Here is a 70,762-nt window from a genome sequence, read left to right on the forward strand (position 1 = left end):
CACTCTTTCAATTTCGTTATCAAGATTTACACATAACTATGATTCTCACACATAACTATGATTCTCAGACATAACTATGATTGTTTGTTTAATTTAATCAATTTATGTTTATGGCTACAATCAAGATGTAGCTGAGTTATGATTATGTAATCAAGGCGTACAATGAGTTATGATTATGTAATCAAGATGTTTAATGAGTTATAATGATGTAATTAAAATGTACAGTGACTTATAATTATGTGATTAAAATGTAAAGTGAGTTATGATTATGTAATCAAGATGTACAATGAGTTATGATTATGTAATTAAAATGTACAATGAGTTATGAAGACTATGGAGTAGCTAACTACAATAATGATGATGATTACCCTGGATATCCTGGTAGAGATAGCAGTGATGAAAGTTATTCTGCTCCTAATGAAGAGCTGGATCAAGAGGAGTGGTCTGAGGAGCCCATGGTAAAAAAAATTTAACTTTTTTGTATTGTATCATTTTACATTTATCATCTATTTATGTAAGCAAGCTACCTAGTGATGTTTTTTTTATTAGCAACCTAGTGATGATTTTGAATACCAAGACAATCATGCAATAGTAAATGAATGCAAAGAAGAGATGAGCAGTAAAGATTTCATAATGGAACCTGGTGTTTCCTCTTGTGTAAAAAAGTATGTTTCCCTGAACTCTCAAGTTTAATTATTAATCCCTCTTCAGTAATTTTGACTAATAGTTTAATAAAGAGCTTTTGTCTACCTAATGTATGCATGAACAAAGGAGATTTGATACACAGATGAGATGGCACGGTATATATGTTTATATAAAATGCACTAAAGCAAGTTTTGAAAATCAGCCGCCATCTTGGTTGACCCAAAACATTTTTATATTTAGTGCGGAACTACGGAGAAAACATAGCTGATGTCAAATCAAAATATTGAAACAAATTGATAATTCGCCAGTTATACTTTCCAGGTTATATTATACTACAATGAATTGTTTGCTAATCATTATCTGGTTTAGCTCATTCTAAAATATATGGAATACTGAAATAGACATTCAGATAATTGTATGTCAACACAAAATTAGCAGACACCATGTTTTACACAGTATAAACGTTTCTTGTGGAAATAAAAACAAGTGTTTGTGCGTTGTTGTTTTTTTTACCAAAGTCAAATGGCTAATTAAAGATGCACATTGTCAAGTTTAAATTAATTTCTTTTTAAGTGATTTCACTGACCTGTAAAAATAACAAAATCAGTGTGCTGCTGTCTACTCACTATTTTCTTTCTTCCTTTCAGCCAAGCCGAAAAATATTTCTCAGCATCCCAGTACCTGATTTGCAAGTACTTTTCAGCAATAGCTTTTATTAACAAAAAAGATGATTTTCCATTGGGCTACACTCTATCATATGATTAGTTAATGAAGAAAAAATGTTTACATACAAATATATTTTCAATATTGACTGTAAAATTGCATGGCACCTTACATTTAACAAGGATAATGAATCATTGCTGTAATGTTCTACGTTGATTTTGAACAATTTTTTACACAAAATGCAAATGTCAAGAGCATCTTTTGAGGGAAATATCAATGCACCTTTTGTTTTCAAGTTAATCAATGCATATTGTTCATTTTTTCTACATGTATTCAAGTTATAACTTAATGAATATATAAATATGTGTGTATGTATATATATGTAAATGCATATGTATACATATCACTATTATAACATTTATATATGCATTTATATACATGTAAATATATATTTGTTTAAACTCACAAACTTTTAGTTTTATTTTCACAAAAATCTTTCATACTATCTGAAATACATTATCTACATGTCTATTTTAGTATTCCGAATGATATTGGAATGAACTGAAGAATACTTTCAGTTAGCAAAAAATTCTTTACATGATAGTATTAGTTGCCAAAATTAAATTGATCAATTTTTCAATCATTTAGTTGCAATAATTGTAATTTTTTGATTTGGTTTAACAAAGTTTGAATTAAAATCCTAAGTGCCATGAAATTGTTTTGGGTTAACCAAGATGGCGGCCAAATTTCAAAACTGGCTTCACAAAAGTCACGTGATGCCATCTCCTGTTTATTAAACCTCCTTGCCATGAACTTATCACAATTTACTTATTCAAAGGTTTCTCGATGCGGGAGGTTACCGTGAAGATTTTATTAATTTACTGGCAGAGAATTACCATGGGACTGCTCAGGTTGCTAATTTGTTAGCTGATTGGCTCATTGTTGCTGGTGTGTTCCCTTGTTAATAATTTTTTCCTAAAAAAATTGTTTGCTTAACACATGATGTAAGCATGTAATGTTTTGATTTATCAGGGGCATCCGTTGAAGAAGTTCAAGAATTGGTTGAAAAACATCTTAGAGATCTAATTGTCAAGAACTTTGATCCTAAGAAAGCTGATTCAATTTTCTCTGGGCAGGTATTATTATGACATTGTTGACTTTAGTTTCCAATTTGTTACTATATAAATATGCAATTAATGATTATGAGTTAATAGTTATTTTTTTATTTATCTAATATCAGCCACCTGGCTGGATTGAGGAAATGATTGCTTATTCACCATGGAGATCAATGTTTTATGAATTAGCAGATAAACACCCTGACTGCTTGATGCTCATCTTCACCATCAAAGTAAATCTTCACTATCTTTTACCTTTCTTTAAAGCTTTTGTTTTCGCTGCTTTTATTGTTATAAATTTTTTTTTCCTATTTAATTTTTTTTTTTTAATCCCAGCTGATAGCAGACTCTGGTTACCAAGCAGAAATCGGCTCTGTGTCATCTGCTTGTACTCAGTTGGAAGTGTTTTCAAAAGTACTCACCACTTCTATACTGAATTATTTTAAGCAAGGAGCTTCCAAAAATGATATTGTGGTTTGTGCCTAAGTATCTTTGTAAATTATTTTTTGTTGTTTTTTTCACTCTGTTTTGAGGTTATACAGTATTCATCATGATTAATCATTCACTGTCAGCATTCATTCACTAGTCTTAACAGCTTTGCAAATAATTGATAGATTTTAAAACCATGTGTAATTTAACAAATCATTAAATGGAGTTTTTAATGGATATTTTAACAGTTTAAAAGTCTGCTGTAAACTTCCAGCATAGAAACTTAGATAAAATTACATCATTTGTTGTTCTAAGTTAATCATACAGTTATGTTTTTGTAAAAATTCATTTCTCTAAAATTTATTTAGAAAAGTTTGATATTTAAAATTAATGTATATTTACTTATTAAGTACCCTACATCATTTTAATTGTCAAAAAATTTTAAAGATAGATAAAGTAAAGAGTAAACAGATAGAAAAGAAAACAAATTTTGTGATCTTAAGTGATTTAATATTTGATCTTCCAAAACTATAAAAATTTGACCTTCCAAGACAAAAATGGGAAATAACTCAAGAAAAATTTATGCTTTCATACATCAACAAGAATAATCAGAAAAAAACAGTTAAAGTTTGCACTGGACTATGTTGACTAGCCAGAATCCATTTAGAGAAAATGTCCAATGGTCAGATGCATTAAAGTTCAATATCTTCAGATTTGATGGCCATTGGCTTCAGATTGGAGAAATAAGGAAGAATCTCTGACTTTAAAAAATTTAAACCCTATGGTAAAACATAGTAGTGGAGAGTTATGGTCTGACATTCTATGGCTTGGTTTGAGGTATCTTCAGGTATCTTTAAGTTTATCAATAAAATCTTGATGAAGGAAGTATATCATGGGATCTACTATGGGTGACCCAACAAAATAATATTAAGTAGTAATATATAATTTTTGATTAGTTTCTATAAATAAAAATTGAATCACTATTAACAAACATTGCAGAATTTATGATACTAAATTATGCGTAACTAGCTGGAATACCCAGTGCAATGTGGCAGGTTTTCCAGCTATTAAGTATAAAACTTTATTGTATTAATGCAGTTGCAGCTATGTAGTCATGTTTTTGGGAACTAAGCTACATTATTTTAATGTAGCTTTTTTGCAACAAACACATCGATAAATTACAATAATATTCTCTCCAAACAAAAACCTGTCTTTTCAAATTTTCTTGTTCATTTATGCTGTATGTTATTCCAAAAATATCCCTCAAAAGTTGTCATAAAAATCTGCTAACAGATATTTGCAATTTTTTGGTTTTCACTGGTAAAAATTATTAAAGTTATTAGCTCTGTAATCACCTCCTCACGGGGGGGGGGGGGGAGGAATGGTTGGAGGGCTGGAGCTTGGTTCCAGCCATAAGCTACCTGAACTTGGAGTCCGGGGAGAACTAAACTTGGCCTAAAATCTTCCCAAAGAAAAATTAGATCTGTGTGCAAAATTTGTTGAGAATTAGATCAAAACTGTGGATTCATGTAAAGATCACATCCACATACACATACAAGTTTTGGGTTTGAAATATTAGATTTACTAAATTTGTAATAAAATTGTTTTTACTCAAGTAATACTTCATTTAATGCTTTAATGAGTGACATTTTCTAAAATGTGTCATTAAATTTTTAAAATTAGTGAATTATTTGTAATGTTATTGAGCCTCAAGCGAATGCATGCTGTCACTAGAATTAATTTTGAAGGATATTTTATTTTGAGAAATAGAGTACTCATTGGGTATCCACAATGAAATTTGGTCAGTTTCAAATGAATGATTTAAAGAATTATAATGATTTTTAAGATTTTCAAATCAAAACTGTAATTTTTTTCTTAACACCATCATGTGCCATCTTGTAAAAATGCTTTTTGTACTTTTTTTGATGCATAAACCCATTTTTTCGTCATATCCTCAAGTGATACCACTAGTGTCATTTCAAAATTGATCAGGAGGACTTGATGGAGCACTCTTCAGGAGAATGGGATATGTTAGCTGATTTTGGAAAAAAATTTGCCTTGTTTTGTTCCTACCACTCAATTATCTTTGAGTAATAAATTAATGCTAAATCAGGCCAGAAAGGTGCAGATATGTAATGAGTCTTGATAAAAGGCAGCAATCTCTTTTTCAGACACTTTTATATAGATACCAAATGTCAGAGTCTGCTGAGTGTAGAATGGAGGATAATCGATACCACAACTTCAAATTGCCAGATGAGGTGTTTAGAAGCAAAATTTCTGAGTGTGAACATATTTCAATTTGTTTTTGACATCTTTACCTTTGAGTTTAAAGTAAAATTGTTGTCTGGGAACTTGTGCGAAATCCTTTTTTGACTCAATTTTTAATAATCCATAATGAGGCATTGATTTTCTTGAAGCAGCAATTTGTACAATTTTCTTGAATGCTGAATACCTTTCTTGCTGTCCAGACTGTGTTTTGGTTCTGCATTTTTTCACTTCCTAACTTTTTTGGATAGTTTTTGACTGTCTGAAGCATCTGATGTCTCCTACAGTTGATTTTGTAATGTTTAATTCTTTTGCACTTGCAGAATGTGAAGCTAATTGATATTTTAAGTTAAATTGTCAGACTTTTTGTAATTTAAAATTTCACTGCCAGATATTACAGCGACCAATCTTTGTTTACATTTTGCACAACAAAGTAAATCTAGTTCACTGAGGTATTTATGGTAAAAAAATCGAAGTAAATTGAACATGTTGCTATGAAGATATTTTAATTTGAACTTGGGCAGATTTCATCACGGATACCCAATATCTAGAGTTTCTAATAAAATTTTAGAGAAACTTAAAATGTAAATTGTATTTTTTTTTTTACATACATATATAAGTAAAGTATCCATTTCGTTTTAGAAGGTTTGCTGTCATAGTAACCAACTGTATATTTATACGCAATGCTTATTGCACAAACTAGAGGAAAGTCTTGAGACAGAACAGCAACGTGTTTGGGTTAAGAGACTAATACAAAATCTCGAAGATGGCGCAAGAAACAGGTGACAGAATACAAATGAAACAAAAGTTCACCATTTAGTTATGTTGAGAGCAGAGTGCAGAAAAAAGACAAAAACTGCATATTATAAAACATATATAAAAAAAAAGCTTTAAATATGTTAATGAATAAATTGTCTTTCTACAATATAACATTTTTTTTTTCATATTTTTTCTAGCATATATTTATGTTAATTATATGATATTTCTATTTAGTGGTAATAACATATGGCACCTTGTTTTAATTTTCTTGGGATGCGGAAAGTATCCGCGACTCTTCTACTCGCTGCTGTCGCTGATGGGGAGAAAAGCTTTAAACCCTGGTGACGTCACTGTGGTACTTTAAAAATTTTAACTTTTGTGCGATTTTAAATGTGCAATTTTAAATGTTGTGCGATGCTTGTGTTCGCGTTATTCTTGTTATTAGTTTACACAAAAAAAAAAATGTATTTTTCAGCTGTACAAAGCATATAGTGGGTCAGAACCGCCTCCTGTTAGATTTCTGCAAATTCCAGCACTCATAGGTAATCATCAGTTGTTTCTTTTTTTCCCCTGCATTTTCATAGGTAATTGTTGCTGTTGATAAATTTTTTATACAGTTAATAAAATTATGTAAAAAGGGTTGGAAAGGTCATTCACTCACATTTGTTTGGTTTTCATTTTGAAAATGAAATAAATTGAAATTATATAATTTTGTAGAAATGCTAATATATGCCATATTTACTCCTGAATCAAGTATGTCTGCCGAGAATAAACCAAAATACCTTTTTTTGCTGGCCTATGCAGTGTCCGTTTATGAAGTCTGGAATGAGGTACGTATGAGTATAGATGTGTGTACACTTTTTTGAAGATTAATTCATGGATGTTTGTATGTTTTTATAAGTTTAGTATGTTAGTTGTGTATTACTTCCAATAAAACCTAGCTTAACCTTTTTTTTTTTAATGAAAGGGTTCACGGGATTTGTTGTATCAAGACGAGTTAAAGCCCACCTTACTAGCAATCGAGCGTGTTCACTCTATCTGCACAAACAACATCGGAGTCACAATAACGCAGTCTTCTTTTGATATCACTACTCTTTTCCAATGTATTAGGTAAAGTTTTGACGACAGGGCTACCAGCTAAAGATTAGAACAATTCCGGACTCTTTAATTAGATACATATGTGTATTTATGAATATATGTATGTAATGCAATGTATGTATCCGGAATCGTACTAACCTGACGTTGGTAAAACTTTTTGATCATAATGTGGTCAAAGAGGGTTACCAACTTTTGATTGTGGTAGCAATTTAACTTAAATTAATTTAATTTTTTTAATTTATATAATATAGATACCCTGTAGTTTCGATTGGTTTGTTAAAATGGATAGAATTTTGTATGTCAGAAAAATACTACGAAAAAGTTATTACTGAAGCTACCCCAATGCAAATCATTCTTCTAGATGAGGTTTGTAGATTGCACCTAAATTGTTTTGGTAGATTATTGTGACCCAATCTTATTGTGGAATTCTTAAAATCTATTGTTTAGATGAGCAACAATCATCCGTTACAGCACGAGCTCATTATGAACCTTTTGCAGCTTCTTTTTGAGAAGAATTATCCAAAACTCGATACCCTTGTGGAGGTACTATTATTGTTGTTAAAAATTTATTTTTTTTTTCAACTTTTTTTTTTTAATGATTTAAATTTTTTTCAACAATTTTTTAACAGTTTTTTAATATAATGAATTTAACAATAGTAATGAACATTTATTTTGTTGAAATTTTCGTTAGCTGGAATTTAAAAAAACATTAGTGGATCGTATGGTACACATTTTGAGCCGTGGTTATATTATTCCTGTGGTGACATACATGAAAGATTGTATGAATAAACAAGTAACAGATGTCTCTCTTCTTCGACATTTTGTTGCTGAGGTATTTTTTAAGCATTTGATTTTTTGAGCTCTGTTATTTTTATTGTCGAATGTTCCCTAATAAAAGCTTTTGTTTCGTACATTTCGTTCATTAAGTAATCTTAATGAATGAAATGTACGATTAATGAGAGGAAAAATATTTATAATTATCGATCAATCATTAGTTTTAATCTGTGCAAAATTATATTATTACTGGAGTTATCCTCTCCCATATAAATTAAGTATTATTTCTTGTTAATTAAAAACTTACTTAAAAAAATTTCATTCACTGAAATTTTTTATAAAGTAATTGAAAAAAATGTTTAATAAAATCCATAAACTCTTTGATGTTCATCTTTTCTTTCACTGATATTAAATAAAAGTGGAGTGGACTCTTAAGAAGGATTGATATTCGATTAATGTGTTTCCTGCAGGTACTCGAGATGATTGGTCCTCCTTATTCGAGCGATTTTGTGGCTTGCATGTTGCCTCTAGTTAAAAACGAAGAAATCTCAGCTCTTTTGAAAACTGCGGATCAGCAAGATGATGTTACAATATTTTTAAGTACTGTTTTTATTTTCTTTCTTTTTTTTTTCTTTTTTTTCCTTTTTTTTTTTCGTGTTCATAATAGTTTTCTTATCTCTCTTCTTGTTTTCTGTCATCTTTATTTTTCAGGTCATCTCTTTTTTTAGGTCACTGTGAAATTGTATGACTGGATGCCACATCGGAGATTGCGAACAATTTCAGAGAAGAGGAAAACTAATGTTGGAAAAATTTCCAAGCATTACTAAAAGCGGTGCTAAATGTTAGTAAAACTGACTTTGTTGTAGCCAACTCTACGGTAACATGTGCACGCTATTTTAATCGGAAAAGTTCCTTCTAATGTAATAACTAGCAAATTATTGGGTCATCTCTCTCATTTATTTGTCTGTAATTTTTGCCTCTGAATTCCTTTAAGAATGGTTTAACTCGTTCAAAGCAGCCATCATGAGGTTCTGGCCTTATATTTAATATGTGGCACATTAAAGAGTAAAGATCGATTGTTTTAACGCACCATTGTTTATAACCGACTCGAAAAGAAGGCCCGCGTGCTAAAAATGCCGGGTTCATCGTGGCCTCAATATTACTATAACCACGCTCACCTCGTCTCCATCTTCCTTTGTAATAAGATGGCATATTTTCATTTGTAAAAACTGTCCACCCTGGCTTTGGTAACATAAGAATATCGCCTACTCTGTTACTGTTCTTAATGTGGAAGTATTCCGGTATATCTTCTTTCAAATAGACCTGAAAGTTTCCCCTTTTACTCTGTTTGCTCAGTATCTCGTACACCGGTTTTTTTTTACTCGGTTTTGTAGTTAAGAAAACGCTTGTCATTCCATCGACATGTTTGATGTATTCTTTCACGTTTAAGTATTTATCAAGTACAATCATTTGAGTATAGTTGGCGTTGACGGAACCATGATCACCTAAAAATTGAGAACAGTTTATGCAAACTCACTCCTAGGATGTAATAATACGAAAATAGACTTTAAGTTCGAGGATAAGTGCTTAAGAGCATATCATAGTCATTCGCTTTAGATGTCGATATTTGCTACGCTCTGGAAACAAGGCTGTACTTTTAGTGAGCCTAAGTGTGGTTGAGAAATCAATACATTAAAGCTATGACATGGTCATCGTCTAAGTCGCGTGGCATATTTTTTATCTCCTGTATCCTCTTGCTGTTTCATATTTCATTATATGCGTAAATTACTTTATGAAAGAGTTTTAAGGTTTTTCACAATGATTATTGCAACTACGTGGTGTGTTTGATGTGACAGAGATGCGCCGATTTTTTTTTTTTTTTTTTTTTTTTTTTTGCTGAACCCGAACATTCGGTCATAAAATTTTTACCGAAATCCGAGCAGTTCGGCCGCCAAACTTTATTATTTTGAAATTATTTGGAGTATTCAAAGCAACGATTGAAATGTTTTACATAAGCGAAAATAGCCAAGTTTCATGATTTCAAGACTGTTTAAATGACTTCGAGGCTGTATTTGATACAAAGATTTTGTTTAAAAACTAATTGTTTTTTTTTTTAAAGAAGAGTTTTTAAAAAAGACTAATGGAGGTAAATTTTTATATAAGATGGCTGTTTGTGGTGCAAGAAGTAAAAATTCTTAAGGAATATTTCTCTTAACTCTCACCTCTAAACACAACTCAACACAAATTCAATCTCAGCTTTTTTTGATGAAAAGAAAAAAAACTATAAAAGAACTCTTACCCACTACGATAACGTTTACAATTGATTGCAAATTATTCTTGGTCAGTAATTTTTGTACAAGGCCTATATTCCTATCTACAGATGTAATAGCCTTCTCAATCAGCTTCTTTCTCTTTATATTTGTCTTATCAGAATCTGGAGAGACTATGTGTGCAACTTTATCTACCGTTTCTATATGCAAAGCAACGAATGTGACGTCGTTGTTTTTTAGCCAATCAACAGCTTGCTTTATACGCTCTTCAACTGGCATTATTTTGGGACTCTTTATATTTACAACTGCACCCGCATTTTCATCGACACGAGAATACTTCTCTTCTGGGAGATATGACGGTTGCATTCCGCCGTACTTTACCCGATATCCTGGCCAAAACGATACTCCACTCTGATGCCCTTGTCTTTGGTTGGTTATCCAAATCGGAGTGGAATTGTTCCACCACCCTGGATCAGAGTCTCCATTAAAGATCAGACCAGATTTTGAATCTCGCATCGTTTCACTAATCATTCCGTGATGTTCTGGATATAATCCGGTCACTAGACTTAGTTGATTCGGCAATCTTACTGTTGGGAACACATTAAACACAAATTCTGTAGAAACGCCTTCTTTGACAATTTTGTTTAAATTTGGTGTGCGTACTTTACTGCGATAATCCCAACGAAAACCGTCTATTGAGATAAGTAAAACCTTTTGTTTCACTTTTTTAGAATGTTTTTCCATTAAATGGCTGCTTAAACTGCGATCACTTTGGTGGCACACTTTACGAGTTGACAAATGGTTGTATAAGATGCTGCCGGCAGCCGGCTTTTCATCAAGCTTAACCTTGTGGTTTAAATTATATCCTTTAAACAGCCAATCAGTTTTATTAGTGTTGAACATTTCATTTTCTTCAATTTTTTTATGATAGTGGTGTACGCTTTTGTTGTTTCGCTCCAGCTTTTTGTTGTTGTCTTCGTAATCTTTGAAATTTCCGGTTGAAACAAACCAATTGCGAGTTGCGTCACATAAAGAGGAAACATACAAAACAACGAAAATAATATTTTTATGTCGCATCATAGTTTTCTAATCGTAAACCGATTGCCTACATGCGTATGGATTTTACTCACTGAAATAAGTTGATTTATGCCTAATATTTGGACGAAGCGCACATTTTCACGGTTTATGGATTTGAGTACTGCAATCAAAGTAATGAAAACACAAAAAATTCGTTTGTTGAGTTTAAAATTGCAGGGTTTGCAGTTTGTTTCGTGCAAAATATATTTAAGCGTGGTGTTTGAGCTTTATGTACCGTTATGTTTTTAGCAGTTTTGTGTCGTTGAGATTTTTTTAGATTTTTGACTTCGGATTGATTTTATTTTTAAACATTTTTCTAAAGCTAAGCCAAGTAAACTTTGTAACGCCATCAGCAACATAAAAAAATGAACGATGAACATCGCATTCAATTTTGAAGACGATCTTTTGATCATCAGAAAATTGAAGTTTAATTTCCTCGATTCTAAGGTTTCCTCAAATCTGAGGCTTTTTTAAATCACATAAAAATGTGAAATCGTCTACCGTCAAATTCACAACTTCAAAAAGTTCATCGAAAAATTCGCTTTGAAAAATTTGGTTCGCTTTTTACTAGTATTAAATTTTAAAGTTGCTACTTTGAAATTTAAAACTGGTACAAAGCGAATTGTTACTTTGGTAAATACAATACTTTGTTACTTTGTTAAACACAATACAAAATATTAAAATGGTTGTGTGCTTCTGTGTTGTGTTTTAATTGCATATCAACCATCAAAATATGTTGTAGATGGACTTACAAATCCATAAAAAAACCATCATAGTTTCATTTTATGTATTATTATGCGTAAAGTTCTTCAGTCCCCCACGAATTTTTAAAACCCCACCGCATTTACACTCAGCTTAAGTATCCTCAAGAATCCTTTAAACTATAAAACACTGATGCTTTAAACCAATATTTGATCTTCCGAAGTATCAACTTTGATGGCGTAGTTAATGCTGCTAGAATTTACTAAAACTATTGTTGTTTTTTTGTTTTTGTTTTGTTGTTTTTTGTTTTACATAGTATCCCCATTGCTTTTTAATAGGTTAGGCCATGACTGTAATGAAGTGCGTAGAAACTTTCTAAATTTTGGAAAAAAATAAAAAGATAATCTTCAGTATTTTTTATATTTGGAAACAACCACTTTTTAAAAAAAGTTATTTGTGCAGGTTCAGCAGCACGAATGATCAACATCAAAAAAAAAAAATTTTTTTAAGAAGTTTAAAAAAACGAATAAAAAGACGTCTTTTCAGTTTCAGAATTTCTTGAACTGCCAAAAGAAATAAAAAGAATTGAGCGAAATGTAACAAAAAATCCAAGTAAAAAAACGTTTAAAGAATATTCTGAAAAAAATCAAGAATTAGTTTGAACCTTAGTTCAATGTTGCTGAAAGCTCAAGAAGAGACTTGCAACTACGCTAAGTGAATACGCATCCTTACACATTTGGATCAGTATTAGCAATCTTGGAACAAAAAAAATCATACCATAATATCATTTGGGTCATTCTTCTTTGATGGAAGCAGAAATCATAACTTAGCAGAATAAACTGTGGTTGCTCAGTTACTGATGAGGCATATTTATTTGTAAAAGTTTGAAAATTGTTTTCAACTGAACATAAATGTCTTATAAATATTTGCATATAATTTATTTTAGAAACATCTAGTGATGGTGGTAATGGTGACTCCGTGGACACGCAATGGTTTTTTACTTTTTAAAATTATAAGAGACGAAGTAAATAAATAAAACACAAGAATTAACTTTTTTTCTCCTCGATCAAATAAATTAATCAAAGGATAAAAAAATGAATTTTTGTATCGAAGTTTTATCGAACTACGAGTAATTAAAAAAAAAAACTTCTCATTGCATTATGGGTAATTTCTTCCAAATTTTCTCGCTTAGAAGGTATTTGTAAAAAGTGTTTAAAATTTTAGATTTCCTACGATTTGTGCACATTTAAATTATTAGGTTAATGCAGTTTGTTTTCTGTATTCTGTTTTTTAACTATCAGGTTTAATTGTAGTTACCAATCGACGATTCTTCAACTTGCTTGTAAAATGCATGCGTTGTAAGCTACAATCTTTTCTATGAGCAATACCACAGTAGCAAAACATCAGCTCCAAAACACCTAAAAATCAGGTGGTTTAAAGTAAACTGGAATAGTAATAATTGGACCATGGAGTCCATAGAAAGGTACACATAGTATCAGGGAGTAAACCTTGATAAATTTCAGAAATATTTTCAAAATGCTAATCCTTGTATAAAATGAGGACCATGGTTAACCTTCCATTCTTCTTTTTGATGCTTTTTTTTCCTGTACTAGACTCTTTAGACTTCCCCTTGTAAACTTTATGAAGAAATTTGCATGTAGTTTACAAGCGCTCTAAACGGGGTGAGACTTCTGTCTGACTTTATGAATTCTTTCCATAATAAAGATGATAAACAGGAATTTCTTCTTTCTTCCTACCCTAATATAGATAGCTTAATATTTTAATAGCTTTGTAGCAGACTCACATTCTCATTTTAAAATACCCACAATCCTTTGTGTTTAAGAAAATATTAGTTCAGTTAGTCACCATTTTGTTTAAAAGCATGGCGTAGTAGTTTTTATACATCTTTCGACTACTTTTTCATTAATTACTAGTGTCAATTGTCTTGATTAACCAGATACCTTAATTGGCTGAACTCGTTTAGGTGTAATTGCTTTAGACCTAGATCTGTCAGCTCTATCAAGATATTTACTTCATTAAGCATCAAACGACTAATCGCAACTTAATTTTAGGTTTAAAATTAAAAAAATATAATAAATTATTTCTAATATCTCAGAAAATAAAGTTACTACCCATTTATACGCTTCATAAATAATACCTGGATAAAAATATTAAACAACGGTATTTTTGACTAAAATTAATACTGTAAATATAGTCATAAATAGCAATATATAACTGATAATCATCAAAGGGGCAGTTTAAAAAAACATCGTTCAAGATGAGCAGTTTCATGAACATTTTTTCATGACGAGTAAAAATTACTTTTAAAGAAACGTAACCTAATTTTTATCCTTAAAGTAACAAATTATTTGTCAAAAAATTTGATTCAATAATTCATGCATCTTAATCTTTTTTAATAGTTTACGATGATTTCGGTATTTTTATAGAAACACAACCTAATTTTTATTAGGTTACGTTTCTTTAAAAGTAATTTTTACTCGTCATAAAAATAGGGCAGTTCCCTATTACCCAGCAAACATTTAGTCTAAAAAAGACGTCTTAAATATGTCTTTTAGACGTATTAGACGCTTTTTATACTTCTAAAAGACATCTTTTTTAGACTCGATGTTTGCTGGGTAACCTAATAACTAGTGACATAACTTTTTATAACGAAGAAGTCCCGCAATTATTAAAAGAACCGAAATACCAAAGATTTTCTATTTTATTTCAAACTGCATTTAAAAACTTATCTGTAAAAGAAATTTTTACATGAAAAAAAAAAAGCATTACAATAGCGAGCCTCGTTTTACATCTTTTTTTTCACATTAGTTAATTGTTTAGAATCGAGTAGAAAATAAAATCGGTTATAAAATGGTAGGTTTGAAGCAGGAAAAGTTTATTATTTTATCATAGACTTCATTTTATTATAACTTCAAACCATAGAAAAAAATACTTTTAAAAAAGGTCGAACATTTTTTATAACTATCTTAAAACATTTTTTATAAGGATTGTTGATTTTATTTTCAGTCGTTTCATCATTCAATTCAATTAATGTTAATTATATTTTTGCGGTCGATTACTTTTACTTACTTTTATTTATTTACACCTAAATGATTACGAAAAATTGATTACGGAACTGTTGTATAAATGACATCATTGACCAGCTCTCTAAGTTTATCACTGCCTTTTTTGCAATAAATCCATTTGAAAATTATAAAGTAATTACGGGCATTATCCCTTATGTAATCTGTAATATGCTTCGCGTTTACATTATTTTAGCAAAATATAAAAACTACGTGAAAAAGCATAAGAAGTTTCCCATAAGTTTGAAACCTGTTAAAAACTTTTGTAATGAAGTTTAAAGATAAAATATTGTCCTCTCAGCGACTTATAAAAATTCTCTTCGAGTGGGTCGTGTTGATTTTAGAATCTCGTTTGTGGTAAGAGCTTTAATTAGCGTAACATATACTATTGTTTTGTAAACGTGTAGAAAGTTTATACTTTGCGCTGAATATATTTAATATTGCTAGATGATAAAATAAATAATTATATATTTAACATGGTTTATAACGCATTGAAGATAGCTTGTTAAGGAAGCCACTGAAATATCTTTAGGTTTTTTAACTTTTTTTTAGGTTTGTAACTTTTTTTAAACTTTAGGAAATTTCTAATTGTTTTGGCGCTTTGGAGTGTGACTACTTTGATTTACTTCAACTACGAATGCAGCCGTTCAATTATCATAGGGTATTTTTATTTATTTGACTTTTTTTTATTTCACTTAACTATGGACAGTTTTGTTTACATATTAAATGTAAAAGTGCTTCGTTCTTTTTTTGAATTCGTCGCAATCAAATTTTCTTGATGGAAAAAAAAAGTTAAGCGTTCAACTTCAGCGGAGGTTTTGTAGAGGCTATAGAAAGATTCTTTAGATAAAAGATTATAGAAAGATTCTTTAGATAAAAGATCTTCATATAAATATCTTTCATAAGACGATTTTTTTTTATCTAAAGATGTTTGTTTAAGAGGTTTCTACTGATTTTATGTGCAACTTCTACTTTATAATCAATATCTTCATTAATATATTTTTTTCAGAATTTCTAAATTCGCCATCTTGTTATTAAATCAATTATAGGATATCATTTTTATACTAGCGATGTTTATAACAGCAAAACATCACTGTTTTAGAAAATTATTAAAATTATTTTAAACATTCATTGTTATTTAACTTTAGAATTTCATTTTTGACACAAAGAAATTTTCAATAGAGTGAAGGGTTCTCAACCCAATAATAAAATTTCTTATTTTCTAAAAAAATGTGAAAAAATGGCTACATGCAATAACTATTTTTTTTATTTTATTTTTTTCATAATTCAGAAACGCGTCATTCTATGTAGGGGTTCAAGAAAATATGAAAAGGATGAATAACAAAGTGATTCAGAATGAAGAGAGGTAGCTCTTGTAAAAAATTAATCTAAAACAGCATTCATCAAATAGTCATACCTTGTATACTCTAATAATTTTTTAATACTAATACTAATGCTTATAGATTAAATATACTAGCTACTAATTTGTATTGACATTTACAGATAAACAAAAAACAGTTTTACCAACTATTGATAGCTTTTAGCATCTTAATAGGTAAAAAAAAAAAGCCATTTTTACTTTTAAGGAGCAACACTCTCCGACCTATTCAAAACGTAATTTTTCTCAAAACGCATAAAACAGGATCTTCTACAGTGACAAACATTATGCAGAGATACGCTAAAGCGCACAAGCTGAACGTCGCTCTTCCACGTTGCGACCATCGATTTTGCTATCCGCATAAATTTAACAAATCGTTTTTATATCTGCACAATGAAAACGAGACTTACAATATTCTATTCAACCATGCTGTATTTCATAAAGAGAATATGTTAAATATTATGACTGGTCCTAATACTAAAGTAGTGACTATTATCAGAGAACCGTACTCACAATTCGATTCCACAGCACAATACTTAAACTTTAGAAAGTTTTACAACATAAGCAATGAAACGTTGTTACTTGACGGGTTCTTTCAAAATACAGACAATTTTTTAACAGAGTTTCTTCGATCTTCCGACCTCACTGATGGAGCGGGTACTTATTCTCTCGCTAAAAATCCAAACGCGTTTGACCTTGGTTTTGATGTGTGGAATGAGACCTCTGAATATATTGAAAGTATGATAGATTCTCTTAAACGAGACTTTAATCTTGTAATGATCATGGAGTATATGGAAGAATCTTTAGTGCTGCTAAAAAATGAGATGAATTGGAATTTGGAGGATGTTGTATTCTACATTCATAATGCAAGGAAAGTTAAAGACAAAAACACTAATGATGTAAAAAGAATTAAGGATAAAATTTTAAACTGGAACAAGCTTGACGCTGCAATATACAACTATTTTAACAGAACTTTTTGGATGAAGGTTCGGAACGCCCCTCCTGGATTCTATGAAGATGTTAAAAAACTAAAGGAATGGAACCAGCATTTAGTTGACCATTGTTTTTTCTTTAAACCCAGTAATTTATCAGCTAATCTGTTTAAAAGATACGCTTTGTACCAAGGAAATTTTTGCTCAGATTTTTTAAACGAAGATTTAAATTTTACAAATTGGTTCAAAATTGAAAGATATTTCAATATAGAGAGGAAAAAATTTCGTGTAAAATACTTCGTAGAATCAAAAAATATTATTTTTTAAAATTAAAAATTAATTTATAATAATTTATGTAAATTTTATAAACTATATAAGTAGAACCTAAAAAAATATATATTAATATAATTTGAAATGTATTATATTACAAAATGTCTTTGATTCAATTACATATTTTTGAAAAGTTAAAAACTTAAACAGCTTTTTCTCGACCGATCTTTTTTCCTGATACACACACACAAATATATGTATGTATGTATGTATGTATGTATGTATGTATGTATGTATGTATGTATGTATGTATGTATGTATGTATGTATGTATGTATGTATGTATGTATGTATGTATGTATGTATGTATGTATGTATGTATGTATGTATGTATGTATGTATGTATGTATGTATGTATGTATGTATATTTAAAGTATGGTTTTTATCTCAGAAATACAACTCAAAGTTATAAAACAATTAGGAAAAGTAATTCAAGTTTTTGTATTTTCAAGTTTTGTATTTTTAAGTTACGTATTTTTGTTGTAATTTTATTTTGCTTTTGTAACTTTATGAAAACCATGAGAAAATGCTGTTAATACTTTTTATGGATTCTTTTTTCATGTAACCTTACAACTAATCACCCTTTATCCCGTTCAATATTCTCCATTTGAGAGTTGATTGCTGCAACTATCACGTCATATTTTCCTTGTGAAATATTATGACATTTTTATTTTACCATTTACGGTAAATGTCAAGAATAATCGAATCAATGTTAAAAAGGTACAAGTATATCAACAAACTAAATTTATAATTTTGTGTGCAAATGAACTTGTATAAAAATAGCATACATCGTGAAATTTAAATCGACAAAGAGTACGGTTGAGAAAAACGGATTAATCATGAAAAGGGTGTACAGTTATAAAACTTGTTACGTACGCATTTACGCGAACTCTCATGCACTTCACGAAAAAAATTAAAAGCGTTGCTAAAATTTATGAATTTTTTCATTGACCTCGAATGTAAAGCATGACGTTTCCGTTTAACATAACCGTTTTTATCTCTAACTAAAATTTCAACGTCTTAACATAAATGTCAGCGTCAAATAATTATTTACATAGTATGTTAATTAGTTCCTTTGCGTCATTAATTACTGTGACATTTCATATAAATTAATTTTGCTGTTCAATAAATTTCAATAAAATTAATTTAAACAACAAGATATCTTCCAGTGATAATGAAACATGCTGGATAAAATAAATAATACTGAACTGTTTAGTTTGTTTGGATTTAAATTAAAAAAAAAAAAAAATTCAAAAAAAAGAATTTAAAACCACTGAATACGAATAAAACCTTTTATAAAGTTTCATTTCAGCTGTGAACCACGTTCATTTTACGCATTTTTTAAAAATAAGAAGTCGAGACTTTCGAGGAAATTTAACTGGTTTGAGATTAAAAAAAACAAACAAACAAATAAGATGACGTGTTGATGACGCAAACCATAAAGATAAAACTATTTAAGATAAAGAAGCCCAAAAGAAATATTTTCTTAGAAATATTACAAAACATTCTCAATTCGTAAAAAAAAAAGGGATTATTTAGTTTAACAATATAACCTTTCATATAGTATACGAACCCAGCAAGCACACAACGTTAAAACAACGTTGAAATAACGTCGATCAACATTATTTCAACGTTGTGTGCTTGCTGGGAAGCAACTTACTGTTGATAAAAAAAAAAAAATTAAAGTGATTAAGGTTTAATGTGGCACCGCGCGGTTGTGAAGTTGATATTGTAAATAGATTATTTGCTGTCAGATGGTAATACAGTAATAGTAAAGTGAATTCACTAGTGTCTCAGGAAACCTATTATAGTTCCCCCACAGGACTAGACTATGTAAGAGCATGATGTAAGCCTGTAATTAGCTTCACACAAAATTACTTTGTAAATACCATTTGTTCTGGTGCAAGGTAAAGACACAAACTGAATAAATTCCAGAAGACCCTGCTGTAATATACCTTTTACGTTTTAGACTACAATACATGGAAAAACCAAATTTTTTCTATTGAAAACTTTATTTTGAATGCTATATGCAACTCTTTAAGTTTGCATAGAATAAGACGCTTTTTGCATAGTGTATGCTAATACTTAAGTAGACTTTTCTTTCCTACCATTTGTCTTGCAAACTGATCGTCACGATAAAAATTGGCTACTTCTATTAACGTGTTTTCAGTCTAGATTTTTCCGTTTTTGGTATCTTGAATTGATAAAATCCTTATCTTTTTTCCCAGTCTCGTGTTATACCTTTGAATCAAAGTATTTAGCAGCATAATTTCTGGAGCAAGTTGAATTACCAGGGGCTTCGGTCACCAGTTGAATTTGGGTATTCCCTTAAAGTTTTTATTTCATATTTAGTTTTTTCACTTAGAACATTTGAAGGCCGTGGCATTTTCATCTCAGTTCTGTGTCACAAACACCTTGTACCGTGTACAATAAATAGTTCCATGTACAATGTATAGTTCTGTGTCACTAACACCGTGTACAAGTATAGTTCCATGTACAATGTATAGTTCTGTGTCACTAACACCGTGTACAAGTATAGTTCCATGTACAATGTATAGTTCTGTGTCACTAACACCGTGTACAAGGTTTTGTTCGTATGTTTTAATTTTTTTTTTCTATTTTTTTTTTGTAACAGACGTTGGTCGTTACAGAATGCCTGCTGGTGTCCTGAGAAAAATGGATAAAAACTGGAGATTTGGAGTTTTATTTTTTAGCACCTTTTTCGGCGTAATTACAATTGAATGGTAAAAGATAGGGTGCAGTATTTGTTTAAACAACTCAAAACGATTAGAGTACATGTATGAGCATATATACATGTATAAGACAGTATATCAACAATATTTGCTTTGATCGCTTTCTTTTTTCGAGAAGCTAATTTTTCTGCTTAAAACAATTTTAAAATTATAGAATATCAAGAATATATTTTTTTAAACACCTTTTTTTAGAAACAATAACTGGAACTAGATGAAGTTTTGCTTCAAGAACAGTTAAATACTCAAGCGTTAAAAATTCCAAACTCAGCAAAGTACACATTATTATTAGACTACAATAACGACAAATATTATTCTTCTGCACAAAGCAGTTCACATAACCTAAAAATGTTCTTGAAAAAAACAACACAGTTTTATCGCCGCTTCTCAAGAGACTCCTCCTCCAGCATTCCCAAATCAATTCCCAAAACACAGTTCATCTTTTACTTCACTCCTAGAAAGATCCTCGCACAAAAAACAGAAAAATTAAAAAAAAAAAAATTCTAAAATGCAACGTTTCACCAAAATTTTGCTTATCTTTCAGAAATAACGCATAAAACCAAAAATAACATTCGCTTTTCAATAAATTATTGCTACTAATTACATTTCGTCTAATGGAGTTTCAAAGATGCAAATGACTTTGCCAGTTCTACAGCTTTATCTATTTCTTGTAACTTATCTCCAGAACCCTGAGCAGAGATGGGTTTACCACCACCTTTTCCACCGATAATCGTAGAAACCTCTTTCACCCATTCGCTAGCCTTTAAACTCGTACTATCAACTACAACCTTCGAAATATAATAAACAGTTTAATACAATCAAGTTAACACCTGTCATTTATCAAATATTTTTGTTTAAAAAGTCAAATTATTTCAAAGATTAAACCATAAATTTTTCCTTAATATTCACATCAAAAAGTACCGGAATGCACGAACTTCGACTTTTTGATGGAGAAAATTACCGTCCAAGTTCAGTAAAAGCTTGAAATGTAAAGATGATGCTGGACTCGCGGAGCGTCCAGATGATGTGACAACACTAACAACATTAAAAAAGTGTGGAAACTTTGATGGACCGAAGTTAAAGCGGTGTTGCAGGAGATGGCTGACATCCTAAAGATTCCCAAATACAAGGTGTATATTTTGTACGCACTGTTGCGTATAAGAAGACTGTTTTCCAAAAGAGTGACGGGTGTTGCTCACAATGTTGCTAAAACAACGTGCTAATGACTCTGAGCACTACAGGGATCTATTTAGGCGGAATAAACAATTTTTTTTGCATAGACACGCGTTAATGGATGAAACCTGAATTTACTATTACACTCCAGAATCAAGACAGTAGTCAGATGAATGGAAAGAAGGGGGTGAATGCCGAAAAACAAACCACCAGCCCGAACAGTTCTTTTTTGGGGTGTGTGAGGTATGTTGATCAATTATCTGGAAAAAGGAAAAACCATCCAATGTATAGTACACAGGGTTATTGGATCAATTGAAAGATGAAATCAAAATGAAACGGGTAATATAGCGGAAAAGAAAGTTCTCTTTCACCGAGACAATGCACCAAATAACAAGAAGATGGTTACGGTAGTAAAACTAAATGAATTGGTCATCCAACTACTTTCCCACCCACCTTTCTCTCTGAACCTGATTCCCAGAAACTGGCATGGTCCAGAAAAATCCGGCCACTTTTAATAGTAAAATTAAACATGACAACTAAATCTTTTTTACTTTACAGTATTATTTTATCATAGCGCATTATTTCAAGATATACATAGACATTTAAATGTTAGGTTATTCTTGCTCCCAAAGAAATAATCTAATTTTTCGCTTAATACGCGCCATTAATTTTTGCACAACTTTTTTTTGTCTTGTTTTTCTACTCTATTCTAATTATCACGCATTTTCTGTGCGATTATGAACAATTTTACCCTTCTTCTTTAAATATCTTTTCATTATGGCCCAGTATTTCTTGATTGGACGAAATTGTGGAAAACTTGGTGAGTTCATGTGCTTAGGAACGAGTACGACGCCATTTTTATTATACCACTCAATTGTCGTTGTAGAGTAATGTGAACTAGATAAATCAGGACAAAATATAGTGGGACCTCTATATTGTTTACAGCAAACACTTCTTAAGAAACCCTTCGATCTATAATTTACTGTCCATTGTTGACTATGCTACGAAAACTTTACTCGGTTGTCCTCAACTACAAATAAATTGTCATATCCTCTTCTTACTAAATTTACCCGCTGAAACGTACTTTAGCGCAACCCTTCCACGATTAATTGCCGAGTAGGATTTTTGACTGGGCAATTGATTCGAATCACATTTTACGTAGGTTTCGTAATCTTGTACGTTTTTTCACTTGAGCACTTTGTTTTTCTGGTTAGGATACTTAATGGCACGATATGCTTTAAAGACACATTTTATTCTTGCACGTCTTGCTGTGCTTCTATTGATTTTGAACTTTTTTGCTCGATCATAATGACAGCCCCGGATTTTTTTCAATTGAGGTCTTAATTTTTTTCACTGATTTTTTTTAATCAACAAAACCACTCTTTCCTCCAGTACCAGGCTTTCTTTTGATTGATAGTTTCTTTATATCGTCTTAAAACATCAACTGTACTTCGCGGAACTTTCAATTGTTTTACAATAAGTCTTTTAGAAGTCTGAGGATTTTCAAGATATTTGTGCAAAATTTTTTTACTCGAAATTTTTTCATTTGCTGACATTTTATTTCTAATTGAGCGCAACTAAAATGCGTCAATCTATTTAAAATGTGCATGCTTTGGCCGTTATTTAAATGTTAAAAAGCAGTAAAATATTAAATTTTTTCATATTTATTTTTGCTATCAAAAGTGGCCGGATTTTTTCTGGAACATGCTTTAATCTATTCGCAAGTTTCAAAAGAATGTTCCAGGAAAATATTTGGCACGAATGAAGAAGTATTATCAGAAACTGAAACGTTAATTTGGAGATCTCGACAAATCCTTCGACAAGAAAGGCATCAAAGTGTTAGAAAAGCGTTTTAATGAATGAATCACTCTTCAAAGAGACTTGAAAGGTTGATTATAAAAAGGTTGTTAATTAAAATGTTAATGAATAAAGAAAAAAATTTGCGAAGAAAATCATTTTTTTTGTAACTGGGGACTTTTTAGACTGTTAGTTATCAACTTTATAAAACTCAACAAATCCTAATTTTCTTACTTGGGGCACTTGACACAAGTAAATCACTGTGTTAGTTTCGACATCAACAGAAAAAAGCATTGCAGACAAATTGGGAGCAACTGATTTTACACTTTTTAGGGCAGCATCTAAAGCCTGGAAATCAAAAAAATATAATTATTTCTAAGGTGTTAATAAAATCGTTTTAAGTAATTTCATAATTAAAAACTGAATAGTTCAGAAAATAATACCTTCGCATTGCAGCCATCTTCTAGCCGTTCAACAATAAATGGTTCATTTTGATGACTTCTTGCAATTTCTGCAGCTCTTTCAACAACCTTTAAACAAATATAAAATTGCAAAAAATTTGTAAAAAATTCAATAAGAAGATAAGGTTAACAAAAAAAAAACAAAACAGAAAAAAAAAACCATAATGAAAAATATTAAAAGTTCATGCTACAACAATCCCTTACTCTATTCTGTCTAGAATTCTTTTCGTTTCGCTCAGTATCATCAAGACTCTTTTTAATGACTTTCAACTTCTCTCTTAGTTCGTGTTTACTCCATGCTGGAATCAGTGACTCAGATATTTCCTAATCTCAAAAGATCACACAATATAACAAGCTGAAAAACTAAAAAAGCTGTCAGCTGATTCAAAATTTGTATGAGAAGTACGATTAATTGATTTACAGATTTTATAAAAAAATTAATTAACTAATTCATATAGGCAATTAAACTGTCGATTCAACAAGTAACAAGAAATATAAAAAAAAAAACATAATGAAAAATGACAATGGCATTTATTTCAAGAATCATGTATTTAATTTTTAGCATATGCAAGGAAGATTCAGATACTTTATTAGCAGAAGTAAGAACAAGAATAATGAAACAAAATCCTCAATACTCTCTGTACTTCAGTATCCAGAGGAATAGAAAAATAATTCTTATGAAAATTGAGAAACAAGTATTTAAAGATAGAACTTAAACCAAAAAAAATCTTGATAAAGAATTATGAAATGGCAACAAAGCACTTGACAAAAATGTAGCAATATTGGTACAGATTACTGATACAGTAAGTTTGTAGAAAAGTTCTAATAAAAAGTTCCAAAAAAAAAATTTTAATGTCAATTTTTACCTCGGTTATTTTTGCAATTTGATGAGATAACTGCCTTATGTTCAGTTTATTGTTTTTTTTCTGTTCATCAACAAGCTCTGAGAAATTATGTAAACTTGAAGCTAATTGGTCAGCTTTTTTGTGAGCCTAGAAAATAAGGGGAGAAAATAACACACAATTAAAGCTGAATGAACACAGGAAGAGTGTAGTTAAAATTTCCTTTTAAAAAATCCTTTTTAATACCTTCTGAGCATCAAGTCCAGTAAGAGAAACAATTCTGCGTATACCTTTGGAAATTGCTTCTTCTGAAATTATTGCAAATTCTAACATATCGCCTGTTTTTTTTAAATGCCTAATGAAAATAAAAAAATAGAAAACTATAAAAGTTCTTAAAATGTTATTAAACAACAGAAATAATTTACATACGTTCCACCGCAGAACTCCACAGAAGTTTTATAGCCAGCTTGAGGGTCATCAATTAGATCTTTAAGGTCATAACCAATTGAAATAACTCGAACAGGATCAGGATAGACCTTAACAGTAAACAAAAATAAACATCTAAAAAACACTTCTTTTTAAAACAAATAAATCAATGTTTGTTATCTTACAACTCATTTTGTGCCCACACATGGTACAGCACATAGCTATTAAGTTATAAAAATCTTTGCAGGTCTGATACAAGTTTATCTTTTTTTTTTTAACTAAATACTAATTACTAAATTCAGAATTATTTAGGTCAGTAATGTTTTAAAGTAAGAATCTTAGTTTTAATTTAAAAACCTTGTTTAAAAACTGTAAGAAAAAATAATAATATTAAATAAAGAACAGGAAAAAAGATCTTTTTGAACAACATGGAAAAAAATTTTACAGTGAAAATTTTTTAAAAAAAATTTTTAAGATATGGGAAAACTTACAATAAACTCATGAATTCTTACAAATAGTTGCTTTTTGTATTGCACTCATTGGAAACTAATATTTACTTTAATACTTTACCTGATTGAAATTGTCAACCTACACCTACCTGAATCAAAGCTCAGTGTAAAAGTTTGGATCAGCTCAGCACTTAACCATGAATATCTCATCTTCACTGTTTATCTGAATAGCATTTTTACAGGAGCATTATCTGGAGCATTATAATTTATAACATGATTGGTTTTCATTTGTTGGTTGGATATGCTTTCCAGCTATAAAAGCTAATGCTTCAATTAACCTGATAAATAGATAATGAATTTACAATGCTTATAAAATACCCACCTCATCAAATATAGCTCGTAAACCTTGAATATCTTTAGCAACAGCCAAAGAACTTATATTAGCAAAGACAGGTTGGTCTTGTTTGATAATTCCTCGAGTAATTTCCTCTGTCAATTTGACTTGATCAGATGATAAAGCACCCTTTAAACAAGGATTGACTTTTTTAAAATAAAAACAAAAATATCTTATTTTGCTTTGACATTTTTTCTAAATATGTAAATTAGCTTATTATATATAAAACTTACTTTAGCTGAAAAATCAAAGCGAAGTTTATCAGGAGCAACCAAAGAACCTCTTTGATCTGCATCATCAACAAGAACCTTCCGCAATGCAAAGTTAAGTATGTGAGTAGCAGTGTGATTGTTCATTAGCAGTCGACGTCGAGACTAAAAATAACAGTTTTTAAAACAATAAAATTTTAAATAACAACAGTCCCCCCTCCTTAAAAAAATCATTGCTTTTCTTTCCGCATCACCTTTGAAAAAAGAAGCAAACTTTATCAAAAAGCTTTAAAATACAGATTAGAAAAATTTAAAAAAATACCTCATCAATATTACACATAACTTTATCACCAACTTTAAGTGTTCCCTCCAAATTTCCCACATGTAAAACATAACCACCATGAATCTGAACATCATCAACTGCAAATTCCACATCCTAAACAAACTTTGGTGAGTAAAAACAAACAAAAGGTTTCTGAGTTTTTAAAACACATTTATTTTCTATCTATTTTTATTGAGGCTGCAATATATATTAACAGAGAAAGCCACTATTTAAATACAAATATATATATATATATATATATATATATATATATATATATATATATATATATATATATATATATATTTATATATATATATATATATAAATTGTAAAGAAATGGGAATAAAGAAAACCTCTTCAACATTGATGTACCCAGTGTCAAATAGTTGTCCACCTTGCTCAGCATAAAAACAAGTTCTGTTAAGGAGAACACCACACCTTGAATTAGTGACTGCATCAACAAACTCTTTATTAACTCTTAAAGCAATTACAATGGCTTCTGTTGGTTCAAAAACTAATTAATAATTAAAAACAAAGTATTAATTGAGAATATTACTTTAGTACTAAATAAGAAACAAATTTTTTAATAATTTTTCAATCAAAAAAAAAAAAAAAAGACTAGTTAAATATTTCAAAATATATTACAGTTATAGTCGTAAAAACTACTTATATTTTGCCATTATATCAAAGAAAAATTTTTTTTAGAGACAACAGTTATATAGGTTTATTGAAATTTAAATCTAATCGCTGACTTCTGTTTTAAACACAATTTAATTTTGTGTATGGTTACTGTGGAAAATATACAGATTTGCATTTGTTAATGTTAGATTTATTTCACATTAAAATAAGAATGTATCTTAGTAGGCTGTTAAATAAAGTTTGCCACACACAACTTCTACTGGAACTGAAAGAATGGAACTTTTTTCTGAACTAGTGGACTTTATCTCAAAAGATATTGTAGAAAATTGACATAAAAAATTGACAGCAGTAATAAAACCATGGGCACAAATATAAAGTTTTTTTTCAGAAGAAAATCAGAAAAATGCATCTTTTTACTTTTTAACCCTGTTTTTATTTAATGTACCCAGGATAAAAGCCAGAACCATATAAAAACCTGGATAGAAATTTTATTTAAAACCTGGATAGAAATTTTAAAGTATGTTATCAAATAGCATATAGATTACAGAAAACATTCTCTAATCTACCTAAATTTATCTTATTACAAAAATTTTAAGATTGTTACCAATACTTAAAAAAATAACTTACCATAGTTTCCATGCTCATCTTTATTGTAACTATACTTTGGAGAATCATCAGTTTGAACAAAACCTTTGGTTTTCAGTTCATCTAGAGCATGAACATCTAAGGTATAAAAATCTTCAACACCAGAGCCTTTTGCACGAGCCATTTCCTGAACAGTTTAAAAAAAAAAGAAGAGTTAAATGAAAAACAAAAGTAAACGTTTAATCAAAGTTATAAGACTAAATAAATAAAAATAATGTAAATACTTCAAAAAGGGTTTAAAGCATAAAAACAATTGAGAAAAACTTTTACTAAATTTAATAAACTTTTAATTACTTACTTGAGCTTTAACTTTTAAAACTTCATAACTATTCATATCTACTTTTAAGTTACGCTCTTCAGCCATAAGAATTGTAAGGTCACTTGGAAAACCATAGGTGTCATACAACCTCCAAGCAACATCCCCTGCATTTGCACAAAGTAATTTAAAATATAGAATAATATAAAGTACATACAAAACAGAAAGTAATTGATTATTACCATTTTTGTCTTTCAGCTAGAAAAAATAAAAATTTCTTGGGTAATTTTTGCACTGAATTGCTATCATAGCTTTACAGGGACCAACAGAATTTATTCATTATCTCATATTATGCTAGCATATTTTGCAATGGGTGAATCAATTGTTAAAATATTTTATGCCAACAGAGAAAATTGAATTGGTTTTTCTTACTTTCTAATCTTTGGTATCCCAAACCAAGAACTTATTGATACGAATAAACAATTAAGACCAGCTTGTTATACATAAATTATATAAAGATATAAAGATACAAAGATACAAAGATACATACATACATACATACATACATACATACATACATACATACATACATACATACATACATACATACATACATACATACATACATACATACAGTGTCTACAAAAATTATCCGACCAAACATTTTTAAAAATATTTTTCCTAAAAAAAGTGCTGTATTTTCCTAAATTTAGACTTTTTGGTAAACTCAAGATTAATGAAAATAAAAGAACATGTTTTTAAATAGATTTTATTTATTTTAATGTAAAATATGAATCACAAGGTTTTCAGTCTTAAAATAAAGGAGCTTAGGTCGTTTTTTTATTGTCAAAAAAATATTCGACCAAACACATTATTTGTTTCATAACAAATTATTATATAACAAAACAATTATTTTAATACTTTGTTGGGCCTCCCTTTGCTTGGATTACAGCTTCTAGACGTCTAGGCATTGATTCAACTAAAGTTTTGTTTCTTCTGGTTGAATCTTTTCCCAGGCTTCTTCAATTTGCCACTTTGAGGTTATCTTTTTTGGAAAATGACCGATCTCCAATTTTTCAGTCTAAAATTTCCCACAAATGTTCAATTGGATTAAGGTCCGGTGATTGTGCGTGCCATTCCAAGACCTCAACATTATTTCCAGCAAGCCACTCCTTGGTTTTAGTGGCACTATGCTTGGGATCGTTATCTTGCTGAAATGTAAAATCAGATCCTAGCCGAAGTTTTCGAGCAGATGACTTCAAATTTTGCTTTAATATGTTTCTGTATTGCACCTGATCCATTAAAGTATCAATAAATTGGAGTTTTCCGACACCCTTCCAATCCATTGATACCATCACGTTACCGCCGCCATACTTGACAGTTCCTCTCACGCAGCTTAATTGGTAGGCTTCTCCGGCTTTTCTCCAAAATTTTTGGGCTCCATCAGATGACTTTAAGTTGAATTTCGATTCGTCGCTCCACAGGATCTTTTTCCAAAAACTTAACGGCATGTTTTTGAACTTCTTAGCAAACTCCAATCTTCTTTTCATGTGTTTCTTACTCAAATATGGTTTATTACGCACAAGTCGTCTTTGAAATCCCTGGTCTCGGATACAATTTCTGATTGTCTGATGGGATAATTTGATTCCATAATTCTCTTCAGTTTGCTCAGCCAGTTTTTGAGCAGAAATGAAGCGATTTTTCTTGACTTGTATAATTAAGTTTCTATCAAAACTCTTAGAAGTCTTTTTTTTGCGACCCTGCCCTTCTTTTGTGGCTGTTGTTCCGATCAAATTATACTTCTTCATTATGTCGGATACTGTATTATGAGGAATTCCAGTTTCTTGCTGCACCTGACGAAAGGCTTTACCCTGATTGACTAGATTAACAGCTAAATTTCTCTGAGAAACAGTCCAGTGACGTTTACCCCCCACCATTTTACTTAAAAAAACATGAAACCTTTTTTTTATACATAATTTTTTTTTTACTACAAAAAGACATTAATTGTATAAAAATTTGCTAAAATATTTCAACAAATTTTACATAAAATTAATTAAATTAATTTTATGTAAAATTTGTACCTAAATATCGCTTGGTCGGATAATTTTTTTACAAGCCTATTCAATACTAAGTTTCTCTTAGGACAAATAATAAACCAACTGAAGCATGAATAAAAAAATATGAACGCTAAATAACATGCTATTCCCAATAGAATTAAAATGACGGACAAAGTAAGTATCGCTTTTCATTGTTTTTAGTATAATTTAGAGCATAAACATTTTTTTTGGGAAAAACTTGTTTGGTCGGATAATTTTTTGAGACACTGTACATACATAAATGAAGATACAAATAGTGTTTCCTATTTTATGTAACTGAAAGAACAACTTAGAAATAAAGTTAGTGATATTTAAAACAAACCTTCAATAACACCATTAGTTGTTCTATCAGCAGCTCTATTGAATAATCGTCTTCCTCGTGCAAGTGTTTTTAAAAACTGAGCTTCTTCTTCGTTAATGATGTCTTTAATCTTAGTAAAGTTTTAAACATTAGAAAACTCTTCTTTTTTTTTATTTACAAAGATTTTTCAAAAAAATAATTTCATAACTATTTACATATAAAAGCTTAGAAATTAAAATATAATTTAAAATAGATTAATTTCAAAACAAAACTAAAACTCAATTTTTATATCTGAACATATGCTAAAGTAATCATATGATGAAAACTGGAAATATGAATCACTGATAATTATCAAACTGATAATTGTCTAACAATAATAATAATAATTGGTCTTTAGAAATACCACATAACAAAAAGAAACACAATCTTACATTAGATTATAACAGTTAAAAAAAAAACTAAAAACTATTTGCATTAATTATAAAATCTTATTATGTTTATGACAACAATTCATGTGAAACAAAAAAAATTTAATCAAAAATAATTACTGTTTGAGGATCTTTTAAGATGTTTGGATAAACACAACCTAAAGAAGTGCAAACAACATCCACAAGAGATGCAAAAACACCAGGTTTGCAATTAAGCTTTTCTGTAGCAAATCGAACAGCTCTTCGCAAAATTCGTCGCAGCACATATCTAAGAAGTATGTTTGTTTTGAGTACTAATAATAGAAAGTCTAGTTTAAATAGCAATACATTATCATAGAAAAAACTTAAAATGCTTGCCATGTTATATATAAGAAACAATAAATAAATATTTTATTTATTATTTTTTATTTATAACATTCTCTATTTGAAGAAAGAATGTTTTGAAAATAATATTTTTTCAAATAGAGAATATGAAATACTTCAAAAAAAGCTGTTTAATTATTGTGGAGTAGTTTCATGATAAGAATATTATTACACAGACTGATATTAGAAATTGGGGTTAATTTACTTTAAGAAAAAAATTTTTAATAGAGAAACTCATTTAAAAAAAGTTACCCACCCTCTACCTACATTGTCAGGTCTACCACCATCTGACAATGCTACTGTTAATGTACGAATGTGATCAGCAACTACTCTATATGCCATATCAACACCATCTTTATCCTCAACACCTACTAAACCAAGGTAGGGTTTTGTACCAGTTAGCTATGTGTTTATAAAAAAAAAATATTTAAGAATGGTGGTATTCATAGAGACTAAAAGTTACAGAAGAAAAATAACAAAATAATACTAAGGTTTTAAAAAAAAATTCCAACATTTGTATTATAATATTATAAAATGTATTTAATATTCCTAAATATGTCTGATGTCTAAAACTTTACCTGATGGATAGCTTCAAAATAGGGTGTAAAAACATCTGTGTCATAATTAGACATTTTATTTTGAAGTACAGAAATTATTCTTTCCAATCCCAGTCCAGTATCAACATGTTGATTCGGTAAAGACACCAATCTTCCATCAATTTCCCTAAATGTAAGAAAAAATAGTGGATTTCATAAGATAATTATCAAAATGAAGAAAAATTTGTTATCTTTTAAACTGAAGGTAACTTTCCTATAGCTTTTAATTTCTGCTTTTACTTTGAGTGATAAACAAAATATTTTAGCTTTTTTTAAAAATATCATTGAAAAATGATTGTGTATCCAATGCTTGGTCTAATGACAATTGGATGAATAGTAACTACAGTAAATGAAAGTAAGTTTTATATTCTTTGGTACTCTTAACCCAGACAAGATTTTAGATAATTAATTTTATATGATGCAGTAACAAATAGAAATTCTAGGATTTATTATTTGGATTAGGCATCAGTATTTTACTTTTGAACAATAAAGAATAAAATACAAACTTCTATATCAGTCATTTGAGATTATGCAACTTTAAAATAACCTTATACTTCAAAGAATTACATAATAGATAATAGACCTATTTAATAAAGTCAGTTTTATTTAATTTTTTTGAAAATAATAAGTTTAAGTATGAACACAAATTTGTACTAAACACAATTATTTTTAACATGAAGTATTTGAATACCAGAAATTTTTGTTATAAAAAAAAAAAAAAAAAATTCTTTAGCAAAACTCTATATAATGACTTTTTTAAAGAAGGAGAAAAAAAAATTGGTCCATCTAAATTAGTTTAATTAATTTGCTCTAATTTTTATGACAACCTGTTAAATTGTATAAACACCAAGTTCCAGACTTCTAAAACATCAGGTACATCCATGTTAACTAAATGTGATGCATCTCTACCGCCAATCCGATCATAATGAAGCTCAGAGCATGGACCACATGGACCAGTTTCTCCCATTTCCCAAAAATTCTCTTTCATTCCAAAAGGTAGAACATGATTTGGAGGTAATCTAAAAAGAAAAAAGATCATAAAAATATTTTTCTACTAGATTCTTTCTTTATTTGCTTCTGTTTTTCTTATTACAAAAAAAAATTTATTATTAAAAAAATTTTATGATGAAAAATGGAATTAAATGTTTGCCCTAAATCAAGCCAGAACTGCTTGGCTTCTTTATCTTCAGGTACACCATCTGCTCCACCAAAATAGGTGACATAAATGCGTTCTTTTTCCAAGCCCCAAACATCAGTTAAAAGTTCCCAAGACCAAGCAATAATTTCTTTCTGAAAATTTAGCCAAATTAAAAATCTTTTAAGTGTTATATTGTTGCAAATGGATCTTCTAGTGTATGTTTAATATATAAACACTAAAGCTAATCACCTTGAAAAAGTCACCAAAAGACCAGTTCCCCATCATCTCAAAAAATGTATGGTGATATACATCTTTACCAACATCATCTAAATCATTGTGTTTTCCACCTGCTCTGATACATTTTTGAGAATTAACAACTCGTTTTAGTTTTGCAAAATCACTATTTGGATCTACTGTACCAAGGAAGAGTGACTTAAACTATAAGCAAAGTTAAAATGCCATTAACAAAAATTACAAATACATACATACATACATACATACATACATACATACATACATACATACATACATACATACATACATAAATACATACATACAGACAGACATACATATACACACAGGGTGATCAGACCAAGTGTAGACAAATTTTTATTTAAATAACTTCACAAAAATAAGGAAACATGATTTAATTTTTTGCATAAATAAAGTACATTACTCTACAAATATAAATGACAAGTTATTTTTCTAAGTAAATGCTTTTAGCTTTTACCACTTGTCTTAATCTCTCTGAAACCTGATTAAATGAAGCATGGATGGTTTTTATTGAAATTTTATCTCAACCTTAATTTAACTTTCAGCAATGTTACACTTTGGTGAGAGGATGAACATGTATTGCTTTCAAAATACTCTAAATAGCAAAATCCATTACATTTAAATCTGGTGAAGAGGGAGGTCAAAAATCCTTTACCCAGAAACCTGCTGTATTGACCTTGCAACAATCTTAAAAAATACATGTAGTATGAGATGTGGCTCTGTATTTTTGAAGAGTGATCTCAAGTCTCTTTAAACATACTATTGATTTTATCTTAAGCAGAAGATGTATTGATTTAACAAATCAATCACTCCTTCAACATTTTTAAGTAAACATGTTAGTTTATTTTTATCCCCTCTTCAATAAAGATAAGGGATGTTTTTTTACCTGTTGAGGTTACACCTGCCCAAACCAGTACAGATGCTGGTTTTTAACACTGATAAGCTATTGGCTAAATCACTGGGATGTCTTCTTTTTGCTGAGTGTAAACCCAGTTGCTCTGATTATTGTGTATTATTTGCACTGTAAATAATTTATCATCTGTCCACAGTACTGGAGGTTGAATACTATCCTTAAGTCCAAAAGAAGCTCCATTCTATACAACTGCTTTGCTTTGGTGGTTCTTACCTTTAAGAGAGCAAATTCAGTTTCTCTAAGATGTTTTAAGATTTTATAGACACCAGATTAGCTAACATGAGTCTTGAAAATCATAAAAAACTCACTACGTATTTTCCAGTTTGAAACAGCTCAGAAACTTATTTTTTGATGGTGAATTATTTTTTACAAATTCGATCTGCAAAACGTGTAAAAATACTTAACATGAGTATGAATTTTTATTGAAACACAAAAATAGAAACAGAAAAGAGTTAAATAACCGTCTTATTTAATAACCGTCTCTTAACCGTCTTAAAATATTTTCTACGCTTTGTCTGATTACCCTGTACATATATATACATGTATATATATGTACAAAGTGATATGTTCATGGCTGATATGTTCATGGCTAATGGGTAATATATTCATGCATGCATGTATGTATCTATGAATGTATGTATGTATATATGTAAAAAAATGAGAAAAACATTAGTTTGAATTGATTTTTGAAAAAGGTCGCCCATTGTAACAAGTTGACCCTTTTAACATCTTGAGTAATGAAGGATAATATGAAGTATGAGGTAATAACATGATAAATATTATAAATTCAATAAGCAAAGTCACTGAAACCTGACTTAACATGTTAAACATAATCATGCAACCTTTGAATAAAAATAGTAACGGACCTACCAACTGCAATTGATTTAATTCATAAATAAGTTATTAGCATAAAGTCTTATGCTAATTGAACTCTTCATTATTTCTTTATTTTAATAGATCAGTTTGGTAGGACCAACCAAATATAAAATGTCTGTTTAGCATATCCAAATTAACTTAAGTATAACTAAGCAACTATTATATTTTGGAACACTTAAAAAAATATATCATTATTTGACATATTGATTTTATTAAAGACTGGTTTATTTATTAGGATAACATACTATAGGAGTATCTACCTGGTTCATGCCAGCATTAGCAAAAAGGAGAGTAGGATCTTCATGAGGAATCGTTGATGATGAAGGCACAAATGTATGCTCATATTGGTTGACAAAAAAATCAATGAAGTCTTGCCTCACTTGCTTGGCAGTTTTTTCAGCCATTTTTTCTGAACGATAAAGCGTTTGAAAAGTTTTATTGCTACTGCTACGTGTCACAAATTTTGAAGTTATCTTAAATATAAAGTGTTTAAATGGAAATGCTATGGGCAACAGCATTAAACTCTATCGAACCAGGCGAGTAGTTAAAAAAAAATACAGTCATTCAATTTAGGAAGTTAGCTGAAAACAATTCACAAACATTATAAAAGGACCATTCCCAGTTAGTTACAACCCTACGCGCTTAATAGTGATTGAATGAACATGCTTGAGCGTGGTAAAATTATTAATTTTGCCGAATACTTTTCTGTCTGTACTTTCGCTTTCCTTTTAAGGCTAGTTTTCACATAAAAAAATTCTTTGATTGGAAAAAAAAATCAAAATTGTGTTTGAATCCCCGAGATTCTTAAACAAATTCGGAAACAAAAAAAACTCGTAATTCTTTTTTTGAAGTACGTTGCTGGATGCTTTTTTGACAAGGATTATGTTTTAAATTTTTTTCGTGGAAAAGTAAAAATGAGCTTAAAAAATATTATTTCTTTTTATTTACATGTGAAAGAGGAAAATATCCATAAGACCAATGAGTCAACTAAGCCAATTCCCTGCTTCACTAATTATGCTTAAATAACACTTAATTATGCTTAAATAACACTTAATTTTAAACAGCTGTTTTAAGCGCAGCAACTAAAAGTATAAATTAAAAATTGATATTGTTTTTTAAATCAAAATAGGAGAGGCAGGCCATTCATTAAGGTTTTATCAAACTAAATAATTGCAGGAAAAAACTCTTTTATTTTAAATGGATTGCAATGCCTAAGAATATTGTTTTGAAGATGGTTTCAACGATTCCTCTGTAACAAATTTAGTTGTTACAGAGGAATCGTTGAAAACCAAATATATGGCTGTTGTAAAGTTTTCAATACCTTGAACTTATAAGAAATATTTCCTTCAAGTCGTTAAATTTTTGGCACCGAAAACTTAAAAAAGCCAAAAAAATTTTTGATGTTTTTTTAAAAACGAAATTTTTCAGAAACAAAAAACGTTTTTTTCCGTAATAAAAAGTCACGTGATAAAACTCCCAAATGATTGGAAACACAAGCACTGTAAACATATCCAAGAAGTAAAACATCAACACCCTTGAGAATAAGTACTTAGGGAAAAGTGGGCACAGTGAAACACAGATAAACACAGTAATTGGTTAAACAAAACTATTCCAGCGCTAAAAATCAAAACATTTATTAGCCTACAATTAACTGTGGGTGCATTACAAACTTACGCTTGTTTAGTTATTTAATTAAAAGTTATAGGGTAGGCAGACTAAAGTACAAAAATAAAAAACTGATATTTTTTAATCATTATTGTAATTTATCTAACTTTCGTCAATATATAACAGCAATGCGAATTTTTAAACCAACGAAACATACAAGTGTTACTTTAAAAACTTAATTATCAACTTGCCCTTTACTATTCGTTTATTTCGTTTTTGAGTCTCTTCAATAAAGTTGCCGTTTTCGACATGTGTTTTGGTCTGCCGACCATAAAACTAGAAGGTGGATTAAAAAATTAGACTAACAAATTGGACAAACAAATCTCTTATAAATGTAAGTGAACGTAACTTACTAATTAATAAACAAGCGTCAAAATTCCAAACAAAACTTTTATCCTTTATAGTTGCCGAATGGTAATCATAAAACGGGATGGAAGAGAAAAAATCTCTTAAAAGAAAACCTCAAAGTGCACAAATATTATCGTAAACATGCAGCATTGATTTTAAGCATATAAAATTTTGATTAAGCAAGCCCAGTTTACATTGCCCAATTCAAATTAAATTGTAATTAATAAATACACTTCGTTCGGCAAAAAGTTGTTTGATTTTTTTCAAATGATCTAAAATCAATTTTACCGGGATCTTCCACACCGAGGAATGAAAAATGGACTCTTATAACATTAGGGAACCGTGCAGTATTTAGATCACCAGGTAGTTAAAACTTTAAAACTAAATTAGTTGCAATGTATGTAAATGCTCAGGAAAATCTGAATTAATTTGATTGTATTTCTTAACTCCGGGTTTTCTCATTCACTCCCTTGCGCGATTTGATCATTCAGCCGTTTTTAAGTTTTTACTCGACATTTTTAAGTTTTTACTCGACATTTTGCTTTTTTAACATCAGAGCAAATGGTTAGGAAAGTAGCAGTCTAAAAAACTAAGTCTAAACATAGAACACAGGATAAACATAGAACACAGGCTAAACATAGAGCATGTCTAAACATAGAACACAAGTTATAACTTTTAAGTAATAGAAAAATGTGAGTTAAAAACTAGATTTTTTGATTTAACCAGCTCAAAATATCTTGTAATTGCTTTACCCAACAACGAAAGCATGAAAATTACCCAACAACGAAAACATGAACATTCCCAACAACGAAAACATGAAAAGTTACCAAGAGTTAAATTTTCTAGTCATATTAAATTCATATATACATATTATTCATAAATATTTGTCATAAATATTGTTCATAAATAGTGTCAGGATTACAAGATTTAAAAAAAAAAATACTAGAGACGAAATTATAAAGACAAAAACGTTACATAGACAGACAAAACGTTACAGATGCAAGGACAAAAACTAACAGAACAACTTATATTATCAGTTTTCAAAGGTTAAATGCATCACATAATATCCGAGAAAACCCTATATCTAATCTGGAAATCTCAAGAATCCGTTATATTATGTTTCATTAGGTTTTCAGGTTTTCCTTGTTTATCTTTTGTAAAAAAAACTTTTCTATCTGGATATTTCATTTCTCTATATCGTCGATGAGAGCGCTTAAAATGTTGCCGACGGCGCATGGCATTATTGTCCATTGTGCGCTTCCAACTGTCAAATTTATCGCGCCTTTTCACTTTCTGACGAGATTTCCCTAACGACTCACAATAACCGAAGTCAAATTGTCCTTTCACAACATTTTCTTTAAATTGAACAGGTATGTTGCCACGTCTGTAGTACCTACTCACTACATAAGTACAAAACAATCCATCTTCCTCAGAAATTGCTTTCCCAATTCCCATTTTAGAAGTTTCTTTCCATACCATCTGGGAAAAAGATTCGGTACCAGATTTTGGCGAATCCTGAGCAAAGCTGTAGCCGGGACTACAGATTTCATTGTACCTAAAAACGTTTTTAAAAAGAACATTGAATAAAATGAAATAAAAGATGATTATAATGATTAGATCAAAATTTATTAATATGATACCATTTTCTAACAACTTCGTCTCCAGTCATTGGTATTCTGTTTTGAGAGCAACTTTTGGCAAAATTTTCTCCGTCGTTGCTATTGCTACGCCTTAAAGTACCTTCAGTAGAAAGTTTGGAAGCATACATTTCCGCTTCTATACATAAATCCTCATCAAGTTTTATAGCAGGTGCTCCGTGAACGGCTCGAAATTTATTGTGCAAATTTAAAGCCTCTTGTCTAAAATCTAAAATAAAAATTAAAAATATGTTAACAAAAAAAAATTAAAAAAAAAAAAAAAAAAATTAACTTCACGTTCAAAGAAAGCAAAAAAATGAAGTTTAAATTTTTGAAAGACAGTTTACCTTGTATATCTTGCGTAACTAGGCGTTTCGGTAAAACTGTTTTAACAAGATTATTGCTTTGCTCCTCCTCAGGGGATGAAGCGTAAACAGCTCCCAAACCGTCGCAATAGGATTTAGCATCGTAGTCACCTCGTACTACATTCGATACGACAGCAGTTTTGTTTTTTGACGGGAAATACTTTGCAACAACGACACTACATTTCTTATTGTCTCTATAAAAAGTAGATCGAGCAACACCCAGGCGAGTTGTATCTTTCCATACCACCTGCGTGAATGGAGTGGCTTTTTCTTGCACCCAATCGACTCCAAAAATATAAGACGGAGAGCAGACAGTATCATACCTAAGTTTGTTAAAAAGTTATACCCTTAAAAAAAAATCCATTGAGTAAATAAATACTTAAAACACTCAAAATAAAAAAAAAACAGAACAAAATTTTGTTTTTTTTGTTCTGTTTATGAAATTACCAAAGCATGGTTGCATCTGTTCCTGTAAGTAACTCTCCTACGTCTGCACCTTTACAAACCTCGGCAATATTTTCGTCAGCTAAGGCCGGAGGTTCATACTTAGGAAATATACCTTTTCCTAAAGTAAGAGCAGATGAATTTAACTTTCTAAATTTTATTCAGAGCGTTTTTTCTAAAAATTATTCAACTAAAAATTGCTGTAGCAATTATGTCACCTGCAATGAATTCAGCTCTTTCTTTGGCTTCCGATGTAAGCTTCTTATCGAGAGTGAGCGGAGGAGATTCGTGAAGACTTCGGTAGAGGTTATGAAGACTTAGAGTCGACAATTCAAACTCTAAAAAAAAATTTAAAAGCCGTAAGTTGCGTCTAAAAAAATTCTTCTGTTTCAAAAAAAAGAAAAAAAAGAAAGCAATCTCAACAATATTTAGCAGCTTAAGTAACCTGATACTTCACTGTCTGACGAAGAGCCACCATCCAGAGCGGTTTGCAAACTGCTTTCTATCTGGGTATCTTCCAGTTTGTTTTCTGACTTTTTCGACATTCCGGATACTTCATTTGCTGAAATACTAGTCGGTAAAAGAATAGCAACATAACTTGGAACAATTTTCACGTCGTCAGAGTTTGGTGTCAAACTTAAAACCTTTGGTGAAACTGCAAACGTTTGTCTTCGAGTTTCGCTTCCTGTTTCTTTTTTCTTATTTAGAGGAGATCTACTACCTGCAGATACTTCGTAACTGCTTTTCTTTTTAAGAAGACGATTGCGCAGCGCTTTTTCTCTTTCTGTCAGTTTTGTGGAGAACTGCACATTCTTACCTTTATATGGATTTAAAAACATATCTAACAGGTGATTTTCGTTTTGAAATTCGTTTTTTGCATCAATTTTAGAGTTTTGTAAGATGCTTGAATGAGTTTTTTCTCTATTATAGACATCATTCTCCTCATAACTTACGTTCTTTGTGTCTTTAAAAGCTGATTTCTCTTTTTTAATACTAGGTACGATATAATCTTCAGATATAAGAGAGCTGTAATCATTTGATTCTACATTTGGCAATTGCTGATTTAGGGTTTGATCCGGTATGTATTCCAACTGAATCTGTGATAACGGTTCTGTACTTTCTTCTTTACTTTTTACGCTGAAGAGAACAAAGTCGTCTTTAGATGAGATTTCTCCTCTCTTATTAGACGATAGGCCATAATGAACGTTAAAAGGATTTTCAGAACTAAACTGTTTGCTATGAAAATGAGAAACTTGCTCAAAAGGAGCCACTGTTTTTTTTATTTTACTTTTTGTTTTATTTGCTTTATAGTTTTTGAGCTCAAAACGTTCAACTTTTAAAACTGTTCCATTTTGAGAGGTATATGGTAATTTTTTAAATTGCTTGTGATCTCTTATGGACATCGGCATAATTGAATAACTTGAAAGCGAAGCTGGAAGGCTAATTTTAGGTTTAAGAACTTTGGACCGCTTACTCCTATTATTTTCTTTGGTATTGGATCTTGGAAAACCAATACCAGACCTCTTTCGAGCCAAATTTAAACATTCACGTGGTGACCGAAAATGACCTTGCAAAACATTAGCAGCAAATTCACCAATAAAATTTCCTGCAGGACGATATCTTGCTACAACGTATGTACATAACAACCCATTGTGAAATTTTGAAGCACGGCCTATTCCAAACTGTCGTGAGTTTTTCCATACAACTTGAGTAAAATGACCAGCTTTCCCTGGTAGCGCAGAAGAAAAGTCATAACCAGGGTCACACACTTCTCTATACCTAAAAAAATGAAAGTTCCACTCCTTGTTCAATGTGAGATAATTATGAATTTATGTATTATGTAGGTAATTATGTAATTATCTAGGTAATTACGTAATTATGTAGATAATTACGCAATTATGTAGATAATTACGTAATTATCTAGGTAATTATGTAATTATGAAACAGTTGAAAAATCATTTAATAAAAGTTTAAATACTTTACCAGATTGTAGAAGCTTCCTGTCCTGTCATGAGTTCATCTTTACTCCGGCAAACAGTAGCAATATTTTCTCCGTCTTCTGTATTGGAATGACGCAAAGAAGCAGCTTCAGCAATTTCTTTGGCATATTCGGCTGCCTCTTTCGACATTCTTTCATTTAAAACTAATGATGGCGCATTGTGTGCGTGTCTGTATGCATTGTGGGCATTTAATGCTGACAACTGAAATACTTGAATTTAAAATTTTTTAAAGATTAATTATGTTCATCAGACTGAACAGGGCCTCAAACCCTGCTGAAAAGCACACGTAATGATACTAGGATGAAAATTTAAACATAAAAAGATACTTACATGAAACATCACCTGATATTGCTCCATGAAAAGCTTTTTCATTTTCACTTCCACATTTTGTTGATAATAAATAAGGTGCTGCTTGATCTGGATTCTCAGAACTAATCTTACACTCCACTTTTACAGATATAGCAGGTGAGGAAGACAGATCATCAGAATCTAAGTTAAACCTATCCTCCTCTGACTGATGATTGATATTTGCAATGTTTATATCATTAACAAAATCAGGTTTTCTTTGATTCAAGCTATTTTCTTCACCATTTAGTTTTAAGTTACTAGTAGAATCATGAGTCTCACTCTCAAGTTTAGACTGCAAGTATACAGATTTTAAAGGTCGCTGAAGAACATTTTCAGATTTAATTCCATTTGCCATTAAATGATAACTTTCCCTTGGATTTTTCAATCTATGCAAAATTATCCCACTGGTCACATCAGTTGATGATTCAAATTCATGATGCATGTCTCCAGCTAAATCTTGAGTCAATGAATCTATTTGCGAATCATTTTCTAAATTAGCCATTTTTAAGGAACTCTGAAGTTGATCTTTAAAATTTAAAACTGACGTAGGTTTTTTTTCATTACTTTTTCTGTTTTTGTAAACATCTTTGGCGTTATTTCCAGATTTAAGTGGTTTAGAATTTGATTTTAATTCTTCTGATGTATCAGATCCCTTTTTATTATCCATATCTTCCAATTTTGCAGCAGGATCATTTGGTCCTCCAGGAACATTAATATTTACTTCAGGCAATTTTTGAGTTGACAACTTTTTAAATTTATCCTGAAAATCTTCTTTTTTTGGTTTGTCATCTCCAGATAATTCAAGATCACCTGAATCTTCTACTGAATCAGTGGCAACCATTGGCTTTTGTTTGGAAACATGTTTTTGAGTTTTTCGAATAGTAGGAAAATTACTTGATTCTAGGCGAGTGTGTTTTCTCTGAGATGGTGGTCGTAAATTTAACTTTTCTTCATCAACACGGCTATTTGGATCATTTGGACCACCCTCCACTCTAGTATTTACTTTTGGAAGCTTTTTAACTTTTTTTCGATCCTGAAGCAACATTTCAATATCAGCATTATTTTGAGATTGTTTTATTTTATCTGATTTACTTTCATTTTCTGACTGCTTTAAAAATAGTTTCTTGCCATGATCTAAAGGTTCTTTTGCTTGTTTTTCAGAATCTAACTTATTTCTAATAGCAGTCAAGTCCAAATCATCAATTTCAGGAGGACTTGAATAAGAATCCGGAACAAAATTTCCATCTCTGTTTAATCCATTAACACTCTTGGTAATGCCATTTGCTTCCAATTCATCATCAGTATTTTGAGATATGTTGTTTAATACAAGATTAGGATCTCTGGCAGTCAAGAAAGAGTTTTCATAAGAACTCTTTGCTGCTTTAATGGGATTTTTATACTCTTCGCTGTTAGCTACTGGTGCAGCCAAAACAGTAGAGTTAAGCATTTTATACTTTTGATCTTTGATTAAATCAAGCAAACTGCCATTTCTAATCTTTTTTAGAGACATGAGCTCAACTTTTCTTGAACTAGGTATTGATTGGGTTATTTGATTACTTGTACCCTTGAACTCTTCTAAATCCAAACGATCTTGAGAGATCTTATGAACATGATTTATTCCATTTGCAGATCCACCTGCATTTACAGGTAAACTTTGCTTCATTTTATCGAGATTATTTACTATTAGTCCACAGCAACCACTGGAATTATGTAGCTTAAGATTGCTTGTGGTTAATTCTTTATTTATATTTTCTGTTACTTGCTTTTCTGCATCCTTAAATAAAATTTAAAGATAGTGCATGTATTGTTAGATTTTTGATGATTAGATAGGTCATTAATAGTTTGAATTTATCAATGTTATAAAAACAATGTTAAGTCAAGTAAACCAGGTTTTTGAGATTTTAATGTTATAATGTTAAGTACTTTTAAAAAATATACCTTTAAAGACTTTAAAAATTCCAATCTTGCCAAGTTTTTCTCTTGTGCCACCATATTTGCTTTATCAATATTTCTGGTTTCAAAGGTCACCAAAGCCTCTATAACGTCATGGCATGTTTCTTTTTCATTAAAGTTTCCTTTTAGAACATTTTCGTTATAAAACATGTGATTATTGCCTTCAGGAAAGTACTTTGCAACTATGTATGTACATCTTAGACCATTTTGCATACGTGTTGCTTTTGCCATACCAAGTCTAACGCTAGAGGCCCAAACAACTTGAGAAAAATGTCCGGTTCCAGAACACTGGGAAGTCTTGTTGAAACAATGGCCAGGAGAGCACACTTCTCCATACCTATATATTTAATATGAAATTTAACAAAAACAATTATTGTTAGAATTTTAAAAAGGCATAAAATTGAAAAAATAATTTAATCTTATACCATCTTATAACAGCTTCCTCTGCAGATATATCATATTCACCATCATAACAGCCTAAAAACAAGTTTTCTCCCATGGTTGAGAAAACGCCAGGTATTAACTCTAAGGTAGGATTTTGTCTTAAAGACTCATGCTTCAAATATCCAAGGTTGGTAAGTGAAACAGCATGTCTATAAGCTTTAGCAGTAAGTTCTTGATCCATTTCCATTGGTGGAGAACCATGTATTTTTCTAAGTTTGTTATGTGTACTTAACCCAATTCGCAAAAATGCTAAATCATCTATTACACAACAAAGAAAAAGGGTAAAAAACTTAGCATACTATTATAATTTATTATCAACATCATTGTTATCATCATCATGATCATTATTATTATTTTCATTATTACCATTATTATTATCATTATAATTATTATTATCATTATTATTATTATTATTATTATTATTATTATTATTATTATTATTATTATTATTATTATTATTATTATTATTATTATTATTATTATTATTATTATTATTATTATTATTATTATCATCATTATTATTATTATTATTATTATTATTATTATTATTATTATTATTATTATTATTATTATTATTATTATTATTATTATTATTATTATTATTATTATTATTATTATTATTATTATTATTATTATTATTATTATTATTATTATTATTATTATTATTATCATTATTATTATCAACATTGTTATCATTATCAGTATCATTACTACTAGTATTATTACTTGTTATTATTTAAAACATACCTTCATAAAATCCTGTAGCACCAATATGTAGTACAACAGGACTACCAAAACTAGAAAAACTAATAGATGGCCATGGACCCAATGTTTGAACTAATTTGGCATTTATGTCTAAGGAACTAGTCATTGGTCTTGGGCTGGAAATAACAAGGGGAGTTGGTGACGCACTTGCTATTGGCTTATATGGCTCTAACCCAAAAGTTGGTCTTTTTGATGGTTTTTTGCTTTCTTCATTATTTAACATTTCATTGCCAGCAACTAGTTTATTATCATCTGCTTGCTCTTCTTCTCCATGCCCCTTTAGACCTGGTGGTGGTTTACGAGGTGGTGGTTTCTTTACTTGCTGTTCCTGATCCTCAGGTTCAGTATTACTTGATTCACTTGAGGACTTAGATCCTTCAAGATTATTATTTTCTTCTGCTTTAGGTTGATCAATTTCTTCAGGATTATTGCCCGGCTTTTTATTTTGTGCATGTTCATAATGAGCTAAATCTAAATGGTTCAACTTTTTCCTACCTTTCTGCTTAGGAGCAGACTCATAAACTAAATCTTCAGGTTTTTTCTCACTTTCATTCTGCTCAGTCAGAACATCAAGCTTTTTCTCTGTTGGTTTTCCTTCTTCATTGATAGGGTTTTCAATTTCACCTTCTTTTTCAAAACTTACTTTTAATTGTTTGTTTCCAGTACTCAAAGGTTTTTCCCTTGACAAATTAAATTGATCAAATTCTTTTGAGGATGAAGGTTTTTTACTGTTTAAGTTTTCAATTAAAGATGAATTAGCAATTGTGTGCAATATTAAATGGTCTCCTAAGCGAATTGCTTTAAAATTGTCCAGTTTTAATTTATTAGAAGAAAGATATTTGTTTAAGAGAGCAGATTGATCTTCTCCTTTAAATTCATCACTATGAGTAGAATTTTTAGACAAACTTTGAATATTACTGCTAACTTCATGAAAACCTAACTTTTCATGCTCTTGATTCTCTAGTTGGTCATTTTCGTCATAGATCATTTTATTGTTTTTCTTTGACTCATCCCAAGCCTCATCGTCGAAAGGTAATTTAATAGATTGATTTAAGTTCTTTGTTCTGGCATTTCTCCGTATAAATGTTTGTGAGGGATGAGTGTGTCCTCCCTCATCTCTATTCCAAAGTAATACCGAAGCATCAGAATCTCCGGAGATATTTTTAAGGGAAAAGTCTTCCCTTTTTAAAGCTCTGTTACTGGGAATAATTGTATCCTCATTATCATCCATTTTTTCATTACCACGAACAAATTTCAGCTTTGGCTCATCATCCAACTCATCTAATGGGCTTCCTTTTAAGTGTGATGGAGCTTCAAGAGCTTCTAAAGAAATATTTGATTTTCCTATCAACCCTCTAAGGCTTAAAAATTCTTTTGAATCATAGTTATTAGAACTGGTAGCTCCTAAATCATTATCTTCATTTGGTGGTTGATCACCAGTAATGACCTTAAGCTTGTACTTCCTAGTTACTTTATGAGAAATAGGCTCTGTGTAATAATACTTTGACACTTTTTTCTGTTCATCATTCTCAATTATTTGTTGAAGAACTTTCTGTGCCAAATGACTTTGTTTTGCTCTTTCTAATTGAGACTCCATGTTTGTTTTTTCATCTTCATTAAGTGAACTTTTCTCATTGTAATATTCCTGATCAATATTTTCACTTGAATCATTATTTGTTTTATTAGCAGCACTCAATTTTTCAGCTGCAAAAACAAACAATTTTTCTTTATCTTTATTGCTGTCATGTTTTATTTCTTCATCCTCTTGAGAGGATTTAATTTTTTGGGGCTTGTGTTGGTGAAAGTGATTAACATATTGATCTGATTGAACTTGTGATGAAGATGAAGAAGTGTGTTCTAGCAAAGAATCACCATCATCATCTATTTTTTTTATAGATGCACAAATTTTTCCATCAAAAAGTCCCTCTACCACATTTTTTCTAAACCTTCTAGGAATGTTGCCTGGAGGATGAAATCGAGCCACAACGATAGTGCAAGTCATTTTATTTTTCTTTGTAGTAACTATTCCAACACCAAAAAACTTTGTTGACTGCCAAACCATTTGAGTAAAATGAAGAGTACCTAATGCTTGATCAGCAGTAGGTTCCTCATTGAAGTTGTACCCTTTCTCACAAAGCTCTTTATACCTAAAATAAGTTTTTAAAACTTGTACTTGTTGTAATGGTGATGATCTTGCAATTTCAATACAAAAACATTTAGGAAAATAGGAAAAAACTTGCATCTCAAAAAATCAAAAAATTAATATAAATAATTTATACCATTTCACCACTGCTTCAGAGCCAGACATGAGTTTATCATGTGGGTCACAATCAATCGCTAAATTTTCTCCTTGGTCAAGACGAGTAAGAATAGGAGAGCTGATTAATACACCACCATGCCTTTGAACTAACTCATCAGCATACATTTGAGCATCTTGAGAAAGTTTTTCACTTAGTTGTAATCTTGGAGCAAGATGAATAGCACGAAATTGATTTATTGCCATCAAAGCAGATTGTTCAACAATAGATGGGTCTATCAAATCAAATAATAGTAATTAGATTTATTAAATTAATTATTCATAAAATTTAAAGAAAAAAAAAAAAAGGATATAGAAAAAAACGAAATAATACTCTGAGGTCTCAAAGAAATATCAGCATCTAGTAACAGATTAGCATGATCAGGCATTAATTTTAATCTGTTTTCAAAACTTCCAACTTCTTTTTCCTCTGGGAAATCCTTTTCTGATTCTTTTTTACTGCTGTTATTAGAAGGCACCAACTTTAGTTGATCTTTATCCATAAAAGTTGAGTCGGATTCCATTTCTTTATGGTTTGTTTTTAAAAAACTTTTGTCATTAAATTTTCTGAACTTTGGCTTCTTTTTATCTTTTGATTCTTTAATTAATTTTTTTGCCTCCTTTAAAAAATCTTCACTAAACTTTTTTAGTTCTTTCTCTTCAATTTTTTTATTTAGTTCTGCTTTTAATAATTGTTTTTCATGAACATCTTTTAATTTTTTCAGCTGATAATTTTTGAAATGACGCAAAAACTTATAGGCTTTACTGTTTTCTTTGCTAGAGAGGAACTTTCCTGGTTTTTGTTCCTCAAAATTTTGAAACTTACTTTCTTTTGCATCAACATTAAACGCTTGGTTAAGCATTCTATTTTCTATTTTTGTTTTGCCACTTCTTACATTTCGTTGATCTCTGTCTAAAACCAAGGTGTTATCATATAGATGGTCATGCAGACTTTCTATATTTGAGTCTTGTGCAGTATCATGTACATTAAAAACACCATTTTTTACTGACTTACTACTACTAGTTAGTGGAGCTTGTAAGTCTTCCCAGTTAAAAGATGTAGCTATATGATTTGCAACAGCATTAGCTTCTCTGTTGCTGTCTTTGATTTCTTCAGTTGGAATTCTTTGTACTTCCTTTTCTAATTCCTTACTATAAGTTTGCAATGGAGTTATGTTTGGCTCATTACCAGTCTTCTCTGCATCCTTATACTTTGCTGATAATGCAGGATCATCTTCTGTAACAGATTGAACAGATTCATTGCTATCAACGTTTGCTTTCAAATTATCTATTTCTTTACTTGATGATAATTGAGAATGGTCTGGGTCTTGAATACTATCAGTATTTGTTTCAGAAACATCATTTGATTTTACATTAACAATAGCTGAAATCTCATGCTGATTGGAGTTTGTATTGAAACCATTAGTAAATACTTCTTGTTCCTGTCCATTATTAGAACTTAAACTATATGCTTCGGTATCATGATCACTTACTAATGCTTCCTGATTATTGGTTGAAAAAGGTTTATCATTTACTTCCAACTCTGTGGTAGAATATGATGCTGAGTTAGAATTAACATTAACTTCATCAATATGATTGTTTTCATGAATTTGTTCCATACCAATTTCATGAGACATTGGACTGTAAGAAGAAACATATTGCTTTGAGTCTACATTGTCTTGGATTTGTAATAAACGCTTATGCCCACTATCTACAACATATTTTTCAGGTTTTATTGATAACATCTTGCTATTTGCATTTTTGTGGCTAAGATTACTAAATGATGAATCTGTCTTTTTCTCTAACTGAGATTGAGTTTTTACATTTGACTTTTTTGATTGATAACTGTCAACATTCTGAATCTTATCAGTATCTAAATCATGAAGCTTAACAACAATATTACTTAAATAATTTTCTAAATCACTATTATCATTATTTTTTTCCTTTTTTATGCTTAAATTACGAGCAGGTTTTTGAGCATCTTTAACAACAAAAGCATTCAAATCATTTTTAGTGGAATTCTTTCTTATATTTTTAGTTGTAAAATTAAACTTGTTAGCTTGGTTCAATTTGACTTTTTTTGAGATTTTGGAACTTGTGCTAGCAAAAGGTTTTTTGTGTTTTGCTCTGTTTGAATGTTTTGTTTGGTTTGAATGTCTAGATTTAAAGTACTTGTTTATTTCATTTTCTGCATCTTTCTTATTCAAGTGAGAGTTTTCTAGACGATAAGAAATTCTGGATTTTGGAACAATAAATTTTTTAGCACCATTAATATTTGTTGGAGATTGGTTTTTAATGTTGTTAAATAATTTTAAATGCAATAAAACAGTACTGTTGCATTTTTTCATAATAGCAGGTGGCAAGGTACGATTCCCAAATATTTTACTAGTTATTTCTAATGCTTCCTTAGTGCCTTTTGCTGGTAACATACAAAGAGGGACACCTAAATCTTCCTCTGAAGTTTCATTTGATTTTGGTAATAGAAGTCTCTGGCGCACAAGATCTGATGAACTATCCATAAATGTCTGATTAACCTCTCCATTAAAAGTTTTATACTCATGCAAAGCAGGTAGAACTTGTTGGTCAATGACAGGCATTCCTAATACAGCCGGCTGGTCCAAAACAACGTTATTATTTAATGGAGAGTTATAACTAACCCCTTCACTAGTCCTAACTAACTGGGACTGTAGGTGGCTATTATCTAAATGTCCATTATAATTCTCCAGTTTCAGTGAATCTTGGTAATTTATACTGTGAGATAATGGTACATCTGGTGAGACGAATAATGGTTTTGTAACCAAGTTAGTAGTTTGCTGGACAGGTTGTTGGGTAAATAAAGTTTGTGCCACATTTTGGTATGGTTGAGAAGTTTCTGCTTCTTTTTTCAATGTTGATTGCAGTGCAATTTTTTGAACATTTTGAGTTTGAATTGGGAAAATACTCCCTTGATTGTTGATGATAAATGAATGAACTGGAGTGGAAGCAGAAGAACCGTCTTCATTACCAAAGCCAGGAAAAATAAATTCTTGTTTCTTTGCAACCTCAAGGCTTTTATTTTTTTCATTAGAACGTTTTTCTCTTTTTTCTTCATTAAAGTACAACTTTCTGGAGCTATATTCATGATCATTATATTTAGGCTCCTCTTTGAATCCTCTTTGAATAATTGTTCTTTTATAATTTCTATCAGCAGAAATCTGAGTATTATTTTGAAGAACAGAAGAGAGCACTGATTTTCTATTCAAATCACTTACAGTATCATTTCTGCTATGCCTCAAAATTTTACTTTTAGATTGAGGTTCCTCATCAACATCTTCGCGTACTTCAAAGTCAATCTCAATATTCTTATTAGAAAGACCAGAAATTGTAAGTTTTTGGGGTGGAGGTGCGGGTAACTGATTTGTTTGTAGACTTGGTAAAATTAATTGTTTCAGTTCAGTACTTTGTTGGTACCGCATTGGTATAAATAAAGCTTGGGCTATGAAATTTTCAGAAACATTTTGTTTTTCATCTAACTTCTTTTTGTTGAACTTCACTTTAATTGAATGTTTTGACCCTTTCATTGTTCTCACTGATCCTGATATAGGCGATTGATGAGAAGCCCGTGCTAATATGTTTCGACTAAATACATTAGATTCAAGTGAGTTACATTTCTCTCTTGAAAAATATCCCTCCAAAACATTTTCTCTGATTTTATCAAGATAGTTACCAGCGCTTTTATATCTAAAGAATAAAAGAAAAGACTACTTTCTTTCACATGTGTTTGTAACTTGTAGGGTAATTATGAAAAAAAAGTAATTTAAAAAAACACAAACTTTGAATTGCTTTTTGAGTTTATTGGCTAAATATTTGTTACAGCATAACAACAAAATGTTACCTGGCAACAACATATGAGCAGGAATCTCCATTAGGGTGATTAGCAACAGCTAGCCCTACACCAAGTTTATCTGTATCTTTCCAAATAATTTGTGTAAAATGCCCTGTGCCAGGCTGTTTAGACACATTCTTAAAATCAAAGCCAGGATTACATATTTCAGAATACCTTAAAAAAAATAATTTTACATATAATTTTAGGAATAAAAAAAATTGAAGATTAGATGTAATGAAAAAATGTTTTGGTTTTAAAAGAGTTACAAACCATTTAGAAACAATATGCTCTGCAGTTGGAAGCACTCCTTCTTTGGTGCACATTTCAGCTACACTTTCTCCTATATCGGGTCTATCTTTTGGGTCTGAATGAGCAACGGAATTATGCTTTGCTACATAAGCTGCATATGATTGAGCATCTTTACTTAAACTTTTATCCAGATGCAATGGTTTTACTTGATGAATACTCCTAAATTTGTTATGCTGTTCAACCATCTCTTTACGAAATTCATCTAAGTCTAAGAATCAAAGCAATTAATGAGGCAGTCAGCAAAACATTAATGTAATATTAATAAAACTGAAACAATTACTTCTTAAAAAATTTCAAACTGACAAAGAAGAAAAATGAGAAAATTCTAAATCTTTGGGAAGTGAAAAGACCTTTTAACCTTTTGTTGGGATCAGCTGAATGTATGATGATGATGGCTCAGCATTTGTTAACTTTAAACCAACACTATCAAAGAATGTCTGCAATACATGTCGTGTAGCTGGATCACTAGTCTTTGGAGATGCTTTTTCAAGAAACATCAAATCCACTAAGCCATCATTTGTAAGCTTAGAAATCCGTAGACCAGGAACTGTTCTTTTTACTGGCCTGGTTGGTCTCATCCCAGCTTTAAGAAATAAAATATCAACAGTATATGAAAAAAAACTTTAAAAAAAGCTTTTAACTAGACTTAATTATAATGAAATTGTAAATACTATTTTAAATGCTGTTTTATGGATTGTAAATTTATCTTTCCTGAAAAAAAAAAGTAACATATCAATGATGTGAGCTAGGTTACGGCTGTTTTTATGCAAAGAGCCCATTTTTTACTTGTATTAAGTTGTGCAAATTTTTCCTTTAAACAATAAACAAAACTGGTTTAGTCTACTTCAGTTTTATAAATAGTTTTATAACTTTATAAATAAATTTACAGTTTAAAAATTCTTTTTGAAGCATAATGAAAAAGTTTTAAGAGAAAAGTAAATTTCAGAAATAAAAATTCACCAGTACGCGACAGTTCATGTATATCAGCCTCTTCATTATTTGGTATTCTTGTATCTGTCACTTCTTGGAATACAGGAAGGTCTTCTTCCTCTGATTCTCTCCCTGGCCCTGTGTGCGTGAAAGATCGCTGTAAGGTGTTATTTTGAGTATTGTTGATAAAAACCATAATATCTATATAGAAAAATACCAATAAGTTTAAAGGCATCATTTCTTGAAAATAAGAAAAAAAATCATAAAGCATCTCAAATCTTATATGTAACTTTATATTATATGACGTTTTGAGAAGTTTTGGATATTCCAAATTTTAAATTTGGTCCTTGAATACAAAAAGATTTAGAACTTTATTTAAAAGACTCTTATGTAAACAAAAAAAGGTTATTTACAAATTAAAAAAGTCCAAACTAGAAAATCTTGACGATTCTTATTTCTACATTCTTTATGTAAAGAAACACATTTTTCCCTTTATGCTAAAATATTGAATTTGAGTGCAAAAAAGGGAAATTATATCAAAAAATGGAAAGAGAAACGTGAATTGACTAGGGGAGAGAAAAGAATAACTTATGACAAAGTTAATAAGAGGACCAATTAAAAACACAGTGGAAAAATTTCAAGTTTGTACTAAAACCATCAGCATGTTATTAAAGTTAGCCCAAGAAAGTTCATCATCAAATGTGTGTCAAGAAATTGTGGAAAGGTAGGTTGTAAAAAGAAAGATTACAATATTTAATGAATGAAGGAATGTTCCTTGTTGTTCTAAAAGTTGATCCAGAAGCATTAACTGGGTCATTGAATGTTTTAAAGAAATCTTTTTTGTTATTTTATTTGAAAAAAAATGTAATCACTTACACAAGTTCACATACACATGTGATTCACACACAAGTTAATTTTATTTTTTTAAATTACCTAATGTTTTTTCTATAATTCTTTATGAAATTTTAAAGAAATCAGGATAGTACTTTGGGACTAGAAAAATAGAGAAATTGTATTTAAACAGTATTTTGGGACAGAGAGGATATAAAGCTTTTATACCAATATAAAATTTTTTTTCAGTTTAAATAATATAAAATCTAATATCAAAAAAATAATCTTTTCTGAATTGTTTTTTTTTTTTATTATTGTTGTTTTTTAACAGACATATAAATTGCATAGAATTTAATATTGATTTATTTAGTATAAAAAAATATAGAAGAGAAATCATAGAAAAAAACTAACCTGGTTTTTCTGCTAAAGACTTATGTACAACTTGTGGAACACTATTAACTATTTTAGCTTCAACTGCAGTAGCTGGATGAATAAAAGCCACTGGCATTACTGAGGACTCTCTTAATACTGATGCTGCTTTAGCTTCTATGTCATTTTTTACAATTGTGTTGTTTATTTCATTAAGTGTCTTCTCTGCTAAAACTAATGATGAATCAGACTGAATTAAGTTGCTTTCAGCGTTTTCATTGTTTTTAGGATTGTTGTTTTCTTCTCCGATATCTTCGAAATGTGCTATGGTTTTTAAGTCTTCTTTTTTTTTGCTTTTTTTTGTTTGAAGTTTCATTTCATTCTTTACTTTAACAAAGTCAGTCTTCAACTTATTTGGAGAATTTTCTTCACTCTCTTCTTTATCATTATTTAAAGATTGCACTTTGCTTACTTTTTTATTAATTTTGTATTGTATCTCAGCATCACTTCCCTTCTCAAACTTTGGCTCTGTATCAAAATTTTCATAATTACTTATTTCATCATGCAGTGCCTTTTTTGGAGGATCTGCCAACCCCAGTTTTTCAACTTTTTTAGACAAACTAATAATCTTACTGCTATCAGTTTTAGCTGTTTTATCAGAGATCATGATTGACTGATCAGATGATTTACCAATCTTATCATTAGAATTCATTTTTAAATGTTTAATATGCTCTGTTCTTTCAGTACTGTTTATTGGAAATTTTTCAAGAATCATAGGTCTGGTTTTCTCAGGACCATGGTAAACAGCATTGGTTGTTTTTGGTTGAGTTCCTAAAGATAAACTTAAAGAAATATTATTAACTGCAGTTGTACTATTAATGGCTCCTGCAGAAATTAATGGCAGAGGTTTTAGTTCTGTTTGTAATTTTTCAGTTTTAAAAATATTCTTGATAGAATTATCTTTTAAAGAAGTCTGTGGTTCTAACTTTAATGAAGTATCTTTATTTGTGTTTTCCTTAAGAAGTTTTTCACTTTTAACATTATGATCAATGCTTGAACTTATAATTGTGTTTGAACTATCTTTAGAAGAAATGTGCTCTTGTTTATCTAAATAGTTCACAGGACTTTCTCTATTAATTTGGTTTAACAACATCATTTTCCCATGAGTACCTGCAGTATTGCTTGAGTTATCTTGCTTGCTACTACTGCCTTTCATGTTAGAAACTTCTGTATTTGTAGCTTTAGGATTAAATTCTGTGTCTGATGAAAGTTGATCTGGAGCATGTGGATTAACAAGAGTACCTTCTTCTTTGGGTCGAGTTCTTTGCTCATTTTTATACTCAATGCTTTTAAAATGAGAAGTTTTTGGTCTCTCTGAATCTACACTTTTAGCAATTAGTTTTCCTGAGGCATCATATTCATCACTTATTTCTGAATCAGCTAAGTTTTTTACTTTCTTACCAAAAACTCTGGATGTTGCATCTTCATCTTTACCAGCAGTATCATCATTATTTGTATTATCTTTTTCTGGCACTACATCTGCATCATTGTCATCATCTTCATCATCATACTTCTTCTTTCTTCTTTTTCTCTTTTTCTTTTTAGATGGCTCTCTCCATAAAGATGCAGTTGCCTCAAAACTTGGGCTTCCACCATCAACATCTGAGCTTAAAAATCTCTCCATAAATGCAGCACCACGATTTCTATCTCGTATTTTCTGTTCATCACTTTTAGCTTTAATTCTTTCATAATGACGATGCATTTTTTCAACATACTTGTCATGTTCAACATCAGATTCATCTTTCTCTTGATCTTCTCTTTCACTTTCCATTTCATGAACTCTCTCTTTCAAAGGACTCTGGTGGTGAGTATTTACATTTTCAGGGTGTGTGAGTTCAGAATCATCCCCATTGATAAGAGAACTATGTGAAAGATTACTTAGTAGAGGACCCTTGTGTTTATGTGGTTTTGGAGAACTTAAATCTAACACACTTTCACTATTACCAGGCTTTTTATAAGATGCAGCATCATCTTCCAGATCCAAGTCTTCTTCTTCTTCTTTTGATCTAGTTGCTAAAATTTTATCAGTGGATTTTGCAGAATTTCGCTTTGTTGCAGAACTATGAATTACCAGAGGATACTCTGCTGATTTTGAAGATTGTCGAACCTCTGGATTGATTTCAGGAACTTTGGAACTTTCAGTTAATTTTTCAGGAGTTAATTTTGCATATTCAGAAGAAAAAGAAGAATAGTCTTGATTGACATCTCCTATTGGTGCATGCTCTAGCTGTATATTGTTAGCAGATTTTACAACATGATCAAAATAATTTAAATGTTCTTCACTCTTGTCTTCTTTATTTGCTTCTTCCTCACTCCTTGTTTGCAATCGTTGTCGATCTTCCTCTGTGATATCCTTCATTTTATTAAATATAGCTTCATGATTTAAAAACTTTTCCTTTTCTTCTGGTCCATTTTTTGATGACTGCTCATTACTATTGAAAGAAACTGAAAAAAAAAACCATTTAAATTAAATAGAGAAAGCTATGAACTTAGTAAATATAAGTTTAACAATCCAAAAGTTTAGTTTCCTTTAACAAATTTTTCTAAAATTGTGATAATAGTATGAAAACAAAAGTTAAATTTGAAAAAAGAAGAACCTGAAACATGATCAGCATCTTTGATACACCTGTTAACACAAATCTTTCTGCTATCAAATTGGGGAACATTTTCAGCAAATCCATCTTTAGTTGCTTGAGGTGAGTATCTTGCAACAATGTAAGTGCATAAAAGATCACCTTTTTTTTTAGTAGCTCTACCCATCCCCATAAAGTTAGTATTTTTCCAGACTAGTTGTGCAAACTGTGTGATTTCTGGTGAAAAATGTGCAGCATATTTTTCATCTTTACAAGCTTTGTTATACCTAAAAAAAAAAAGCAAAAGTAAACAATAACTTTATTTTACAATTATAAAAAAATTATTATGAAAATTTAGAATATTGAATCATATTATTGAACATAAGCCAAAAACAAACCAGTAAGAAACTGCTTCTTTAGCAGATAATATTGATCCATCATCTGAACATCGAACTGCAATGTTTTCACCTTGTCCAGGACGATCACGAGGGTCAGAATAAGAAAGTTTTGGTGCGTTAGCCAACACTTCAGAATAGTTTTGTGCCTCATTATTTAACATATTGTTTAACTCCAGTGGGGGCGTCTGATGAACTCTACGATATGTTTGATGTTGATGTAAGCCATTTGCACGAAACGAACTTAAATCTAATAAATTGTTGTTTAGTTTAATGAAAATAACAACATTTATTTGTAAGCTGTATGCATAGTATTAAAATCTTTTATATTGTGAAAATACTATAATTGAAAACAATCCTCACTATTTATTTAGCCATACCAAAAGCCGATATCTTCCTTTAAATTAGTTATAATTATAATCTTCATTTAAATAAAACAAATATATGCTTTAATACATTTATAAATAAACCATAGGATAAATAAGAATGATAAATATCTTTAGCTTACCATCATCTTTGCAAAGTGGATCAATAGAGTTTGTACAATTTGCTACTTCTGATAGTTGCACAGGGTCACAATTAATTTCTTTTTGAGGCTTTAAAAGCATATTATCTTGCATATCATGCTTAAACTGCTTTGTGGGTCTTTTGAACTCCTCTTCCTGTTGTTTCAAACCAAACTGAGAATTATATTGTGGTGCAAGGATCTTTTCTATAAGTCCATTATTAAAAGAACTATGAAGGTAGTTGTTGTTCTCATTATAAGAAGGAGCAATTTGGGTTGATGGATGAAACGATGGATAAATTTGACTATTAGTTTTCGTGAGTGTTGTTCCTTTGGGAGCATTGCTCACAATTTTCCCTTTAAACATCAAGTTAAAAGAAATACTAAACATATAGAACTAAAATGGGCACGTAGAAAAATAAACATTAAACAATAACTTCACATACCCACTAACATTTCTTCAGAATCCTGCAACCCTTGCATATCTTTGTATTCCGCTGGTATTGGATCATCATAAAGCATTCTGTTGTTGTTACTAATTTCCATTTGGTCTAAAAATATCAAATAAAAAGAAAAGTTTAGAAATGTTTTTTTTTTCTATTTTTGATAAATAATATAAAAATAAATACCACATAAACAAATAATATATATAAAATTTAAACAAATAAAATATAAGTAAACAATAAATAAATTTAGTAAATGTAATAGAGAATTTATTTTCAGCTTTAAACAAATGTTAAGGATACAATTGATTATCGTATTTAGTTTTTAAAATAGAAAATGTTTAATGTTCTGAAAGATATTTTTTAGTAATAAAGTAATGTGTTGAAACAAAATCTTTTCAAATACTTGTTTATAATATGTGTAAAAAAAAAACTTTATGACTGTTTTTACAAAAATGTATCTATTTTTGAATTAACAATTATTACTCCTTTTTTTTATTGCATTTGAAAAAATGTTTTCTTAACACACTTAAAAGAAGTTAATTGAATCAGCTTCTAAAACTCTACACCTCACAACAAACAATTCAAAATGATCAAAAATGGAAAAGAACTTGTTTTATGCTTTTGACATTAAACTAATACTTAATTTTGCAATTTAATCAGCTTCTTTAACCCATTTTTAGAACTAGTGTTTCAAAGAAGGAAATATATGTTATGTATAATTGATATTGTCAAACACCTGACAGGAATTTTAAGATTACTAAATTAGTAAGTTAAATGATGTAATTGCTAAACAAAACAAAAGTCCTAAGGGATTTATATCTTACTCTCTCCACTCTGCTAGGCTTTTGGAAAAGAGCCGTAAATGTAATAACTTGTATATTTTTTCTTTTAAGAACGTTGGGAATGATTAGATCACCAGAAAAAAAGGTTTAACTCTCTGCTGCTCCATTTAAAAGTTGTGCAAATAAATTTTAAAGTTAAAAGATGAAATTAAAAAGATTGTTACATACAGTAACAAAATCATGTTTCAAAAATACTCTTCAAGGAGATTACAAAGAGAAAATGAAGCACTCCAAAGAAAGCTATTCATTGTCTAATAGAACATAAAGAACAATTTTAGGAGCTAATGTTGGAACTATATCCAAAAAAAATTTGATTTTTGGTCTGAGCGGGCATCTGAGACCATGCACTACAACTTTAAACAACTTTATGAACAAGGATACAAAGTTTCAAACTGCTACAAAGACTTTGAAGCCAAAGTGTTGTATAAATATTTACAATAACTATTGTGACAAATTGGATGCAAATAGATAACTAAAAATGTATAAATTTTGAAATCACAATCAACCATAAATTAAGCTTATATTCATAAAAGATAATTATAATATATACAAAAGTTTTTAATTTACTTTTAAAAACTTTTAATTTAGTTTGATAGCTAGTAAGTTTATTGTGAATAGTGATGATAACTAGGATGTTGTTAGCAACAAGACTCGATGTTTCACAAAAAATATTTATGTTTTTCAAAATTCTTGTTAGATGATTTAATATTTTCAATTTTATAGATCTAGAGACCAATTAGTTTCAGACTTTAAAAGATTCTTTAATGTTCAAACATTTTGCTAGCAAGTGAAAGCTACTAACTCAAAACTTATAAGAAGTCAAGTTATTAAAGACTATGAAATAAACTTAATTAAATATCTTAAAATTATAAAACACTTACTGATCAGATCTGGATCTTGATTGGCTAGATATTGCTGTGAATTGTAAGTAGGAAAAGAAGACTTTGCTGAGTTTAGGAAGTGATAAGGAGCTTGTGAAGATTTCATTAGAGGATCGTCAAAAAAAACAGCTGATGATATTCTATGATCTCCAACAAAGTCTGAAACAGGTTTTTGGTAAAGGCTAACCAGAGTTTGTGCTGGGAACACTAGCATATCTCTCTTTAAGCCTCCAATATCCATCCAATGTTCATTAATTTGAGGACTAAATATTTGATTTTTGGGAACGTTATATAGAGTTTTGCCATTTTTCTTTAATATTGAATACTTTTTAACACCGTTTTTAGGTGTATGAATATTCAACTGCAGATTTTTAGAGTCTTGGTGATTATTAGTTAATTTTCCGACAAAGTGATTTTTTCTATGCGATTTATTGAGCTGAGCATCTTCGAGATACAACACTAAAATAGAATTCAACGCGCACTTAATAATTCTGCTAATTCCTCGAATTCAACAAATGAAACTGAAAGCGTTTGTTTCAAAATAAAAGCGAATGTTTATCAATGCAAAAAATACGGTGACGAGTTGGAAGCATGTATTAATGTAACTTAAAAAGGGTTTCAACTTAAATATCATGCGGTGAATAATAAATTCATCAATTTTTAATATATTACTGCTGAAGAAATATTTCAGACGGAAAGGAAGAACTTTTTTTTGAAAACATTATTTAGGTCTAATTCCATAACATTAATTTGAAATATTAGTCAGAAGCTATAAGTAAATATAATATGAGTTGATGTTTATCAAATTAAACTTTGAAGAATTTCTCACGTAGAAGGATGAAAAATATCTTCATGATGTTTGGTTTAACGTTGTTCTCCTCTAAGCGAAGGAAATGTTCGGCGAACCTACAAAATAATATTTGCAGTATTCCATATAAAAGGTTTGTGGCATATTACATTCGTGTTTGTAGCATATCATACAAACACAGATTTATACACGCTATCTATCAGGCATGTATATCTGCTGTAAACAAAAGCGTCAAAGATATTTTAAGTTTTAATTAAAGATATTTTCAATTACACGAAAGAAGTTAATTTTTCACATTTCTAAGTATCGAAAAATTAAAAGTTAAAAAATTAAAAGTTAGCATTTAATTTCTGCAATATTTTCTAATGTGTCAACGATATAAAATAAAAGGTGACACGACCATACCTTTTTCCTCAAGAAAATTTCTCGACCATACCAAAAAGTATTCGGATGCAAATTAGTAGCAATTTTTTTCAACAAATTTTATCGGTTTTGTGTAATTACCTCCATACAAAAAAAAAATTAATTAAACAAACCGAAGATTATTAGATTTCTTCGTTTTTCTGATTAAATCAAAATTTAAATTTTTAATAATTAAATTCACTTAAAAGTAATTAAGCTTATTTTCTAATTATCAAATATTTGGCGTACTGATAAGAAAATAATCAGCTCACCATGAGTGGTTTAATGATGCGTGCAAAAAAGAATTGACACTCAGCACAACAAGTGTAACCATGGGCATCGTCCAAAAGTTTGTTTTCCGACATGTTTATCTGGTTTGATACAATTTAAATAAGAAGTTTACCCCCGGGAAAGAGAATTTGTTTAAATTGCATTTGTCGGTTTGTTTTCTTGACTTATCATTATTGCTGCTGCTGCTGCTGCTGCTGCTGCTGCTGCTGCTGCTGCTGCTGCTGCTGCTGCTGCTGCTGCTGCTGCTGCTGCTTTTAATGTTGTTGTCGTGTGAATGTCTCTAAAAATATATCTTGTTATGGATATCGTACATTTAAAATATTACTTTTGATTGATAAGATTATTGTTTTTATTTATGGTAGATTAATAGATGTTGCTCAAAATGAGATTCATAATGTTAGATTAATGTAAATAAAATTGAAAAAGAAAGACTTTGGTCTAAGTTTGTGGCTTAAGAAAGATGGATCTTTTAAATAAGTAAAAAATGTTACAGCTAAAAGATGAGTAAAAAAAATGTTCGTTTTAATGGATTGTTTAAAAAAATCTTAGTTTCAGTGGATTGCTTAACAAAAGTGATTCTAAAGTAAAGCAAGTTAGTTATTTTGACTTGCGAAGGGTTTTCATTTTACAAAAAGATGGTATAGATGTTAATTATCAAAAAGTTGATTGGATAAAGCTACAAACAAATGTAAATATTTATGAATATTTAAATATAAAGGTTCATAACCTTTTTGAGATAAAAGTGTAAAAAAATAAAAAAAATATTTAATACAAAAAAAAACTCTTACACTGTGCCGAAAAAGCTAATTAATCATGTAAGCTCATTGTAGTTATGTTAATTATAATTTTTCTTTATGCAAAAAGAACTGGTTCTTTATTATTTTTCTTTAGAAATGTTGATCCTTAATGTCAGTAATACAATTAATATGTTCCAAACTGGCCATACCACTGAAGCATTCTAAACCATAACTCCTTTTCCATCTCCATAAGGAACCGTACCTAATGATTTTGCTTGCGCAGGCGAAAGGATCATTTTTCTGGTACAAAATCAGTTTTAAAATCTATATTTTTCTATTTCTTCCTCTTTCACTTCTAAATCCGCGTGATTTATATTTTGAAATTAATTCAGGATTATCAATCATTCTTTCACGAAATGTGTTAAAATATTTATTTCTTGCCATTTTTCTGTTTCTAACATTCAAAGATAGTATATTTTTTTATTGGCATTCTTTTTAGTTTTGCCAGACAGTGTATGTATTTAAACTCAACTTCTTATTTTGATAAATTACAAAAGGGATTCTCAATGGTTTCTAGAGTACGTGGGCTCAAAGATTTGTTTACAAAGTTGTCTTTATGAAATAATGAAACGTACGTTTTTTCCAATCTCTTTTAAAATTTTGTCTACAACACGTGGCAGTATATGTAGACCAGGAATATTTACAGGTTCTAGTATTTTTTATTTTTATCGCCTGTTAATAAATGGGGATTAACAACATTTGTATACTTCTTTGCTTTTTTTAAATTTGCACCATCAACCATCGATTGGTCGTACAATCTACACAAAGATTCTATAGTACAATGATCAGCTTTTTGAAAGTCAGAAGATGACGTCATGCGATACGGTCAAGGGTGCTTTGATGTTGCAGTTTGTTTTCCAATCATTTGAAGAAAACCCTTTAGATCTTCAGATACTATGTAATCTAAGGATTAAATGTTCAACTTATACAAAATTAACCGCAAACTATGGTATTTTTTGTTGAATGAAGGCAAAATGGCCTATATACTAGTTTTGTGGACGCTTGAATCTTGAAAACCTTTGTACTTATATCCGTCACACTTGCTCAATTTCTTTGGAACTTTATTATTTTTTAGCTCTGGTTTTAAGGTTATTGACAGTGTAACTTTAAGGAATCCCTGCCCTCCATCTACACCTAATTTGATATTAGCATCATTTGTTCCTTGACTGCTATGATGAAGTACTATTGCTAGAGGCTCTTCAATGTAATTGCAATACACAATAGGAGTATCTTTTTCTACCAACTATACATCCATAAAAAATCAAAATGAATGATACAGATTGCAATCTAGTTATCAAAAAAATTTTTTTTTGATAATTGTTTACTTACCTCTTTGCTTTCATTTAATTCTAATAGCAATGGGAGTTTATCACCATTAAATAATTTTCCAGTCGACTCGTTGTTCTCAGTCAGTTTAATATTGAAACCAGATTTCACACTTTTCCGTCCAGCTTCACCTGCCAGAAATTGTGCAACTTCAATCATGTTGCGATATACATAATTACGATTATATATTATGATTATATATATATATATAATTGTATATATATATATAATCATAATGAAGTTATTACAAAAATTAGTTTTAAACTCATAACAAAATTATTTTTAAAAGTTATTTTTTTTAAGCAACAAAAACTTACCTGACATCTAATTTTAATTGAAGTTTGTTTAATTTATCTAAAGAAAAGAAAGGTGTCTTAACCTCAGTCTTTCCGAAAGAGACAGTGAGTTGCTTTGGACCAAAAGTTTTCAAAGCTAAACTGTTCCCTGAGTCATTTGTGCTTAAATCTTTCTATAGAATTGGATAGAACTTTTCCTTGCGTTGTTGGAGATGTTGATTTTACAATAGCAGTCAAACCCTTTTGTTTTTCTAATTTTGCACAGGGATGTGGAATTCCTTGTCCCACTTGGGCATACCAATCTTGACAAATTAGTCTTTCAGAAGGTTTATTTGAAACATATTCAGCACCTTGATGAACAAGTTTTTCCAACACACATTCAAACATAGGGGCCAATACTTTTTCCATTTTTAATTTGCGCCCATTTTCACAAAAAAATATTCACATTTTCTCCCTCTGATAAAACTCTGGTATTCAGGTCTAAATTTTATACCATATGTATAGCAACTATAATAACTAAAATAGCGTAATTAAATTTTAACTAAAGTAAATTAAACATCAATATAGTTTTAATTATCTTCATAACACAGCCGCATAGTGAAGTGACGATCAGTCCCTGCAAGCTTTTTTCTACATTTTGAGCAAAGCATGGTAGGAAGGTCAGAGTTATCCGCTGAATAATCATTTCAGAATATAGTTTTGATAAAGTTTGAGAAGTCATTTTTCTTTTTATTTAGACTTAAATAAGTTGTTTCAGCATTATTTATTGGTCTTAAAGCTACAAATGCAAAATTTTTTAACAAAATCACCATGTTCTTTTGAATGTTTAGGCATTTAAATGAATGCTTCAAATAAAAAATTGTGATATGGATTGATAATATTGGCATGATATATCGGTCATATTAATCAAATGTCAATATAATAACCACAAACATGCTTTCAATTTGTATGTCAACGCGTGTAAGGAGTTATTATGCAACTATTAACAATTAGCAACCTCTAGCTTTTAATAATTGTAAATAATTAAATGTTACTTTGCTTCGTTTTTATTTCAATAAAAATGTAAAATGAAAGTAATGAAAATTACATATCCGCATGTAAATTTCAATGTTAAACAAACATTTTAAAATATTTTAAAAGAAGAATTGATAAATCTATCACAAACATTTCTGAAAATCTAAATACAGGGGCATAAACATGATTTCGTGGTGTTCGAAACGATCCCGCGAAACCCACCTAGGGTATGGTTCCTAAAAATCCATTTCAATTTTTTGCTTGTTTTATATTAAACTAAATCAAAGTTCATCGACAGATTTCAAATTACATCAAAAAAAAATTTTCGTTTAAAAGTTAAGACCATTTAAAGTTATTTCAGGGGGTAATTTTAAGCTTTTCATGGTTATAAATCTTAAACGAAAAGAGATTTTTTGATGAAATTTAAAATATGTCGATGAATTTTGATCTAGTTTATGATAGAATAAAAAAAATATTTTTACAATTAAAGGAGACGTAATTCTAGGAAGGGGGCAATTAGGGGTCAGGGCGGGGTTGGTTTAGCCCTAATTTTTTGCAAGTCATCCTAATTCGATACCAGTATCAACATACTAGAAATTTGAGTATGCCCCATGCCTCTTAGTTACCTATCTTGAACAACAAATTTCCTGGGCACTCCCTAAAATATGTAATTTCTCCCCAGGCCCCCACTAAAAATCAAAAAAAAATTTCTGGGGATGTGTTGCAAGGTCTTATAGCATGTTCCTATGCACCGTGCACTTTTGATTTCAGATAGTCCAGTGAATTTTGAATTTTATTTGTGGGGAAGAGAGTTGTTTTGAAATTCTCGTGCGCGCGCAGATATCTTTTACAAAATCGAAATAATGCAGTATATTAGTATATTTATATACGAGACAGCATACCTACCTAGCTATTCTCTAGTTATCTGATTTAAAAATTAAAATTTACAATTTTTTTTTTAAATTTATTTTGATTATAGAATTATGTGAGCTAATCTGGTATAAAACTATTGCCTTACTAAGTAATTCACCTTAAATCTACTTAGTTGAGCATTATGATCATAGTCTATGAGCTAAATTTATCAATCATATGGTTAGGGAACTATATTTGGTTCAGTCTTAAATGATATACTTCAATTGGCTTAGTTAATTCAATTGTATAGCAAGCTATAATTTGTTTGTAAAAATGGATATTATAAGTTTTAAAATTATTACCTTCCTTGATTTATTATTATTTTTATTTTTTAAACTGCATTAGGGTGTAACTAATATATGCTAGTCATAATAAACCATTCAAGAGAATGGCAGAAACACCTGCGCCTGGGTTCAATGCTCGTGTTGGTATGCGTGTTGAAGTCACAGGAAAAGATCAAGTTGGTAAGATATTTAGTAACTAAAGTTGTAAACTTATTATAAAAAGTATAAAATTAAACAGTAATTTTTCCTGAATCACTTGGTTTCATTTTAAATTTAAGGAAATTTTGAAGCATTAGCAACAGTATTCTAATCTTAAATATTGTACTTTAAAGCATTGAGCTTATCCCTCTAACTACTGATATTATAAATAGCTTAAATGATGAAGACATAAATAAAGTAGAAAATGAAAACTGGATTTGTTTTAATAAAATTTGCTTTCTTGAAATAACTAAATTACTAAACATGAGTTTAAGTTTATATGTAAGATTTCCTTTATTATATTAATTTGCATATTTAACATTGAAATTGCATATAAAATAAATTATTAAAATAATCTTAAAAATATTTGTATAAATACTACTAGTAAAGGTTAAATACAGACACTGAAAAAAGTTTTGACCACCAGTAAAATTTTTAATTTTTTCGTGTTTTTAAAACCCTGCTATATTTACTTTTTTTTTATTTATTAAATTTTGAGAGTTAGAGTTTGCTGTTAGAAAATGGTGACTTTGTCATTATGATATCCATCACATGGATATCATAATGATTAAGATACCAATTTTACGCATTACATTAATACAGTGTCAAAAATGTGTTCCTGTAACTCTCAAATAGTGTGTCAATTTTTAAAAGATTAAAAATAAAAATGTTAAGGTTTGAGTTTCAAAACATAACAAGAAATAGAATTCATAAAAACAACTGCCATATCAAAAATTTATTTTCTATGGTCATTTAATATTTCTTCTCATAAGTTAATATATTTCAGTTTGTAGTGTTCCTGAGTCTTGTCCAGTAACTTTTATGGTTACTCTGGTTGCTAAGCAGTTGTTGAGGCTAAAATAACATTTCTCAAACTTGTTTTTTACAACACAATTTTACCAATATTGCACTTGTTATTATATTTAGTTTCTTTAAATTGAGCATATAGTTTTATGCAGAATTTGGTTTAAAATAAACTTTCACCTATTAAATGATCATTATTATATTGCTCCAATCCTTTTTTTCTATGTCTCTAGGTACTATATGCTATGTTGGTATGACTGCCTTTGCTGCTGGAAAATGGGTTGGTGTTGCCTTAGATGAGCCTAATGGGAAGAATGATGGGTCAGGTATACAGATTTATCTTAATTGTATAGATTTAAAATTATAATAATATTTTTGGTCGCTCCAAAAAAGCTAGTTATTTTATTAAAAATGTTTAGTGCAAGGAAAAAAGTACTTTGATTGTCCTCCAAATCATGGTATATTTGTTCGCCAAACACAACTTGCAGAACTTGTTAATGATCAGTTACAGGTAACTTCACCGAGAACACTTATACCATCAGTTTCAAGTGGATTATCAAGTCCTAGGAAACTTGCGTTTACACCCTCAAAGGTTTGTGTGAATAAGAATGAAAAATAGGAGAGCAATCTGTTACAACAAATAAGATTTTTTTTATAAATGTATAAAAAAAAAGTACAATGAAAAGACCCAGTAAGTTCTATGGACATATTCATACATACATACATACATACATACATACATACATACATACATACATACATACATACATACATACATACATACATACATACATACATACATACATACATACATACATACATACATACATACATACATACATACATGTATATATACATATGCATGCATGCATGCATGGATACACATGGTGATAAAATATAGAACCCAAACAGAAAAAAATTCAATTTTCAGTAACTTTGTTTAATTTGACATCTTCCAAGATCTGATTATGATCTTTTTGCTCTCCTATTTGTGGTGACTAACTTCTTTTACGCATTAATAGTTCTGTACTAATATTTTGAATATTATTCTTTATGTATAAGCAAAGAAATTTTACATATAACATCCAGTTTACACTGAAGAGCATACAAATATTTCTTAAAAGTTCAGGGTTTGTTTTGCATAAAGAAATTAGAAACTTTTTTAAAAAACTTTTTCCCAACAGAAATATTTGTAAATGTAAAAGTTTTCTGAAAATTACTTGTATATGTATTAAAGTTACATGTTTATTATCTTTACATGTTATGTTTAACATAATGTTTTCATGTATATGTATTAAAGTTACATGTTTATTATCTTTACATGTTATGTTTAACATAATGTTTTCAGTGTTTTGACTTTTTTTTTTAAGAAATTTAAATAAAATTACTTTTCAATCGCTTAATCAATTTTCTCTGATTTTAAAATGTTTATTTCTATGATTTATTTTATTTTCTTTTGCTGTAACTTTTAATGTAACGCTTAAAGCACATTAAAACAAAAACTAACAGAGAAAGAACTAACGAATAAAAACACTAACAAATAAAAACACCACAATGATCACACAAACTCTGGTGATATTTTCTCTAGCATTTATTTATGAAATTTCTTTTATTTATAGATATTTTTTTGTAATCTTGTGTCTTTTTTTTCTCTTTTTTTTCTATGTTCTCTAAAAATATTAGAGTTCAGGCTTACTGTCTGGTCAAACTTCCAGTCTGAACACACCTAAATCTGCAACTTCTGTAGAAGCAGTTTTGCCTCCTCCTTTAATCCAGAGTGACTTGGAGGCATCTAATGAAACACCTGTAGCAACACCAAAATCAGGACTTGCCAGGCCTAAAGCAGTCAAAATTGCAAACTTAGAAGAAGCATCTAATACACAAAAAGAATCTAGTTTATCTGGAAAACTTGAGGCAGGAAAACCGAAGTTAACAACAGGATTTAGTATACAGCGACCTGCCCTAGTATCAAATCAATCAGATTCTAACATTCAGATTGATTCAAACAATCAGCCTAGCTCCAACATTCAGCGTCCTAGTTTTTTATTAAAGCGTGGATCAAATCCAGCATCACTCACACCAGAGATGCATGAGGATTTAAAAGAGGGTTCCACTTTGGCTGATTCATTTCAAAAGCAGAATTTAGAACCCTCAACTCAAGTCCATCGTGTTATTGCTCAACCAGAAGAGTTACTTGAACTTCAAAGGAAATTGCTTGAAAAAGAAAAAGCCAATTTGGACTTGGAAGAAAAGTTAAATGTTCTCAAACAAAAGAGGGTTGCGGACCAAAACAAAATCAAAGAAATAGATAAGATCAAGATGCAGAATCAGCAGGTATTTTAATTACTTCAAAAACTACAGCATTTGTGCTCATCAAATCTGATTTTCTTGCTATGTTTTTTTTTCTCTGACAGCTTTTGGAGTATAAGGCAAAATGGCAAGAATCCACAAGAGAGTTACAGATGCAAATTAAAGCCCTACAAAATGTAAGTAAAATCAGTGGCATAAAAAGGCATGTTTTTCTGATTTAGGCTTTTATATATAAATAAAATTCAGAGGTCAGGAAAATAAAAAGCCTATAATAAGTAGTTCTAAATATATACTTTTAACATTTGTTATTTCTCTAAAGTGTAACACCAGGTTTAAAGATCAGGATTATGGTTAATAGTGAAAAATAGGTTAACTTCAAAAAATGGTTTGCCTTTAAAAATAAAAATATTTATTAATCACCTTGATGTTTTAATACATATTTTCCAAATCAAGTTGACATAAGTAGCTAACAGTAATTTTAAATGCTAAAAATAACCAATTGTCCATAGTATTTTATTTTTTTATTAGGAGGCTCGTGACACAGATCATTCAAAAGGAGAAGACGAGCTTAATGAACTTCAAGAAGCAGTTGAAATGGCTACTCTAGATAAAGAGATGGCAGAAGAAAAAGTGTGATATTTTTAAAGATTTTAAGTTAAAATTATTCTCTTAGTATCAATCTAATGTTATGAACAAAATATAATAAGATAATATTTTTGAAAATATCTAAAAATAATTTAGATATTTATAGTAGTTTTGTTCTTATAATTTCATTAAAATATACAATAAGTTATTTTTATAATCAAAACTGTAAACTTGAATTATCAGAATTTGTCAGCCTCAGTTTAATGAGCATTCTTCCTATCATTTTCCTTTTAGTGATCATCCTCCTTAGCATAATCAATTTCATTATTAGAAATTAATCCTTTACTTAATATAAAATGTAATTTTTTTTTTTTTGTTTTTTTTTTAAAGTTAATTGTGTTATTTATTGCAGTACGAAAGTTTGCTTCAAGAACATGAACAATTGAAAGAACGTCATGAAGAAGTCACATTAGAACTAGAAATATTAAAGACCGAAATTAGTGAAGGAGGTAAATATTTATTATAAACTATTTTTCACTTTTATATCTCATAAATTACTTATATATGTCACATATTATTAAAGTTATTATAAATGTATTTAATGGTTTCTTGCAAACTCATTTGTTTCAAAAGCTTTTTAAACTGCTGATTATAAATTAAGTTTTGAGTTTAGTTTTTCTGTTTGCATTTTTTCTTCTAGATGACTTAAGAAAAATTTTATGAATTCTTTCCTAAATATTTTTGAAAGATAAAGTTAAGATTAATTGATTAAACTTTTAGATAAACGAGCATAACGAGATAAAACAAGATAAAAAGATAGTATTAGTAATTAAAATACATAAAGTGCAAGGGCATTTAGCATCTTAATGTATTTAAACATTTTAATTTTAAGGTGTTGGAACTGTTTCTGCAAGTGCTGAGCTGAAGCAAATGGAACAACAAAACAATCGGTTGAAGGAAGCTTTGATAAAGTATTATAAACTTTTTTTTTTCAAATTTTCAATTCATTTTTTTTCAAATTTTCAATTCAATTTTTCAACTCCAGTTGTTGATGTTTGTGTTAAAGATTATAATTAGAACCTAAATCCTCAAGTAATACATCATAACAAATAAAATAAATATCAATATTGTTATAGTAATATTGTAAATATTAAGTAAATATTAAGTAAATATGTCTGGTATAAAAAATAGTGTTGTTTTTTTTTCATTAAGAAAAAAATTTAGAAAGTTGTAGAAATGGGGTTGAAAATTTTTAACTTGAAAGTTATATTTATAACTTGAAAATTATATTTTTAACTTGAAAATTATATTTTTAACTTTGTTGAAAATTATATTTTTAACTTGAAAATTATATTTTTAACTTTGTTGAAAATTATATTTTTAACTTGAAAATAATATTTTTTAACTTTGTTGAAAATTATATTTTTAACTTTGCTTACCTTCATTCATTTTTAATTAAAATATTTTAAAGGCTGAAAGATATTGCTCAAAATGATAAATCTGAGCTTACCAATGTTCAAAAAGAAAACAAAACTCTAAACCAAAAGCTGTCTGCAATTTCAAGTGAGAGAGATGCATTACAAGAAAGGCTGAGA

At 29.8% G+C, this 70,762-nt stretch overlaps 6 protein-coding genes and 1 long non-coding RNA gene across 9 annotated transcripts in view; 4 read left to right on the forward strand and 3 right to left on the reverse strand.

Annotated features, from left to right (window-relative positions):
- The first annotated feature begins 228 nt into the window (after positions 1-228).
- Positions 229-8,707, forward strand: LOC145187438 (negative elongation factor D-like). Its single transcript, XM_080063835.2, has 16 exons — positions 229-458; positions 550-665; positions 2,147-2,256; positions 2,341-2,444; positions 2,549-2,656; positions 2,760-2,897; positions 5,760-5,899; positions 6,111-6,231; positions 6,352-6,418; positions 6,594-6,706; positions 6,844-6,986; positions 7,226-7,340; positions 7,422-7,517; positions 7,666-7,806; positions 8,219-8,348; positions 8,477-8,707. The coding sequence occupies exons 1-16, from the start codon at positions 318-320 to the stop codon at positions 8,494-8,496; spliced, it is 1,803 nt and encodes a 600-aa protein (XP_079919961.2). The 5' UTR covers positions 229-317; the 3' UTR covers positions 8,497-8,707.
- LOC145187439 (ectonucleotide pyrophosphatase/phosphodiesterase family member 5-like) lies at positions 8,355-11,162 on the reverse strand. The gene is made up of 2 exons (XM_080063836.2): positions 10,048-11,162; positions 8,355-9,253 (listed from the first exon to the last, which is right to left on the reverse strand). The coding sequence occupies exons 1-2, from the start codon at positions 11,096-11,098 to the stop codon at positions 8,676-8,678; spliced, it is 1,629 nt and encodes a 542-aa protein (XP_079919962.2). The 5' UTR covers positions 11,099-11,162; the 3' UTR covers positions 8,355-8,675.
- Positions 11,163-15,038: 3,876 nt separating this feature from the next.
- Positions 15,039-18,064, forward strand: LOC145187763 (galactose-3-O-sulfotransferase 3-like). Of its 2 annotated transcripts, XM_090077035.1 has the most exons (4): positions 15,039-15,237; positions 15,458-15,541; positions 16,172-16,246; positions 16,467-18,064. In XM_090077035.1, exons 1-4 carry the CDS (start codon positions 15,149-15,151, stop codon positions 17,515-17,517), a joined length of 1,299 nt encoding a protein of 432 aa, XP_089933161.1. In that variant the 5' UTR covers positions 15,039-15,148; the 3' UTR covers positions 17,518-18,064. The 2 variants fall into 2 exon arrangements, with proteins under 2 accessions (XP_089933161.1, XP_089933162.1); XM_090077036.1 differs by lacking the exon at positions 16,172-16,246.
- A 2,721-nt stretch (positions 18,065-20,785) lies between these two features.
- LOC145188211 (alanine--tRNA ligase, cytoplasmic-like) lies at positions 20,786-35,561 on the reverse strand. Its single transcript, XM_090089851.1, has 21 exons — positions 35,130-35,561; positions 33,057-33,245; positions 32,820-32,959; positions 32,497-32,688; positions 31,652-31,796; positions 31,330-31,475; positions 30,831-30,978; positions 30,304-30,412; positions 27,928-28,052; positions 27,612-27,756; positions 26,699-26,859; positions 26,343-26,456; positions 26,045-26,185; positions 25,800-25,940; positions 24,972-25,078; positions 24,789-24,897; positions 24,567-24,692; positions 23,905-24,024; positions 23,683-23,769; positions 23,474-23,587; positions 20,786-21,057 (listed from the first exon to the last, which is right to left on the reverse strand). Exons 1-21 carry the CDS (start codon positions 35,385-35,387, stop codon positions 20,881-20,883), a joined length of 2,994 nt encoding a protein of 997 aa, XP_089945977.1. The 5' UTR covers positions 35,388-35,561; the 3' UTR covers positions 20,786-20,880.
- Positions 35,562-37,708: 2,147 nt separating this feature from the next.
- LOC145187436 (uncharacterized) lies at positions 37,709-60,634 on the reverse strand. The gene is made up of 25 exons (XM_080063832.2): positions 60,354-60,634; positions 59,970-60,046; positions 59,141-59,599; positions 57,418-57,522; positions 56,975-57,328; positions 56,470-56,716; positions 56,096-56,358; positions 53,481-55,943; positions 52,269-52,439; positions 51,667-51,891; positions 51,270-51,516; positions 51,009-51,173; positions 47,469-50,854; positions 47,118-47,370; positions 44,821-46,985; positions 44,055-44,331; positions 43,615-43,966; positions 41,659-43,450; positions 41,312-41,537; positions 39,774-41,107; positions 39,547-39,666; positions 39,332-39,449; positions 38,867-39,207; positions 38,523-38,748; positions 37,709-38,437 (listed from the first exon to the last, which is right to left on the reverse strand). Exons 2-25 carry the CDS (start codon positions 59,992-59,994, stop codon positions 37,981-37,983), a joined length of 15,771 nt encoding a protein of 5,256 aa, XP_079919958.2. The 5' UTR covers positions 59,995-60,046; positions 60,354-60,634; the 3' UTR covers positions 37,709-37,980.
- A 367-nt stretch (positions 60,635-61,001) lies between these two features.
- LOC149893551 (uncharacterized) lies at positions 61,002-62,382 on the forward strand. Its single transcript, XR_016445705.1, has 3 exons — positions 61,002-61,329; positions 61,533-61,681; positions 61,878-62,382. It is a non-coding gene; the product is annotated as an uncharacterized LOC149893551 (long non-coding RNA).
- A 2,943-nt stretch (positions 62,383-65,325) lies between these two features.
- Positions 65,326-70,762, forward strand: part of LOC145187232 (dynactin subunit 1-like) — a 19,110-nt gene continuing 13,673 nt past the window's right edge. The window contains exons 1-9 of one of the 2 annotated variants that reach the window (XM_090069022.1): positions 65,326-65,450; positions 66,506-66,598; positions 66,692-66,864; positions 67,956-68,606; positions 68,687-68,758; positions 69,111-69,212; positions 69,580-69,676; positions 70,060-70,138; positions 70,639-70,762. The exon at positions 70,639-70,762 is cut by the window's right edge and continues 36 nt beyond it. In XM_090069022.1, the coding sequence (XP_089925148.1) occupies positions 65,375-65,450; positions 66,506-66,598; positions 66,692-66,864; positions 67,956-68,606; positions 68,687-68,758; positions 69,111-69,212; positions 69,580-69,676; positions 70,060-70,138; positions 70,639-70,762 (1,467 nt within the window). In that variant the 5' untranslated portion in view covers positions 65,326-65,374. The remainder of the gene's footprint in view (positions 65,451-66,505; positions 66,599-66,691; positions 66,865-67,955; positions 68,607-68,686; positions 68,759-69,110; positions 69,213-69,579; positions 69,677-70,059; positions 70,139-70,638) is intronic. The other variant, XM_090069028.1, reaches the window with a different exon arrangement.

The sequence above is a fragment of the Hydra viridissima genome, unplaced genomic scaffold, assembly GCF_058129835.1.
Source record: "Hydra viridissima isolate aposymbiotic clone 2 unplaced genomic scaffold, HvirCarnegie_v1 scaffold_1, whole genome shotgun sequence".
Taxonomy (NCBI): Eukaryota; Metazoa; Cnidaria; class Hydrozoa; order Anthoathecata; family Hydridae; genus Hydra; species Hydra viridissima.

What these genes read in the sequence shown, in the direction of transcription:
- LOC145187438 (XM_080063835.2), top strand. Translation starts at nt 318, where the DNA reads ATGAGTTATGAAGACTATGGAGTAGCTAACTACAATAATGATGATGAT. An exon ending in ATTCAATTTTCTCTGGGCAG is followed by an intron (nt 2,445 to 2,548) that starts GTATTATTATGA and finishes ATCTAATATCAG; the next exon opens with CCACCTGGCTGGATTGAGGA. An exon ending in GAAGATGGCGCAAGAAACAG is followed by an intron (nt 5,900 to 6,110) that starts GTGACAGAATAC and finishes ATTTCTATTTAG; the next exon opens with TGGTAATAACATATGGCACC.
- LOC145187439 (XM_080063836.2), bottom strand. Translation starts at nt 11,098, where the DNA reads ATGATGCGACATAAAAATATTATTTTCGTTGTTTTGTATGTTTCCTCT. An exon ending in TGTAAACGTTATCGTAGTGG is followed by an intron (nt 9,254 to 10,047) that starts GTAAGAGTTCTT and finishes CTCAATTTTTAG; the next exon opens with GTGATCATGGTTCCGTCAAC.
- LOC145187763 (XM_090077035.1), top strand. Translation starts at nt 15,149, where the DNA reads ATGAAGTTTAAAGATAAAATATTGTCCTCTCAGCGACTTATAAAAATT. An exon ending in AGCCGTTCAATTATCATAGG is followed by an intron (nt 15,542 to 16,171) that starts GTATTTTTATTT and finishes TTCATAATTCAG; the next exon opens with AAACGCGTCATTCTATGTAG. An exon ending in GTGATTCAGAATGAAGAGAG is followed by an intron (nt 16,247 to 16,466) that starts GTAGCTCTTGTA and finishes TTTACTTTTAAG; the next exon opens with GAGCAACACTCTCCGACCTA.
- LOC145188211 (XM_090089851.1), bottom strand. Translation starts at nt 35,387, where the DNA reads ATGCTGTTGCCCATAGCATTTCCATTTAAACACTTTATATTTAAGATA. An exon ending in CCTGACAATGTAGGTAGAGG is followed by an intron (nt 30,979 to 31,329) that starts GTGGGTAACTTT and finishes CATACTTCTTAG; the next exon opens with ATATGTGCTGCGACGAATTT. An exon ending in GTGGAGTTCTGCGGTGGAAC is followed by an intron (nt 24,898 to 24,971) that starts GTATGTAAATTA and finishes TATTTTCATTAG; the next exon opens with GCATTTAAAAAAAACAGGCG.
- LOC145187436 (XM_080063832.2), bottom strand. Translation starts at nt 59,994, where the DNA reads ATGAAGATATTTTTCATCCTTCTAC. An exon ending in GATATTTTTCATCCTTCTAC is followed by an intron (nt 59,600 to 59,969) that starts GTGAGAAATTCT and finishes ATTCTATTTTAG; the next exon opens with TGTTGTATCTCGAAGATGCT. An exon ending in GTCAGACAGTGAAGTATCAG is followed by an intron (nt 39,667 to 39,773) that starts GTTACTTAAGCT and finishes ATTTTTTTTTAG; the next exon opens with AGTTTGAATTGTCGACTCTA.